This window comes from Pleurodeles waltl, chromosome 1_1 (assembly GCF_031143425.1).
Source record: "Pleurodeles waltl isolate 20211129_DDA chromosome 1_1, aPleWal1.hap1.20221129, whole genome shotgun sequence".
Taxonomy (NCBI): Eukaryota; Metazoa; Chordata; class Amphibia; order Caudata; family Salamandridae; genus Pleurodeles; species Pleurodeles waltl.
This window is the reverse complement of record NC_090436.1, coordinates 915,933,285-916,005,373: the sequence shown is the minus strand read 5'-3', so window position 1 is coordinate 916,005,373 and position 72,089 is coordinate 915,933,285.

The window sequence follows — 72,089 nt, the reverse complement described above, 5'->3', positions numbered from 1 at the left end:
AAGCTGTGCCATACTCCAATTACAGAACAATCATTCAGATGAAGCAACAAATAGCAATCACTTCAGCAGGGTATGAAAAACATAGAACATACTCACCAGCAATGGCAACTGAAATAGATGGCAGCACAGGCTACGACAGCAAGCTGTGCTTGCAGTAGTTGCCTGGGCCATCCTGTGTGGTGAAAGCTGTCTGAACAGCATGTGCTCTCAATGGCAGCAAAAGGGAGAACAAAATACAATGCAACCATGTTCCTGAAGCCACCACCTCCTTTCAACAGTTCTAAAAAGCAAAACATTGGTGCCGGTGGCTGCATGGATAGAAACAATCAATGACTTCATAGATGCACTAGAGGAAGAAAATGACAAGAAGATCATCATATATTTTAAAAACTTTGCAGGCAATGGAGTGAGAGAAGTGCTAAAGAAAACATTATAGGCTGATACAAAATCATACCAAAAGGTAAAGTAAGTAATAGAGGCCAAGTTCAATCCAATGCTTAATGTTGACTATGAAAGGTAAATCTTTAACCAACCATGACAACAGGTTGGTGAAACAATGGATGAGTTTGTTGAAAGACTCGATGCACTCACCAATCATTGCAAGTTTTGCAACTTTACCGATGATGAAGCCATGCATTTCAGAATCATGGATGGATGTCTTTCAGACTCATTTAGAAGGCAAATGCTAAGAGAAACACACAGTATTGGCAAATTGCTAATGGCTGCAAGAGCAGAGGGATAAGCAGATTGACAAGCTGTTGACATAGAAGCAGGAATGGCATATAATGATTCGCATTGAGCGTGAAAAGCAAGCATTAACATGATTTCCACAGGTCGACATCCTCAAGGAAAACAAAGCTGTGCATCCAATGTGAATTTCCATTTCCCCACAAAGGTAAATGTCCAGCTGTAGCACAAGTTTGCAAGGGATATGGGAAAGAGAACCATTTCATAACTGTGTGCAAAACCAAAGAGAACTTAAATATGTCACGATGACAAGAGAAAATGGCAGTAAGAACGTTCCAGAAACCTTTGTGCTACTCTCCTAAAGCCGAAAAGCAACATCAAATACAACAAGTAGAAACCAGGCAACATCACTCATCGCCAAGCTCATTGTACAAAGGGTTTTCAATGTTAATATTGTATATCAGTGAAGAAGATGGATGTGCACTGGTGATGTCTACCAAAAAATGGTGTGCACGTGTGGAGTTGGCTACCTGTAGAGAATGTCACAATTCAAAGAAAGCTCCCCAAACAGTCCCAAAATCAAGTTGAAACTGAATGATCATCCAATAGCTTTCACTATCAACAGTGGTGCGCCAATAAACATAATGCTAATCCAAAACTTTAACAGCTTGTCCTTTGTGCCTCACCTCAATCCATCAGGCACAAAAGTGTATACCTGGGCTGCTTCTAAGCCATTGCACAGTCAAGGGTTGTTCATAGCAGCAGTGCAACACAAAAAGACATCAGTGCAAGCCACCATTCATGTTCTACAAGGGATCTCAATGAGTGCCTATTTACTCAGTTTTGCCAATGCTGCAGAAATGGGGCTGATATCCATTGATTACCACCTCTGTGCTCAGTCCGAAATCATGAGTCAATTTCTGCTGTTATACGAGGGCCTGGGAAAACTCAAGAAAAAGAAAGTACAGTTCCCTATCAACTAAGACATTTTCCCTGTCGCTCAGCGACACCACCAAGTTACATTTCATCTACAAGCAGGGTAGAGAAAGAGTTGTACTGCCTGGTCCTGGGGAGTGCAAAGCCACAGTCTTTCAAGTGGGTGCACTGCCCACTGCTTGGTCCTGGGGAGTACAAAGCCACAGTCTGTCAAGTGGGTGGTTTGCCCACTGCTTGGCCCTGGGGAGTGCAAAGCCACAGTCTCTCAAGTGGGTGGGTTGCCCACTGCCTGGTCCTGGGGAGTTCAAAGCCACATTCTCTCAAGTGGGTGGGCTGCCCACTGCTTGGTCCTGGGGAGTGCAAAGCCACAGTCTCTCAAGTGGGTGGGTTGCCCACTGGTTCTGGAGGGGGCATCGTGCCCAGAGTGCATCATCCTGCCAAGGACTGGGGTAGTGGATGCTGTTCTCCACTGGTTCTTGAGAGGGCTTGGTGCCCAGAGTGCTTCATCCTGCCAAGGACTGGGGTAGTGGATGCTGTTCTTCACTGGTTCTGGAGGGGGCTTGGTGCCCAGAGTGCTTCATCCTGCCAAGGACTGGGGTAGTGGATGCTGTTCTCTACTGGTTCTGGAGGGTCAATGGAAGCTGGGAAAAGTTTTTTTAGACACACTGGGATGGGAAGATGGAGGGGGTTTGGGAGTGGAGGTAGAGGTGGTGGTTGAAGGAGGTGTACGTCTGCTGAGTTTGGGTGAAGGTGCATGGGCTGGAGGCTGTTGTGAGGTGGATGGAAGTTGAGTGGGTCTGTACCTGCGTTTGTGTACTTTTGGAGGAGGGCTCACAGACACACTGGGAGAGAACACAGGTGACGTGTGCATGGTAGTGGGGCTGGTGATTGCACGTGAGGGGTGTGTGGTGATGGGCGTGAGGGTAATGGAGGTAGTGGCTGAGGATGTAGTGCATGAAGGTGTGAGTGGAGACGAGACAGGGAGGGAGGTGGAGGAGGGGGACACAGTGGAGGCAGTGGATGTTGGTGTGTCTGCATGGGTATGGTTCTTGTGTGAGTGCCTGTGGGATGTGTGGTGCTTCTGTTTGCCTGAGCCACTTTTGTGTGTTGATGTGTGTACATGCTGGTCTGATGGTGTGCTTGGTATAGGCAGAGGTAGAGGGGATTGGGTTGGGGTAGTGGGAGGGGGAGGCTGGAAACAGGGACAATGGCCGCCATCAATGCTGAGGCCAGAGCCTGAAATGCTCTCTGTTGGGCCGCCACGCCAGAGTGAATGCCCTCCACGTACGCATATGTTTGTTGCAAATGCCTCTCTACACCCTGGATGGCATTCAAAATGGTTGACTGCCCAACAGTGAGGGATTTCAGGAGGTCAATAGCCTCCTCACTGAGGGCAGCAGGGCTGACTGGGGTGGGGCCTGAGGTGCCCGGGGCGAAGGAGATGCGTACCCTCCAGGGTGAGCAGGCACGGGAAACATGCTGAGGAGCTGCTTGGAGGGCGGTGCTGGTAGGGTGGGTGGCAGCTGTACCTGTTTTTGCGGTGGGCACAGAGGCGCTTGCCACAGCAAGGCAGCTCCCGTCAGAGGAGGAGTCGCTGGTGTATGCTCCTGTCCCCGTCGTGGAGCTCCCTTCATCCTCCGTCCCACTGGTGCCTTCAGACTCCATACATTCACCCTCCTGGGCCATGTGGGTTGCAGCTCCCTCCTGCTCCGGTGCCACTGCTCCTCCGCCAGATGATGCTAATGCACACAAGTACAGAGTGACAAAAAAAAAAGGGGGGGAAAGACAGAGGAGACACATGGTCAGTGCCAGCAACAACACCCCCGTTGGTGGACACAACACACAGGGAGCAGCCCTATGCACTAGGCCATGCACTAACAGTTCTAACAGTTCTTAGGAAAATCATCTGCCCATGGGGGAAAATGCCTAAGCCCCACAGGAGGCTGACTAGTTGTAGATGGCCACTACCACTATTGGGGTTTGAGTGCCACAGAGCATGCCTAACAAGGGGGTTACCCTACCAAGTTTGCCATGGCCTAGGGGAACCCACAGCCCACCCCCCCAGACACCTCTTGAAGCGCGCAGAGTCAGCTGAATGAGACTGTACTCACCCCCTTGTGGCTGCTGTGATGCCCTCAAGTGCCCATCCAACTCCAGATATGCCACCTCCAGGATCCCTTCCACGTTGGGAGGCCATCCCCAGCTGGGCCTCCGCTGACTTCTTGCTCCAGCGGCGTAGGTCCTCCCATCTCTAGTGGCAGTGGGTGCTCCATCTTTGATAGACCCCCAGGTTTCACACTTCCTTGGTGATGGTACGCCAAATACCCTTCTTATGGTGGGCGCTGCCCTACAGGAAAGGTAAAGTAAGAATGGATTTTACTCCCCCATCCGGTTATTCTTACTCATTGGCCACAACTTCCCAACCATGCCCTGAAACACATACACTGACCATCCTCACATGCAGGACACAGCCGCACCCCCACCCCCATTTATCTCCCATCCACGCCACTCCATACATTAATGTCACATCCACCATGCACACAGTGCTCTCACCTGTTTGTCTGGAGGACCGTAGAGTAGCGTGTACTGGGGAGGACCCCATCCACCAGTTTGTCCAACTCCTCCGCGGTGAAGGCATGGGCCCTTTCCCCAAACACTGTAGCCATTGTCGCTTTCAGACTCAGGTCACAGTAGCACTTGCAGTGTAGGTCCTCTCCTGTTGAAGGTCAGGTATCAAGTGAGTGAAGAGATAGAAAATGGCGGTCACGTCCGCGGCGGTGCATACCGTCACCACCGGCGTACATCGTCATTGGCTCCTGGAACCCATAGGGCCCAATGATAACCAATGCTGATTTGCGCAGCGGTCTTCGTCCACCTACCACGACGCTGCACAACGCCAGCGCAGGTACCTAATTTCTCCTTGTTCCCTACTTACAGGTCAGGTAGCAGCCATTTCAGGGTGGCACATGGCAGGGCACCTAACTGCATCACAGCACTTTTGGGCAGGAATACGGACAGACAGCGCCACACACAGATTAAATCACAATAGTGCAAAACACCCTTGTGCTACCTATGTGGTATATGACCCTCTGCTCACCCTTCTCATCCATAGGGCACATACACTGGGGCAGATGATGAAATGGCGTCACCCTCCGGTGTACAGACCCCTGGTGGACCTGTCGACAATGGAAGACAGACACATCATTATCATCTACAGACTTGATCGTGCCACAATCCATGAACTGTGTGCCCAGTTGGAGCCAGAACTGATGTCAGCTATCCGCCACCCCACAGGAATCCCCCCTCTAGTGCAGGTCCTATCAGTGCTCCATTTTCTGGCCAGTGGTTCCTTTCAAACAACAGTGGCCATGGCATCAGGGATGTCTCAGCCAATGTTCTCTAATGTGTTGTCCAGAGTGTTGTCTGCCCTGCTGAAACACATGCACAGCTACATCGTTTTCCCCAGGTGGAGGATTTCCCCACAGTGAAAGGTGACTTCTATGCCCTGGGACATATCCCTGTCACCATTGATGGTACACATGTGGCATTTGTCCCACCCCCCAGGGATGAACAGGTGTACAGAAACTGCAAAAGCTACCATTCCATGAAAGTGCAGATGCTGTGTTTGGCAGACCAGTACATCCCCCATGTGAATGCCAAGTATCCTGGCTCTGTGCATGACGCTCACGTTTTGAGGAATAGCAGCATCCCTTATGTGATGGGGCAACTCCAGAGGCACTGTGTGTGGCTATTAGGCGAGGCCAAGGTCCCCACACAGTTTGAATAGGTGTCTGGGTATGGGGTAGTCCCTAAGGGTTAGTGTATGTCTAACAGATACCCCTCGATATTTGCAGGTGACTTGGGTTACCCCAACCTGTCATGGCTACTGACCCCAGTGAGGAATCCCAGGACAAGGGCAGAGGAATGCTACAATAAGGCACATGGGTGAACTAGGCGTATTATAGAGCGGAATTTTGGCCTCCTGAAGGACAGATTCTGGTGCCTCCATCTAACAGGTGGCTCCCTATACTACTCACCGAAGAAGGTGTGCCAGATCATTGTGGCATGCTGTATGTTGCACAACCTGGCTTTGCAACGCCAGGTGCCTTTTCTGCAGGAGGATGGGCCTGATGTTGGTCTTGTGGCAGCTGTGGAGCCTGTGGACAGTGAAGAAGAGGAGGCAGAAGAAGAAGATATAGACAACCGAACCAACATCATCATGCAATACTTCCAGTGAGACACAGGTAAGAGACTGGCACTGCTCCTATCATATCAGACTACTGTAGGACATTGCGTAAATCTGCCTTTTTACCTCTGTGTATGGACCCTGACGTTTCACTTTGGCTTTCCTTTTCACAGATCTGGGTACCACATTCTGCCTTCTGCTGTGTTTACTGCTGCCCAACCACTGTCATACTTTGGTATGTGCAAATGAACATTGCCATTTCTATTTGTCAGAGAGGTTGTAATAACACATTTGTGAATGTACAGATGGACTCCAGATTGTTTTGTGATTCAAGGGTGTTTATTTCAGTGCTGATCAGTGGAGCGGTGTGTGCAATGGGCTAGGGTGATGGTGGAGGAATGTCCATGGTAGTGTCCAGCCTCGTTGTATCACATGTGCATTGTCCAAGGGGGCATAGGAAGTGGAGTAATGGCAGTTCAATTAGGACAGGATGACATAGTGGGACAGAAGGGTGACAATCAGGAAAGTCTTATTTCCTGGCGGGGGTCTTGGCAATGTTCTCTGTCTGGGGCCTGGAAAGCAGGGACCATTTGCGGGGTGGTTCTCCTTTTGCAGGGGGTGGGGTGCAGGTGGCCTGTTGGTCCTGTGGCGGGACCTCCTGTCCACTAGCGCCAGCGGACATGGAGGGCTGTTTATCGTTCAGGCTAGTGTCAGGGGTCTGTTGGTGAACTACTGTCTCCCTCATGGTGTTGACCATGTCTGCCAGCACCCCTGCAATGGTGACCAGGGTGGTGTTAATGGATTTAATGTCCTACCTGATCCCCAGGTACTCTTCCTCATGCAGCCGCTGGGTCTCCTGAAACTTGGCCAGTACCGTGCCCATGGTCTTCTGGGAATGGTGGTATGCTCCCATGATGTTGGAGAGTGCCTCCTGGAGAGTGGGTTCCCTGGGCCTGTCGCACAGCAGTCCACCCAGTTTCCCTGTTGTCCTGTGCCTCTGTCCTCGGAACCGTGTGCCCACTGCCACTGACCCCAGGTCCCTGATTGTCTTGGGTTAGTGGGTTTTCCTGGGGTCCCTGTAGTGGTGGACACACTGCTGATTGACGTGTCCTGGGGACAGTGGCATGGTCCCAATGGGTGGGTGCTGTGGTGGTGTTTCCTGAAGGGGAGGTTTAGTGGTGGTTTGGGACTGTGGCAGGGGAACCGACTGTACAGAGGTCCCTGATGGGCCGGGCTGGTCATCTTGATCCAAGCGTGCAGAGCTGCTGTCGTCGCTGTGGGCCTCTTCTGTGGGGGACTGGATATGGCTGGCACCTCCTGTCCGGTGATGTTGGGTAGGGGTCCTGTTGGGGTGTAAATGCATAGTTATTGTATCTGTGTGTGGCATCTTGTGCAATGGTTGAGTTTCCCTCTTCTCCTGTGCTAGCATTATTGCCTGGACCCTTGTGTGAGTGGTGATTTTGTGGCCTGGGTGAGTCTACTGAACATGCTTTGGTGATGGGTGTCCATGCAGGTCTGTGATGGGTGTCCATGAATTGGTGTTACATGCAGGGCTTGGGATTGGGATGTGTGGGTTGTGATGGTGGGGTATCTGTGAGGTGTTAGGGTGATGGGTGTGAGGGTAGGGATAGGAGTTTGTGATGGCAGGCAGGTAGGGTGGGGGATAAAGTAGTAAAGATTTGACTTACCAGAGTCCAGTCCTCCTGCTACTCCTGCGGGGCCCTCAGGATGCATGATCACCAAGACTTGCTCCTTCCATGTTGTTAGTTGTGGGGAAGGAGGTGGGGGTCCACCGCCAGTCCTCTGTACAGCTACCTGGTGTCTGGATACTACGGAACGCACCTTCCCCCGTAGGTCATTTCACCTCTTCCTGATGTCATTCCGTGTTCTTGGATGCTGTCCCACTGCGTAGCTCCATCTTTCTTGCAATGGAGGTCTGCTGCACCTGTGATCCAAATAGCTGTGGCTCTACCCGGATGATTTTCTCCACCATGACCATGAGCTCCTCCCCAGAAAACCTGGGGTGTCTTTGAGGTGCCATATTGTGGTGTGGGTAATGTGTGAAGTGATGTTTGTTGTGCTGTGTGATGTGTTGTGTTGGGGAGTGTTCTTTGAGTTGCGTGGATGTTGTATGAGTGATGGTGTTGTGTGCCTGTGGTTGCTGGGGTTGTGTTTGCTATTCTCTCTCTCTCTGCTTCTTACAGAAAAGTCGTTGTAAGGGGTTGTGGGTAATGTGGGTGTGTGTTTTATAGTGGTCTGAGTGTGTGGGTGTGGTGTGTGTCTGTGTATCAGGTGTATGTATTTTGAATTGTCCAATGTGGTTGTGTTTTGTAAATGTGTGTGTATTTTGAGTGCAGCAGTGTGTACCGCCAATGGATTACCGCGGTTGAATAACTACCGCGTTGATTCATGGGTCGTGATAGTGTGGGCGTATTCCTGTTGGTGTGTCGGACTTGTGTGGGTGCCTGTATTGTGGCGGATTACGAGATGCGGGTCGTAATACCTGTAGCGGATTTCCGCCACACCACGGTATGTTGGCGCCCGTCGGCACGGCGGTAAGTGGGATTTACCGCCAGGGTTGTAATGAGGCCCTAAGTATGTAAACTTTCAGATTTACTACATGAACAACTGAAAGACCCACTTATGGTCACATGCTAATGGAAACTGTGAGAAATTGGGCTGTTTGTTGACTGGGGTGTGAGCCCTGGTCAAGCAGCATTCTCAATCCTGGTCAGGGTAAGTGTCAGGCAAACCCTCAATTAACCTGTGCTCACCCTCTGGTAGCTTGGCACAGAGCAGTCAGGGTTAACTTGGAGGCAATGAGTAAACTATTTGTGCAACACCTCAAACAATAAAACAGTTAAAACACCACACAAAAAGATTCCAGATCAGGTCACAAAAATAGATCTGAATTTAGCCAAAATGACAAAAAATACAATAAGTAGAATTTGAGTTATGAATTTTTAAAGACTAAAGTGTGAAAAAGTGGTTCTGAACTACGCAGTAGAGGTGATGCTTAAACTTTGCTCCATTGTATCAATGGCGATGCATCAGTTCCACAATGCAGCAAGGCTGCAGTGCAATTTCCTACTGCATTCATGTTGAGGATGTGTCATCCATTTGAGGCGATGTGTCAGTTCAAAAGAGTGCAGAGGCTGAGAAGCTGAGTTTCGCCATTGTTGTTGTGGCTCCTCTCAACAGGGATGCAAGGACCCTGCACCGAGGAAAGTGCTGCAGTGTCGGGTCCGAAGGAGATGTGCCAATTCCAAGATGCAAGGTGCAGTGGCAAGGCAGGTCTGGTTGTGTTGGTTCTCACCCATGCAAAAGAGACAATGTGTTGATTCTGCTCCCGCCGCAAAGGATGCGTTGATTATGCTGGAGCAAACAGCTGAGGCCCACTTTCAAGGGTGTAGGTTTGTGGTGGAACCATTTGGCAGGGCAGACTCACAGATGGCAGAGTCCCAGAGAAGGGTAGTTGGAAGTCTTTTATGTCCCTAAGGCTTCATATCAGGAGGCCAGCCGGCTAGTCCTTGGATTCAATCTGGTTTCAAGTGATACAGGTCCAGTCCCTTTCACACAGGCAGGGGAAGAGCAGGCAGCAGGGCAGCACTGCAAGGCAAAGTATCATTTCAGCAGAGTGGCAGTCCTTTACCAGCACAAAAGTCTTTCTTGCTGGCAGAGTAGTCATAGGTCCAGAAGTATACCGGGTGGCGGTGTCAGAGGTCTAGTACTTCTACCCAGTTGGGCCTTTCAACTGGAGGAGACTTCAAAAACAGGCCTTTGAGGTGCACAGAGGTCCTGCCCTCCTGCCCCAGCTTCAGACTCACTACAAGGGGTTATGCAGCCCTTTGTGTGGAGTCAGGACAAAGCCTATTCAGATGTAAGTGAGGCTGTGCCCAGCTCCACTCTCGCATCCTCCCAGGATAGCACATAAAGTCACACCTAAGCTCCCATTGTGTGTGGCTGTCTAGAGGGGATAAACAAAGTTGTGATTTTAAATTCTGATTCCAGTGACACCAAACTTGAAAAGTTTATCTCTTTCAGATTGCGAATTAAAGCATATAAGATGTAACGAGGTAATCCCAATGTTATCCTACTGGAGAGATAGGACTTGCAGTAGTGAAAAACTACATTGGGAGTGTTTCAATATCAGGGCATGTAAAACTTAAAAGTACTTGTCCTGCTTCTTAAATACATTAATCCTTGCCCTCTGAGTTACCCAGGGCCTACCTTAGGGGTCACTTACATGTAAAAAAGGTAAGATTTGGGTCTATAAAAGGGTTACTTTGCCACGTCAGAATGGAGCTCTGCAATGGCAGGCCTGAGATGGTTAAAGGGCTTCTTAAGAGGGGTGGCACAATCGGTGCTGCAGCCCCACAAGAAGCATTTAATTTACAGGCCTGATCACATGCAGTGCACTTTACTAGGGACTTCTAAGTAAATTAAATATGCCAGTTGGGGGATAAACCAATGTTACCACGCTTTAAGTAGAGACTACAAGCACTTTAGCATTGGTTAGCAGTGGTGAAGTGCACAGAGTTCTAAGGTCAGCAAAAACGAAGTTAGAAAAAGAGGAGGAAATCACAACGTTTTGGAGACTACCCTGCAGAAAGGACCAGGTCCAACAGAAACCGATAAACAAATACATAACAATAAATGTAAGTAAGTTTATTGCATATTTAAAAACTATGATATAAAAGCTCAAAGTGGCAGATAATTTGTTCAACGATATCATCCAAACAATCTAATTAAAATCTGTTATAAAAGACATGCTGATTACTACTTGTAAATAAAATATGGATCAAGTTGCCAAATGTTTTGGGAAGGTTAATGCATATGGTGTAAGTCATTTGATTTTATAGGGAGAGCATTGTCTCTCAGACTCTGAGAAGGAAATTCCTTTTTTCTAATTATTTTCCATTGACGTACTACTACAGTGCCAAGCAATGTTGCAAAAAGTCATTATTTTACTTGGAAGTGCTTTTTAGTCCCTATCTGGCTTTGTGATCAGAATGATGCACACCGGTCCCCACTGGGTCATTATTGATTTTGAGAAGACCTTAGAGTCCAAGCGCATTGAAGGTTGAAATAGACTCATATAAATCTAACATGCATAAGAACCTTAGTCCTGAGTACGACCAAGCTGCTTCTTCATCAGACTCAGGAATTTTATTCTCTGACAGGCTTAGGGTATTGGGACTCCACTCAACCAGGTGATGACAGCTTGTGAATATCAAATTTGAAAAAATCATGTCTTAAGCAGCATCTTTCTTTGTCCTCTAAATGGTGGGCAGGTAAAAAAAAAGATGTGTGTCTAATTTGTATCCACTTAGACGTCAGCTTGGTTGTGACAGGTTACTCTTTCATGTTGGAGTAGGATCTTTTGTATCCAGGCGCCTGAAGCAGTATAACATAAGCAAGTGTTTTAAATCCAAAGAAAAATCAGTTGTCAAGTAGCTTGGGGCCTCAAAGTTCAGTATGTGCTAACTACTATTCAAGTATGTCATCTCTTTGCAAATGTATTCTCCTCCTGTAGATGAGGCAAACACTTTGTTGAGGAATTGGTTATTCGGAAGAAGGCAACTCTTTCCATGCTACATGCCCATGCTTCTTTGATGCCTAGTCCATCTATTGCAAATCCTAAATAGTCACCCCATGATTTGTTTTAGGTTTTTCCTCATCTGCGTCTCGATCTCCAGCCAGCATAGATTGTTTAAGGAGCTGATCGCTGAGGCACAGAGTGTTCAACATAGTTTGACGAAAGCATTGATTCTTTGCAGCATTTGGGGCTCGATGTATCAAACCATTTTGCATTCGCAAGCGGTGCGAATCGCAGAATTTGTCCGTTTGCGAATGCAAAAATGTGGTCTGCGATGCATGAAAGGCATTCGCAGGCCAAAAACAAGGAATCGCAGAATTAGCGAATTTTTGCGAAGCGACATGGTTTTGCGTGTCACATTTTGCGTCTCGCAATTTGCTACATGAAATACCGAATCGCTATCAAGGGGTCATAGCAGCAGCTGGAGGAGTATCACAGAGTGCCCTCTCTAGATTTTTCAACGCATTTCTTAACGCCATGCTGAATAGGATACACAGTACATCAGATTCCCCCACACCCCACAGGAAATACAGCAGACAAAAATCGATTTCCACAGTTCCCCCACATCCTAGGTGCCATAGATGGGACACATGTTGCAATCTGTCCACCATCGGCCACAGAGTATGTGTACAGCAATTGTAAATACCATCATTCCATGAATATACAGGTGATATGCAATGCCTCCTATATCATAACTGATCTCGTGGCCAGGTACCCAGGGAGCACACATCTTACATCTTTCGCCACAGCGGGATTCACAGGATTTGGTGAAGGATATCTACTAGGTATTGTCCATCTGTACACTGGTGCATTGATGGCGTTGTGACGTCAGATGGCTCACTTACTCAATATACCCTCTGTTCCTTCCAGGAGACAGTGCCTACGCAGTGCACACCTACATGATGACGCCCTACCTAAATCCTACAACACCAGCAGAACGGAGATACAAATTCAGCACAATATAGCTACCACCAGGGGCATACCTGTGGAAATATCTGATCCAGACTCAGATGAGAATGATGATCCCATACCCCCCCTATAGCCAGCAGACAGGACCAGTGCAGCAGAGGGCAGGCAAAGGCGTGCTGAAATCACACACAACCATTTCAGATGTAAGTAATAAGAACACAACTTCACTGACGTGTTCTGGTAGTTAGTACCTTTATTACCTTAACTTCAGGTAACATAAGTGTCACTAGCAAAAAAAAATAAACACATGTGTCATAAAAGAACCATTAACAGTGTCTCACTATTGTATTCATAGTTCACTGTGAAACAAAATATGCTGTCAGTCCCCTGTGGCCATCACAGTCACTTTTTACGGCCACACAATCCACTCGAATGCGCAGTGGCCTCACCGGCACCTCTGGTGTCTGTCTCAGTGGCAGTGCTGTGCCTGGCACTGCGACACCTAGGATCTGTTGTGGGCACTGCAAGGCTGCTGAGGCTAGATGAGTCCTCAGTCTCCCCTAGTCCAAGTTCACTGGGTGTAGCAGAGCGGTTACCCAGCATAGTATCCAGAACATTTGTTATCTGGACCAGTTCCTGGGCTACATCCCGACTGCTGTGTGCTGCCTCCACCTGTGTGGCCACAGCACGCCGCGATATGAGGGCCGTAGATGTTGCTAGGTGATTGACAGATCTACAGAATCCACTAAACATCCCCATAAATCACCTCTCATGCCTGCGGTGGCTGACTCTCTCATGCCTTATCTCTGTACAGAGTTCCTTCAATGCATTGGTCAGTTCCTGGGTGTTCTCCGCAGCTGTGATTTGTCCCTCATGCAGCTTGCTAATGTTTGAGTTAGGACACTCCAACTACCTATGCAGCCCCCCCATGTTGGCATTGTGTCCCTGCATCTGCCTATGCATTGCCCTCATGTTCTTATTTTGCAGGTACTGCACTTTAAGCATAGAGGATTCCAGGCCACCGAAGAATGATGGGCCCTTCCAAGTGCTGTGTGCCTGCATACTGAGGCCTCCTGCGGGGTGTTGAGTGACGCTGGGGCTGGGACTCCTGCCTTACAGTGGATTTGGCTTCTGGGGGTGGAGTGTGGCCTTCATCCCGCATGTCGTCCGAGTCCTGGCTCAAATCTGGGAGAGGTACAGCCCTTGCCCTGCGTCTGGTTGGCACAATATTCACTGACTCACTGGTGTTGGAGTCTGATGGAGGCTGAGTTTCAGCATCCCCCACAACAGCACATGCTGATGCTGCTGGGCCTGCGCCATCTGCAACGACAATGTGCAGCATGTCATTTATGTATGTATCACTAAATGTTGCACAATGGTAATAAATGTACAGTTACATCATATCACTTTGTAGTGGGTGTTGTGTTCTTCTGGGTGTCGCTCTACTTAATTACATTCTATGTGCTTCTTTCAGCTCTGGGTTGTGGACTACCACTCCCATAAGGCATTGTTGTGATGCTTCTAAGATGTGGAATGGACTAGTTTTCACATTGCTTTGCACTAATTGCTAATTCCTAAGGGGCATTTGTACATAAACATATGGGGTTACATTTCATTATTGCACTTACCTTTACTGGTGCTTGGTGTGCCGGACGTATCTATGTCAGTGACCCCACTGACAGCTTCTGGGAGGAGTGTCAACTCCACCAGGTCTTCCATGGGGTGGAGGGTGTCTGTGTGGATGGTCCGCCTCCTGTGCTCCTTGCCTCCTGTAGTCTTCTGGCCACCCTCTCCTTGGCACGGGAACACAGGTCGTACCACCTCTTTTTAATCTCCTCCACTGAGCGCTGCACAACCCCCACTGCACAGATTTTGGTTTGTATGTCCGCCCAGAGTTTGCACTTCTCACTCTCTGGGACCTGGAGTGAGCTTGTCCCAAAAAGCCGGTCATGGCTTCTCACCACCTCCTCAGTGAGCACCTCCAGTTCCTGCTCACTGAACTTCAGTTTTCTCTTCCTCTCTCCCTTCTCCTTTCCATTAGCAGAATTGGCCATGGTGCTGTGCAGTCTTGGCTTGCTCACAGACTTGCTCCCTGAGGCTGGGCTGTGTCTCTCTCACTGCTCCTTTGGTTGTGGCACCTGCAAACTGCCTGGGATGACTCACTTCCTGCTTGTGATGTCATCAGGCTGTACCAGGTGTGCGTTTTTGCAATTTGCGATTTTCAAATACCGAATCGCAATTTTTTTTGCGATTCGGTATTTGGACCTCACAAATTGCATTAGCGATTTTTAAGAAATCACTATTTCTGAATCGCAATTTTGTTACATTGCATTTTGCGACTCAGAAATAGCGATTTCTTAAAAATCGCTATTTGCGATTCGCAATGTTTTTTTTTCATACATCTGGCCCTTGGATTTTTAAGCCAAATTCAAACTGGAACTAGGCAGAAGAGTTAATTTTGACAAGTAAAACACCACTTTTTAGTCATTCAAATGTAGCAGATTCAGTGTGATGGTTTCCTTACTGTGCATAATTACCAAGCCACATGCTACAGGTGAAATTAATTTGGCTGCCATTATTGTTAGCATATGTTTGTGCTAAGGGCAGATGAGTTTGTTTTTCAACAGCTTAAATGTGAATGTTAGTGATTTCGCCCATAATATAGCCAGGTGTTGTTTGAACGTCAACTGGCATTCCATGTTAATACCCACACACTTATATGAGGATACAACCTCAACTTGTTTGCCCTTTATGGACCAGGTGAATGACTTGTAGTTTGAGTCAACAAGACAGATGACTTTTGTATTACTTACATTCAGACCTAAGCCTTGCTGCTCTAAGTAACCTGCTGGGCATTGATTGACATTTGAAGCTGAATGGGAGTTTAGCTCAAGATGACAATGTCATCAGTGTATTGCAAGCACACTATTTTCTCTGTTGCCAGTTTTGGTGGGTGACTTTCCACTTGTGTCAAGAAGCTGTCTAAAGTGCCATGGTACAAGTTGAATAGATATGGGGCTAGGACACACCCCAGTTTTAATCCGTTCAGTGTGTAGATTTTCGACGTTACTCTGCTGCCATTTCCAACTGTGACCTGAGTCCATGTTTCACAGAGAAGTGCTATGATTGCATTAAGCAGTTTTTCTGGGATACCCCATTCTGCCACTTTTGCCCAGAGACAGCCAAAGGAGACTCTGCCGACAGCAGATTTGAGGTCAATGAAGCATGTAAACAGCTGAGATTTATGTTGTATTGCCTTTACCGCTAAGATGGTAAGGACTGACAGATTTGTAATTGTCCCCATGGATGACTTAAAAACTGTTTGTCTTTTTTGTATAAGGTTTGTTTTTTGTTAACCCAGGCTTGGCGGTGTTGAAGTAAACAAGAAGCTTATAGTTTGGTGTCTAGATTGATTGACGCTATTAGTCTGTAAGCGGAGATGAATGACTGACGTTCTTGTAAATTAGGTGGAATATGTTCCCTTTCCATGAAGTTGTTGTAATGTTCGTATGGAGGAGTTGATTCAGAAGAGTTGTTAAATAACAAGCCCAGAAATGTTCAAGACCTCTTGAGCCTGGTGCTCCCTCTGCCTTCAATTCCTTTAATAACTTCTCTAGAGGCTTAATGCTGATTAAGGCCTCCTAGTTGTCTAATTCGAGGGAAGTGGAGCACTGTATGTCAAGGTTTCCTGCATGCTTACAGTGAATTACAGTGCTTTGTTCTGCCTTCTGGGTCTTCTCGACTGCCTCTGGCAATGCTGTTGCCACCTTTTGATTGTTATGGCTGTTCTTACTAGTCAATCTGTCACCTGGTTATGAGTACATTGCTTGGATGTGGGAATCTAGGCCTCTTCCAAGATCCCCGTGTTTTGATGGTGAACCTGTCCCAAAACCAGCCTGTTTATCACACCCCAAAACTTTTCACACTGTTTGATAGCTTGCTGGTCAATATGTGCTTGCTCCATATTCCTTCTTGATACTTCTTTTTTGCCTTTTAAAATAGTGCAAGGGTGTCTGCGTAGAGGGGGTAGATTGTTTATATTGTTTATGTGCAGGAAGGTATTCCTTTCTGCACATAAACAATCTATAATGGCGATTTGGCTTTTCTATGTGTGCTGCAAAATGCAGCACACATAGAAGTACCAGCGCATCCTTTTGGAATGATTGTTTCTGTGGCGTTACACCTCCTTGTAAATATGGAGCAGTGATTAGCGCCACTGGAGGGTCATAAAAAATGATGCTCCAGTGGCGCTAGGGTTTCTCAAATCTGCCACTTATTTCCTTTATCAACTGCATGACCGCACCTCTATTTAAAACATCAGACCCTAGTCCCCAAACTGTGTAAGTGGGAATCAACAAACCATTTGTAAATAGTTGCTTCTCTAGATGCAACTGGGGCAATTCTGTCTGTGTTTTGGGACATGCCTGAACTTGTTGCTTGGTGGGGAAAGGGTGATCGTCCTGTTTTATGTGGTGAAGTTGTGGCTTGGCCTGAAATGGGATCGGGACCTCCTCTTTACACATGGCTTGATTGCCAATTTGTGACTGAATGATTCCCCTCATCGTACTGGGTTGAGGGATTTTATTGAGGAATGATGATGTAACTGCAATGAGTTGCCAACCATTATTAGAGTGTGGTTCTCTGAAGCTATGTATTCATTTGATTTCTCTTCTGCCAGTATCCGTGTGTCCGTTGTCCTCTGTGTTTTCCAGGTTTTCTGTGTGGAGTCAGAACATTTGTGATGCTTTTGCTAACTATTGTGCTTGTGGCGAGCTTTAATATATGAGTTAAAGGTGGAATAGCTGAGTTTACTTGCCCAGCAGAGGTGGGCGATGTTGCTATTAATTCATTTTCTATGCCCCAAAGTTTTCCCTGTGGTCTGTTGGACTTTGTTTTTACCTTCTGCATAATGTCATTCAAGATGGTTGGCAGTGGCTTTTGGTAATGGCTTTAATTTGTCCAGTGGCATTGCTCAATGACAGGGGGGCTTTTGGATATAATCGTGATCGTATGTAATTTTTTGTCTATGCCAGCCATGTGGATGGCCAGTGTGTTAAGGAGATCAACATGTATTTCCTGTATAGGATTGATAGGGGATTGCCTCCAGTGTATTTAAAAGAGCATTCAGGTGGAACCTACTGGTACAATACTGTACAGACTACAGCACCCAAATTGTGTGATGTTGCCTCTGTGTCCTGGACCGCTTCTGAATTATTTGCTAGTTTTGAACCCCTCTTGACTAAGCTGACCAGACGCTCCAGATTTGCCGAGACAGTCCCAGTTTTTCACCAGCAATCCTGGCAGATTTTGGGGTGGTCAGGTGACTGCCACACCAGTGATGGCGGAAGCACTGCCGCCAGACTGGTGGTAATAACCGCCAACTTATGACCATGATGGCAATCCCTTCCATAGACAGCCAATGTACCACCCCAACTGCCAGTGTGGTACGACCACTTAATATGGCAGTAGCAATCTCCAGGCAGGCGGAAGGGGGAGTGGGAGGGGGACGGAAGAGGTCAAGCCAAGAAAGGAAAAGCTTCTTTGGACCAATGGGGAGGGGTGTTGGAGGAGGTATGGGAGTGGAGGTAGAGAGAGTGGTTGTAGGAGGAAGAGGTTGCTGGACCTGGGTGCAGGCACAAGGACAGTGTGCATGTGTGAGGTGGATGATTATTGGGGGTCTGAGTGGGAGTGTTTGTGTGTCTTTGGTGGGGAGGAAGACATGGTGGGGGAGGTAAAACATGACGTGCGGATGGATGTTGTGGTGGTGTCTGCAAGTGTGGTGGGTGTGCTGCATGAGATGGTGAGTGTGCATATGGTGTGTGGGGTGCATATCTTCTGGTCTGCTGTTGTTGTGACTGTGGGCAAGGCTGTGCAGGTGGCAGGATCTGGGACTGTTGATGCTGTGCATGCAGGTGGGAGTGCTGATGTGACTGTGAGGGAGGAGGAAGACGGGAGACAGTGTAGGCAGTGACTGTTGTTGTGTCTGCAACTGTGTGCTGGCTGTGTGTGTGCCTGTTGACTGAAGTGTGGTGCCTGAATTTGTCCGTGCGAGTCTTGTCTGTTGTTTTGGGTGCATGCTTGTCAGAATGTTTGCGTGGGATGGGTTGGGGGAGTGGAGACTGGGACAGGGAAGAGGTAGTTGGAGGTGGGACGGAAGAAACAGGGACACTGTTTGCTGTCAGAGAGGAGGCCAAAGCCTGAAACGATCTCTATAGGGCCGCCAAGCCACTGTGAATGCCCTCCAGGAAGGCGTTGCATTGCTGCATCTGGAATACCAGCCCTTGGATGGCATTCACTATGGTTGACAGCCCTACCGAGATGGATCTCATGAGGTCAATAGCCTCCTCACTGAGGGCAGCAGGGCTGACTGGGGCAGGATTCTGAGGTGCCTGGGGGGAATGAGATGCCCACCCTCCTGGGTGAGCGGGCACAGGCAACTGGGTGGGGGCCTACTGGGAGGGCAGTGCTGGTATGTGGAATGGCGGACGATGAAGTAGCTGGGCTGGTGCCAGAGGGGACTGCCACCGCCAGGGAGCTACCATCAGAAGAGGAATCAAAGTCAGTAGTATCTGCTCCCGTCCTCCCCGTGGTGTACCCCTTATGGTGCTCCCCTCGCCCTCCATCCAACTGGTCCCTTCAGCAACGGTTGACTCTGCCTCCTGGGTCCTGTGGGCTGCAGCTCCCTCACTTGCCAGTGCCATTGCTCCCTTGCCAGATGATGCTGATACACGCATGGACAGGATGACCAAAGGAGAGAGGGGGGGAAAGAAAGGGAGCACCGGGTCAGTCACAGCACCATCAGCACAAATGGCATATACATCACTATCACTCATTTGGACCAAGAATGGGCAGTAAGGACCACACTGGCATCCCATTGGCTAGGTACTACAGCAGGTAGGAGGCAAACACTGCCATCTGCACACCTACTGGGACCAACTAAGCCATGTCTGCCACGGAAAGCCAGCTATCTAGCAATTCAAAATATGCATACCACCCAACATGCCTAAGCTGGACCACACAGCAATGTCTAAACTGCCATATTGGGGCATCCACTGACTTTAACCCTACACCCAAATCCCATGCCAGGCAACAAATGATAAATGTCACACACACTATACTCATCCCCTTGTGGCTGCTGTGCTGCCCTCAAGCGCCCATCCAACTAAGGATTGGCCACCGCCAGTATGTGGGCCATTAGGGAGGTCAGGTTCCGATGGGCACCCTTCCCTCATTGGGCAGCCGTCCCAAGCTGGGTCTCTGTGGTCTTCCGGCCCCAGAGTCTCAGGTCCTCCCACCGTTTCCTGCAGTGGGTGTTTCGCTGGCTATGGACCTCCAGGGTCCGCACGACCTTGGTGATGGCACTCAACAACCCCTTCTTCTGATGGGCACAGACCTGCAGAAGAAACACAGATCGAGGGGCACCATGAACCAGACAATCCAGGCTGTCACACATATGGCCTACATACAGCATTTGCCCCTCATCAGGCACACACATGACCCGTACCTCTTCATTCACATTGTCTGCAGCCATACCCCCCAAATTACACACTGCCAGCACACACATACATCTCCATGCAGCCATGTCACATGCAACGCACCCATGATGTACCCACCTGTTGGTCTGGAGGCACATACAACTGTACATTCAGGGGTAGGACCCCATCCACAAGCCTCTCCAAATCCTCCGGAGTGAAGCCTGGGGCCCTTTCCCCTGTAGCACAGGCCATGGCAGGTTCCAGACACAGGTCACAGCAGTAGGAAGGCATTGGCGGTCACGTCGGCAGCGGTGAACACCGTCACTTCCAGCATTGATCATTATTGGCTACTGTATTTCATAGAGCCCCATGTTTAGCCAATGAGTAATTGCATGGCGGTGCAGACTGCCAACCACCATGACGCATAACGCTGGCGGAGTGAGGTCACTTCACCTGTCCCTGCATACAGAACAGGCAGTTGCCATTTCCTACTACTAGTACACATGCATTGATTTAAAAGTGTGCCATTGGTGTTGACTATACACGCCTAGACAATTCTAGTGTCCGACATACATACATGCTCTGTGTACTCTGATGTAGTGTGTCCATAGGTCCTATTGTCACACCCTTTTTACTTTTGGGTCACTTAGATACCAATCACTGTGGAGGAATAGGAGGAGGAGGCAAGCACCCGTGTACAGACCCCTTGTGACCTTGTCTACACTGGAGGACAGGCACGTCATACTCATTTATCATCTGAATAGGGCCACAATCACAGATCTGTGTGCACATTTGGAGCCTGATCTTCTACCTGCTATCTGTTGCACCACAGTAATACCCCCTCTTGTGCAGGTACTATCAGTGCTCAATTTCCTGGTAACAGGCTCTTTCCAGGTGGGCCTGGCTGCAGAAACGTCAGAGCCAATGTTCTCGATTGTGCTTGCAAGGGTTTTAGCAGCCTTGCTCAAACACGTGCATCTACATCGTATTCCCTGAGGTTGATGATTTGCCCACTGTGAAGGCTGTATTCTACGCAATGGGACAAATACCACACATGATTGGGGCCATTGACGGCACCCATATTGCCTTATTCCCCCCCCAGGGCCAATGAACAGGTGTACAGGAATAGGAAGAGTTTCCACTCACTCAATGTCCAGATATTGTGCCTTGCTGACCAGTACATCTCCCACGTCATTGCCAAGTATCCTTGGCCTATGCATGATACCTTTGTCCTGAGGAATAGCAGTGTCCCACAGATGATGGCACAACTACAGAGACACAGAGTGTGGCTTATAGGTGAGCCTGAGTCCTCACCCAATGTATGTAAGTACATGCCTACAGGAGTCATACCCCATGCCATTATAAAAGGCTAATATGTGTCCCTCACTTCTTGCATGTGACTCCGGCTTCCCAAATCTGTCCTGGCACCTGACCCCCATTAGGAATACAAGACAGGGGCTGAGAATAGGCACAATGATGCTAATGGGCGTACAAGGAGGATTGTTGAATGGACCTTCGGTCTCCTGATGGCCAGGTTTAGGTGCCTCTATCTGACAGGTGGATCCCTATGCTACTCCCCTGAGAAGGTCTGTAAGATTGTTGTGTGCTGCATGCCCTCAGACGCCATGTGCCCTATCTGCAGGAAGAGGGGGGGGTGACAATGCACCTGTGGTAGCAGGGGACACTGAGGACCGTGAGGAGGAAGAAGAGGAGGAGGATGTGGACAACAGGACACACATCATACAGCAGTACTTCCAATGACACTCAGGTAAGACTGTTGAACTATACATCTCTCCATTTAAGTGTTGTGCTATGTGGCTGTAGTATAATGCCAGTCACTACCTTTGGATCCCAACTGACTGTCACCTATGCCTTGGCTTTTTGCAGATGTTAGCGTGGTAACAAAAGTGTAATGCTGTGATGTGTACAGACTGATGAGACACATATGTAGGATGGATGAACACATTGCAAGACATTTACACAAGATCATGCAGTTCAATACTGTTCAATACAATGTACATTTCTTTCGGATAAAGCACTATTACTCAAATTGTGTCCATTAATAAATTGGGTTTACAATGTAAAGTGCAATATCGGGGGGTGATGGTTTGGAAAATTCCAGTGTAGTGACACAGTCTGTTTGTAGCACAGGTCCAGTGTCCAAGGGGCCATAGGAAGAGGAGCAATGGCAGTTCAAAGTGCCATGGTGACACAGTGGAACACAAGGGGGACATCCTGGAATGGCTCCTTTCCTGGCTTGGCAACTGTCTCTGGTGTCTGTCTGGGTTGTAGGGAACATTTGCGGGGTGGTTCACCTTCTGCAGGGGGAGGGGTGCTGGTGGCCTGTAGGTCCTGTGGCAGGGCCTCCTGCCCTCTAGCTGCAGCAGATGTGGAGGGCTGGTCAGTACACTGGCTAGTGGTAGGGGCCCACTGGTGTGCTGTGTATTCCCACATGATGTTGGCCAGCTCACCCAGCACCCCTGCAATGGAGGCCATGGTAGTATTCTAGGCCTGCAATTGTTGCATCACCTCCTGGTGGTATTCCACCTGCAGGCACTGGTTCTCCTGCATGATGTTTAACACCTGCCCCATCCTGTCCTAGGATTGTTGGTATGCCCCCAGGACGTTTGTGAGTGCAGCCTGGGCAGTCGGTTCCATGAGCCTGTCCTCCCCCTAGCACACAGCAATCCTCCAACTGTCCAACTGTCCCTGGCCTCCTGTACCTGTGTCCCCTGAACGGTGTGCCCACTCCCACGGACACCAGGACCCTCATTGTCTTGCTTGGGAGGTGTGGACTTGGGTCCCTGTACAGGTGGGCACACCACTGATTGACGTGTCCTGAGGACAGAGGTCTGGGGGTATTGGCTGGCTGCTGTGGTATTAGATTCAGAGAGGGGGCTTTTATTGGACTGGTTGTGGGATGGGGTAGTCGACTGACCAGTGGTCCCTGATGGGCCAGGGAGTTCATCCAGCTAGGTACATCCAGAGTTGGTATCATTACTGAGGGCATCTTCTAGTGGGGGACTGGGTAGCCGTGGCACCTCTTCACCTCTGACATTGGCTGGGGCACCTGTGGGGATGTAACTGATGTGTTAGGGTACTTGTCTGCAACATATTCTGCATTCCTGACTTTCCCAATGAAAATGGTGATGTCCTCCCACCTTTGGTAGTGTGTGGTAATGGATTGTGGGATTGGTGGTTCTCTATGCTGTGCATTCATTGGTGGTGGATGTGCATGCAGAGTTGGAAGGGATGTGCTTGCAGTGGGTATGGCATGCAGTGGTTGCCATTTAGGTGTGGTGATTGGAGTGGTGTACTGTGTGAGATGTAGTTGGGTGAAGGGAGTCAGGGTGAGGGGAGGAGATGGCATGGAGATATAGGGGGCGTAATAGGTTGTAAATGGTGACTGACCAGTTTCCAGTCCTCTGGCTACTCCAGTAAGTCCCTCAGGATGCAGTATTGCCAAGACTTGCTCCTCCCATGCTGTCAGATTTGTGGGAGAAGGTGGGGGTCCACCGCCAGTCCTCCTGATGGCGAGCTGGTGCCTTTCCGCAATGGAACGCACTTCCACCTGTAGGTCGTTCCACCTCTTCTGAATGTTGTCCCTTGTGCATGGATGTAGTCTCAAGGCGTTCACCCTGTCCACGATTCTCGGCCACAGCTCCATCTTCCTGGCAATGGAGATCTGCTGTACCTGTGCTCCAAACAGCTGTGGCTCTACCCTGACTATTTCCTCAACCATGACCCTCAACTCCTCATCAGTGAAACAGGGGTGCCTTTGTGGGTACATGGGTGCTGTGTGGTGTGTGTGTTCTGCAGAGGGTGATGTGGCATGGTATGTGGTGTGTGCTGTGTGGTACGTGACGGATGAATGGGTAGCTGGGGTATGTATGTACAGTTCTCTCTGGATTAGAGTGGCAAGGTGTAGCGGTCTTCTGGTGTTTGCAAAGGTTTGTGGGTGTTGAGGGTGTGTGTTTTATAGTGCTGTTGGTGGGTGTGTGGGGTATGTGGACTTGTGTCAGGTGTGGGTTATTTTTCTCTGGCCAATGTTGTCTTGTTTTGTTTTTGGGTGGCCATTTCTGCTGCTGCGATTTGCACCGCCAATGAATTACCACCGTTGACTGTCCGCTGTGGTGATTCGTGGGTCATTATCTGGAGGGCTTGTTTTGGTGGCGTAAAGGTATGGATGGTAGTTCTGACAGTTTATCGCATTCAGTGGGTCTGCCGGATTTGTGGTTGTGGCTGGTTTCTGTCGGTTTTGTGCGTATGTGTCATAATTTGGCGGACGAATGTTCGCATCCGCTGCGGTATGTTGGCTGCAGTCACTGTGGCAATATTCGGTATTTACAGCCAATGTCAAAATGAGGGCCTTAGTCATTGTCCCGATTTTTAGAGAAGGTCGACTGAAAACAGTTGGATGTGTGCTTTCTGTTTTCCTAAGCAGGGATGGTAATCAGCTGTTGTAAGGAAGCAATTTTCATTAAAATTCTGTTTTAAAGCCAGTATCATGCCTGTAATTTAATTTCTTAGTGCCTCTTCAGTAACTGTGTGCTAATTAGAGCTGTCATTCTATATGTAGGTTGAAGTAAAATTGTAGTCCTTCTTTTTTTCTGAAATGTCCCAGTTTTCAGATTTAAAAATCATGTCAATCTACTTTTAACCCTTCTTCAAAGCTTTTAACTTTAATGTTTGTTACTATGGAAAGAATTGCAGCCCTGGTGACTTTGTTCTGGGGGTTTATGTTCCACACTGAGGCCCTCATTCTGACCCTGGCGGTCGGTGATAAAGCGGCGGCCAAGCCGCCAACAGGCCGGCGGTCTAAAATATGCAATTCTGACCCTGGCGGGAACCGCCAACACAGCCCGCCGTATTAAAACTCCGCCCGCCACGCCGGTACAAACAAACAGCGCGGCGGTTCCCGCCAACAGCCAGGCGGCAGACAATGTACCGCCCACCCTATTACGACCCACCAATCCGCCACCTTTTCCGGGGCGGGAGCACCGCCGATAAGAACACGGCGGAAACAGACTACGAATGGGAAAACGCTCACCTCTACGCACTCCACGCAAGATTCCGGCAGTATGGAACCAGAGTTGCAGGTCATCCCCGCACTCCTATACCTGCTCATATACCAGGAGCACGCCCGGCGGCGCGGAAGACATCGGTGAGTACTGCACCTACGACACAGGGGAGGGAAAAGATTACCGGCACACACCCACCCACCCACACCCACTACAACACACACATCAATGCATTCCCACAGATCACTGTCACAACCCACAAACCACCCCCCTCCGAAATAATGCAAAGACCAAAAGAAGAGATCATAAACGGGCAGATATATTGAAATATGTACACCAGTAATCCCAATAAATAAATAAACTATGTACAAAATATATACAGCTACTAAATGTAGTCCAACCACTGTCCGTGGATCACAGGGGTCCTGTGCAAAGGGGCAAGGCCCAGTCCCACGACAAGAACTCCACGGAGAGAACACTGCAGGGGCATCAGAAAGAAAATAGGACAGGCACCTCAGGGGGAAGGGAAGGGGGGGCACCTCAGCCACTTGAGTACACGACGCCAGATCCACGAGGGGACTCCATGACCACTGGCCCATCCTGGGGAGAGCAAAGCCACAGTCCAAACAGTCCATACAGTGGGTGGCCTGCCCACTGGCCCATCCTGGGGAGAGCAAAGCCACAGTCCATACAGTCCATACAGTGGGTGGCCTGCCCACTGGCCCATCCTGGGGAGAGCAAAGCCACAGTCCATACAGTCCATACAGTGGGTGGCCTGCCCACTGGGCCATCCTGGGGAGAGCAAAGCCACAGTCCAAACAGTCCATACAGTGGGTGGCCTGCCCACTGGGCCATCCTGGGGAGAGCAAAGCCACAGTCCAAACAGTCCATACAGTGGGTGGCCTGCCCACTGGGCCATCCTGGGGAGAGCAAAGCCACAGTCCAAACAGTCCATACAGTGGGTGGCCTGCCCACTGGCCCATCCTGGGGAGAGCAAAGCCACAGTCCATACAGTCCATACAGTGGGTGGCCTGCCCACTGGGCCATCCTGGGGAGAGCAAAGCCACAGTCCAAACAGTCCATACAGTGGGTGGCCTGCCCACTGGCCCATCCTGGGGAGAGCAAAGCCACAGTCCAAACAGTCCATACAGTGGGTGGCCTGCCCACTGGCCCATCCTGGGGAGAGCAAAGCCACAGTCCAAACAGTCCATACAGTGGGTGGCCTGCCCACTGGGCCATCCTGGGGAGAGCAAAGCCACAGTCCATACAGTCCATACAGTGGGTGGCCTGCCCACTGGGCCATCCTGGGGAGAGCAAAGCCACAGTCCAAACAGTCCATACAGTGGGTGGCCTGCCCACTGGCCCATCCTGGGGAGAGCAAAGCCACAGTCCAAACAGTCCATACAGTGGGTGGCCTGCCCACTGGCCCATCCTGGGGAGAGCAAAGCCACAGTCCAAACAGTCCATACAGTGGGTGGCCTGCCCACTGGGCCATCCTGGGGAGAGCAAAGCCACAGTCCATACAGTCCATACAGTGGGTGGCCTGCCCACTGGGCCATCCTGGGGAGAGCAAAGCCACAGTCCATACAGTCCATAACAGACCCCACTGCCACTGGAGGAGGCAAGTTGGCCAGAGGACATCCTGCAGCCCTGCCCGAGATAGATCCTGCCCTGCCACGTCTGCCAAAGGGCCAGCGGTTCTTGCCTTGAAGGGCCCAGTTCAGCGCTCCTTGCCTTGAAGGGCCCAGTTCAGCGGTTCTTGAGACGGCGGGGCCCAGTTCAGCGGTTCTGGAGACGGCGGGGCCCAGTTCAGCGGTTCTGGAGACGGCGGGGCCCAGTTCAGCGGTTCTTGAGACGGCGGGGCCCAGTTCAGCGGTTCTGGAGACGGCGGGGCCCAGTTCAGCGCTCCTTGCCTTGAAGGGCCCAGTTCAGTGGTTCTTGAGACGGCGGGGCCCAGCGGAGCGGTTCTTGAGATGGCGGGGCCCAGTTCAGCGGTTCTTGAGACGGCGGGGCCCAGCGGAGCGGTTCTTGAGACGGCGGGGCCCAGTTCAGCGGTTCTTGAGACGGCGGGGCCCAGCGGAGCGGTTCTTGAGACGGCGGGGCCCAGTTCAGCGGTTCTTGAGACGGCGGGGCCCAGCGGAGCGGTTCTTGAGACGGCGGGGCCCAGTTCAGCGGTTCTGGAGACGGCGGGGCCCAGTTCAGCGCTCCTTGCCTTGAAGGGCCCAGTTCAGCGGTTCTTGAGACGGCGGGGCCCAGCGGAGCGGTTCTTGAGACGGCGGGGCCCAGCGGAGCGGTTCTTGAGACGGCGGGGCCCAGTTCAGCGGTTCTTGAGACGGCGGGGCCCAGCGGAGCGGTTCTTGAGACGGCGGGGCCCAGTTCAGCGCTTCTTGAGACGGCGGGGCCCAGTTCAGCGGTTCTGGAGACGGCGGGGCCCAGTTCAGCGCTCCTTGCCTTGAAGGGCCCAGTTCAGCGGTTCTTGAGACGGCGGGGCCCAGCGGAGCGGTTCTTGAGACGGCGGGGCCCAGTTCAGCGGTTCTGGAGACGGCGGCCGGTCTATGGCCAACTGCTAATTGCCTGGTGGTGCCCTCCTGGGCAGCGGGGATGGTGCTCCTTCAATGCCCACCTGGGCTGTGGGTGGTGGGGCCCTCCTGGCCAGCTGGGCTGGGTCCTCCCTGGGCAGTGGCTATGGGGGTGGTGGGCTCTCCCGGGGCAGCTGTGCCGGTTCCTCCCGGGGCAGCGGCTATGGGGGTTGTGGGCTCCTCCTGGGCAGCAGGCCTGCTGCCTGACCTCTCCGACTTGCTGCCCTTGCCCTCCTTAGTCGTGGGCCTGTGGCCCTTTCCTCCCTTTGGAGCTGTGGCTGGTGACTGTCTCTGGGTGGTGTCCGGGGGGGATGTAGAAGGCGGGCTCCTGCGGCGCCCCTTCCGCCTTCTGCTCCTCTTCCCAGGGGGTGGGCTGGCTGTCCCCTTGCTGCTGGGCGAAGATCCAGACATGCGGGCTGGCGGGCTCCAATATCCCTGCACCCTTGTCAAGGGGGCTGCAGGGCTGGTGGTGGCTGAGGTGCTCTTCTTACCCCGACGAGAAGGAGGGGGGGGCTCAGGGTCAGGAAAGAAGTTAGTAGTGGCGAGGAAGAGCTTCTTGGGACAATGGAGAGTGGTAGGTACAGTGGGAATGGGAGTGGAGGGAGAGGATGTGGTTGTAGGTGAGTCACGTTTGCTGTCTTTGGGTGCAGGTGCAGGAGGGATAGGCTGTCGCGAGGTGGATGGCTGTTGGGTGGGTGGGTGGCTGCGTTTGTGTGGTGTGGAAGAGGGGGTGACAGACACAGTGGGAGAGGACACAGGGGACGTGTAAATGGCAGTGGGGGTGGTGACTGCACGTGTGCGGACTGGAGTGGAGGGTGTGCTGGTGATGGAAACACTGGCTGATGGTGAGGTGAATGGAGGTGTGAGTGTAGACGTCACAGGGAGGGAGGAGGGAGACGAGGAGGTGGGGGTCACAGAGGTGGTAGTGACTGTTGGCATGTCTGCATCGGAATGTTGCGTGTGTGAATGTCTCCGTGATCAGTGGTGCTTATGTTTGGATGAGCTTCTCTTGGGTGTTGAGGTGTGTGCAGGCTGGTCTGATGGTGTGGGTGGGACAGGCAGAGGAACAGGAGACTGGGAGGAGGGAGTTAGTAGAGGCAGGCAGGAGACAGGGACAATGGCTGCCGTCAGTGCTGAGGCCAGAGCCTGGAACGATCGCTGATGGGCAGCCTGACCCGAATGAATGCCCTCCAGGTACGCATTGCTGGGATGAACCTCCCTCTCCACCCCCTGGATGGCATTCAAAAGGGTAGTCTGCCCAACAATGAGCGTTCGGAGGAGGTCAATGACCTCCTCACTGAGGGCAGCGGGGGTAACAGGGGCAGGGCCTGAGGTGCCTGGGGCGAAGGAGATGCCCGGCTTCCTGGAAGAGCGGGCACGGGGCGAACGCTGAGGGGCTGCTGGGAGGGCGGAGATGGTGCGCTGGGTGGCGGCTGTACCTGTAATGGCGGGGGGCACGGATGGTGCCACCCCCGCAAGGGAGCCCCCTTCCGAGGACGTGTCCGTGTCGCTGCAGGGTCCAGTCGTCCCCGTCGTGGAGCTCCCCTCGCCCTCCGTCTCACTGGTCCAGTCTGACTCTGTGGCATGGCCCTCCTGGGCCATGTGAGATGCAGCTCCCTCCTGCCCTGATGCCACTTCTCCTCCACCTGATGATGCTGATGCACACAAGCACAGAAAGACAAACAAAAAGGGGGGGGGAGAGAGAAATAAAGGGATATTGATTACATGGATCTCCGGTACAGTTAGCGGACATGACAGACACAGATGCCCCCTGCACTAAGTTGCGCACTTGGGGTCCGCTACGCATTCCGTGGAACATGCCCTACACGCCTAGAGTTGACAACTGCACCCATGGATGACACGGCCCAGGGATGGCTGTACTGACAAACTACTGAGGGTGGTGGCTGGGGACACAGGGGCTTACCGGGGTGCCCAGCCTACAGATATCGCCCTGGCCTAGGGGGACCCCCAGCCCTCCTCCCCCACCCAGACACCTCCACTGCGCGACAACAGAGTAGATAATGCTTGTACTCACCCCCTTGTGTCTGCTGTGCTGCCCTCACGCGCCCATCCAAATCAGGGTAGGCCACCGCCAGGATCCGGAACATCAGGGGGCTCAGTTGACGGCAGGCACCCCGCCTACGTTGGGAGGCCATCCCCAGCAGAGACTCGGCGGTCTTCTTGGTCCCGCGGCGGATGTCCTCCCACCTCTTGCGGCAGTGGGTGCCCCGTCGATGGTGGACCCCCAGGGTCCGGACTTCCTTGGCGATGGCACGCCAAATCCCGATCTTCTCATGGGCGCGGACCTATGTGACACGTACAGGGAGGGAGAAATACCACGTTCAAGTTTGTCAGCATTTTCCTTGCCAGTGGCCCAACGCCCCCCATCCCCGCCAGGCCCCTGCCATGCCCCCCGCCATGCCCAACATGCCCCCCATCCCCGCCAGGCCCCCGCCATGCCCCCCTCCAGGCCCAACATGCCCCCCATCCACGCCAGGCCCCCCGCCATGCCCCCCGCCAGGCCCAACATGCCCCCCATACCCGCCATGCCCCCCGCCAGGCCCAACATGCCCCCCATCCCCGCCAGGCCCCCCGCCATGCCCCCCGCCAGGCCCAACATGCCCCCCATCCCCGCCATGCCCCCCGCCATGCCCAACATGCCCCCCATCCCCGCCAGGCCCCCCGCCATGCCCCCCGCCAGGCCCAACATGCCCCCCATCCCCGCCATGCCCCCCGCCATGCCCAACATGCCCCCCATCCCCGCCATGCCCCCCGCCAGGCCCAACATGCCCCCCATCCCCGCCAGGCCCCCCGCCAGGCCCCCAAGCCAGCCAGTGGCCCCAAATCCAGATTGAATTAAACTCACTTGTTGGTCTGGAGGACCGTAGAGTAGCGCATACTGGGGGAGGACCCCATCCACAAGTTTCTCCAACTCCTCTCCAGTGAAGGCAGGGGCCCTTTCCCCAGGTGCAGCAGCCATTGTCCCTTCCAGACCGAGGTCACAGCAACACTTGCAGTATAGGTCCTCTCCTGTGAAAGTTCAAGTCGCAAGTGGATAAGTAGATAGAAAATGGCGGTCACGTCCGCGGCGGTGCGTACCGCGGCGGTGCGTCCCGCCACCGCCGGCGCCCTTCGCCATTGGCTCCTGAAACCCATAGGCTTCAATGTTAACCAATGCGGCTTGGCGCCGCGGTCTTCGCCCGCCGCCCGCCGCGGTGTGCCACGCCAGCGCATTGACCTCACATCCCATTGTCACACTTCACAGGTCAGGCAGCCGCCATTTCCAGGGCCCACATGGCTCAATTTCAACTGCGTCACACAGGCCTAGGCCTTGCATAGCCACTCAGACACGCCATTCACTGCATAGAGAATCGTTTACTGTGCTAGCTGTGAGTACGTACCTGTGGGTTGCTTGACTGTGTGCTCCATGTTGTCCTTCCTAGGCACCGTCCGCTGGGTTGGGCGAGGAGACGGATGAATCCTCCCGTGTACCGACCGCTGGTGGACCTGTCGACAATGGAAGAACGCCACATTATCCTGACCTACCGTCTTAACCGTGCCACTATCCATGAACTGTGTGCCCAGCTGGAGCCCGACCTGATGTCCCCCATCCGCCAACCCACAGGGATTCCCCCTCTGGTGCAGGTCATGTCAGTACTCCATTTCTTGGCAAGTGGGTCATTTCAGACAACCGTGGGAATTGCTTCTGGGATGTCTCAGCCCATGTTTTCGAAGGTGTTATCCAGAGTGTTGTCTGCCCTGATGAAATCCGTGAGGAGCTACATCATTTTCCCTGAGGTGGGCGAATTGGCTACAGTGAAGGGTGATTTCTACGCCCTTGGACATATTCCCAACGTAATTGGTGCCATTGATGGGACCCATGTGGCTTTGGTTCCCCCAAGAGACAGGGAGCAGGTGTACAGGAACAGAAAAAATTACCATTCAATGAACATCCAGGTGGTGTGTTTGGCTGACCAGTACATCTCGCATGTAAATGCCAAATTCCCAGGGTCAGTGCATGACGCCTACATCCTCAGGAATAGCAGCATCCCTTACGTGATGGAACAGCTACAGAGACACCGTGTATGGCTAGTGGGGGACTCTGGGTACCCCAACCTGTCGTGGCTACTGACCCCAGTAAGGAATCCCCGGACCAGGGCAGAGGAACGGTACAATGAGGCCCATGGGCGTACTAGGAGGGTGATCGAACGCACCTTTGGCCTCCTAAAGGCCAGGTTTAGGTGCCTGCATATGACAGGTGGATCCCTAATGTACTCACCTAAGAAGGTGTGTCACATCATCGTGGCCTGCTGCATGCTTCACAACCTGGCTTTGCGCCGCCAGGTGCCTTTCCTGCAGGAGGATGGTCGAGACGGTGGTGTTGTGGCAGCGGTGGAACCTGAGGAGAGTGACGAGGAGGAAGACGACGGGGCTGAAACAGACAACAGGGACAGAATCATTGAACAGTACTTCCAATAGGACACAGGTAACATTTCAAAGATAATTTAGTAAATGTTAACTACTCTCCTGCATCTCTGCTGCCTGTCTATTTGCCCCAGTGTATGATGACTGAGTTTTGGCTTTTCCCTCCCTATTTCAGATCTGGGGTCCCCACTACGAGTCCTGTGCTTCGTTTCCCCATGGACTACAGCTTTGTGGCAGCTGTTTGTTGACTTCACCATGTACAAGGACATATTTGCACTGTCATGTCAAATACAATATATTGAAATCACAGCCAAACTCCAGATATTTTGGTGCAAAATAGGTGTTTATTTAAGTGCTCAAAATGGGATGGGTGGTTTCAAGTGGGTGGGGGCTATGGTGAAGGAATGTCCATGTCAGAGTCCAGAGTAACAGTCACACAGGTGCATTGTCCAGAGGCCTGTGGAGAGATGGAGCATGGGCAGTTCAAGGATGGACAGGGTGACAATGTGGGACAGTGGGATGACATCAGGTGGTATCCATTGCTGGCGGGGGTCTTGACATCCTACTCTGTCTTCTTGCGAGATCTCAGGGCCCTCTTGCGGGGTGGTTCTTCTCCTGCAGGAGGTGGGGGTCTGGTGGGCTGCTGCTGTGCGGGGGCCTCCTGTCCACTAGCGCCGGCGGAGGTGGTTGGCTGTTCTTGGTCCAGGCTAGTGGCAGGGGCCCTTGGGTGTTGTTGAGTGTCCTCCCTGGTGTTGACGAGGTCCTGCAGCAGCCCTACCATGGTAACCAGGGTGGTGTTGATGGCTCTGATGTCCTCCCTGTACCCCCGATAGTGTTCCTCCTGCAGTACCTGGATCTCCTGGAACCGGGCCAGTACCGTCGCCATCGTCTCCTGGGAGCGGTTGTATGCTCCCATGATGGTGGTGAGGACCTCGTGGAGAGTGGGTTCCCTGGGCCTCTCCTCCCCCGCCTGTCGCACAGCTGCCCTCCGAGTTGCCCTGTTTCCCTGGGCCTCTGCCCCCTGGCCGGTGTGCCCACTACCACTGCCCCCAGGTCCCTGTTGTTGTTGGGGTGGTGGGTTATCCTGGGTGCCCTGTAGTGGTAGACACACCGCAGATTGACGCGCCCTGGAGACAGAGGCATGGGCCCGCTGGGTGGGAGCTGTGCTGGTGTTCCCAGAGGGGTTTGGGTCTGTAGTGGCCTGGGCCTGTGTGAGGGGAACCGACTGTCCAGAGGTCCCCGATGGTCCGGGCTGGTCATCGGTGTCCAGGTCGACAGAGCTGCTGTCATCGCTGACGGCCTCTTGGGTGGGGGGTGTGGAGAATTCTGGCCCCTCCGCCGCGGTGTGTTGACGGTCGGGTCCTGCAGGGGTATAGAGGTATGGTTATAGTTTCAATGTGTGGCATATGGGTGTATCTATGGGTTCTCGTGTCCCCAAGTGCTGGCATTCGTGTGTGGGGGCTTTGGTGAGGGTGGCTTGTGGGGGGGATGTGTATATGCATTGGGCATGCTTTGGTGATGGGTGTCCATGCTTAGTGGACGCATGCAGGCCTAGGTTTTGGGATGTGTGGGTTGTGATGGTGAGACATTGGCGAGGAATAGGTGTGCTGGGGGTGGGGGTGAGGATGGTGGTGGGGGTGAGGATAGTGGTGGGGGTGAGGGTGGGGGTGAGGATGGGGGTTGGGGTGAGGGTGGGGTTCGAGGATGGGGGTGAGGGTTGGGGTATGATTTGGCATGCAGGTGGGGGGGAAGCAGTATTGAAGCTTCAACTTACCAGTATCCATTCCTCCGCCGACTCCTGCGAGGCCGTCAGGATGCAGGATGTTCAAGACTTCCTCCTCCCATGATGTGAATTGTGGGGGTTGAGGTGGGGGTCCTCCGCCAGTCTTCTGCACGGCGATGTTGTGCCTGGATACCATGGAACGCACCTTCCCCCGTAGGTCGTTCCATCGCTTCCTGATGTCTTCCCGATTTCTGGGGTGCTGTCCCACTGCGTTGACCCTGTCGACAATCCTCTGCCATAGCTCCGTCCTCCGGGCAATGCTGGTGTATTGTATCTGTGTGCCGAACAGCTGGGGCTCTACCCGAACGATTTCCTCCACCATGACCCTGAGTTCTTCGTCTGTGAAGCGGGGTTGTCTTTGGGGTGCCATGGGGTGGTGTGTATGATGTGTGGGGTGGAGTATGTGTATTTAAGTGAGTTGAGTGTGGTGGTGTGTGTTGTTTTGTGTGTGGATAGTGTGTGGGTGATGGTGTTGAGTGGCTGTGGCTGTTAGTTTGTGGATGCTGGTGTCTCGCTCTGGCCTTCTTTCAGAATTTTTTAGCGTAGGGGTTTGTGGGTGATGTGGGTGCGTGTTTTATATTGTATTGTGTGTGTGGGAGTGGTGTGTGTATGTGTATGTGTATCAGGTGTGTGGGATTCAAATCGTCCAATGTGGCTGAGTTTTGTTCGTTTGTGTGTATTCTGACCGCGGCGGTGTGTCCCGCCAATGGAATACCGCGTTTGAATGACCGCCGCGTGGATTCGTGGGTCGTAATGGCATGGGCGTATTTCTGTTGGCGTGACGGTGGAGGTTTTGTCACCTCCACTTTTCCGCCGACCGCTGGTCTGGCGGTCTGTTGTGGCGGTCGGATTTTCGGAGGTTTGCCTTCTGCGGGTCAGAATGACCGTGGCGGGTTTCCGCGACCGCGGCGGGATTATGGAGGATTTCTGACCGGCGGTAGGCGCCTTTTACCGCCGAGGTCAGAATGACCACCTGAGTGTTTGGACTTAAAGGAAGATTAGCCTCTTTACTATTTTTTTTAATTTGGCGGAGGGCTTGGATAAAAAGAAGGCCCAGAGTAACTGTGGTGATACCCGAATGCGATCCTCTCCCTATTGACGTGGATAGATGATATTTGGCTAAGTGTACTTCTTTGCCTTGTGAGGCAGATATCATTTTCAGAAATTCTATCAGTGGTCGATCCTCTGGAACTGGGTGCTTTAACTGTTATTTACTGTTATCTTCTACTAGAATTGGGCTGAATGAATCCCAGTTGCTGAGTGCAAAGAGGTTCAATGTTGAAAATAATGATGATAAATTGACTTTGTGCACTTGTAATTGAACAATAAGTGTATTTGGCAGTCGCAGCTTGCCAAAGGAAAAAGGGGCGGGGCAGTGCGTGGTGTGGGGGGGAAATGACAAAAAAATATATATAATTTTAAAGTACCTTTCTCACTGTGATGTTCCGATCTACTCCTCTGACTGCCAGTACTTTCTGCTTCCAGCCTGCCCTGCGGCCATTCCTCATGCTGCTTTCATGCTGCTGGCAGAATGAAAACAATGTTAGGATCGGACGTGGGTCCCTGATTGGGCCCTCGAGGCGGAGTGGAAGTCCCTACCTGCTGTCTCCAACCTGGCAACACAGTGCCGGATTGAAGAGAACCTGGTGAGCATGTGTGTTTGGCCGTCCAGAGACAGCCGGCCAAACATACATGCGCACTGCCAGCACTCCCCCATAGGTCTCTGTCAAACCCCATGGCCCCTCCCGTTTTACAACAAAACCATAATAAACATAGTTTATTATGGTTTTGTTTTAAAAGTTTGCAGCTGCTGCTGCTGGCGGGGGGCGTCGCTCCTCAACCATTGCAGAGGAGTCGCCCCTGGTATTTGGAATGTGAGGTTCATCCATTATTGCCTTGTTCAACAGTTGACTATTTGGCTCCTGTATAATTCCCTGTGGGGATCCTGCTTAACACACTTTATTGTCAGTTGTGACTGCATGGTCAGTTCTTTTCTGTATCAGAAAGTCCAATTACTGCTGTTTTCCTTCCCATTTTTGTTTTCTGTTTTTTTTGTCATTGCCTCTGTTTTCCTTCTCCCTCAGACCATGTTGCTAAGTTAGTGTTAAGAGTTCTGGGTCTCCTTGATGCTTTCTACTTACCTCATTATTGAGCCTGTAAGTTATGCGTTTAGCAGTAGCTTGTTCTATTAGTCTGAAAACTTGGCTGAGGTGTTTTGAAGGTATTTGAAACAAGGTGACCTCCTGTTTGGTTTGCGTTGCGGCCCAAGCTGTAGCTGTAGCTAATATGATACCATGAGGTGACAATGTTGCAGTTTGATGGCTTGCCGATATCGCAGGCCTTGTGTTAATTTAGCAACAGTAAAATGTGGCTTAGATGCAAACTTAAATGTGGGCAGTGAGTGTAGGGAAAGTTTGAATCAATGCAAGAATGCAAATATTGCAGCATTTGATCTTTGGCCTTTCTGTCCCAAACCTCCAGACCCCCAGCAGAGCAGCGGTTGATGCTCACCTTGTTCTTTCTCACCTTGAAACTTGCTCCCGACTCCTTATGTCCTGCTCTTTCCATCTGTGTGGAAACTGCTGTGCCTGCTTATCTTGTGAATTTGCAGGTGTTCTCCCAGGATTATAGGCACTAACTTTTATAAACTGTTTCTAGAGGGGGCTCTCCCCCACCCCCTGATTTCTCTGTTTCTCTGGCTACTGATTGTCCTGGGAGCTGCCATGGGTTGTGGGAGGATTATGGAAGGTTAGCAAGCAGGAGCACAATATACCCCTGTAAGCCGCCCCCAGTCTTAGCTGGCCGACTTCTATAGGGGACCAGGTTCTCTCTTTAGGGAGCCTGCCTAATGGCCTCCTATGATTGCCTGCACCTACCCTCCTACCTTTGATTTTCACTGGGGAACTGGAGCTCTGCACTTCCTGCCTTAGTACTCCGAGTGATCTTAGGCAGTGGTGCTTGTTTTGTGTGCAGCGTAAAGTGTGTGGCTGCTGCTGGCCTGCCTTACTGTGGTGCTCTACCTGACTTTTCTGGCTCCAGCCAGCTCTCAAATTATGCCGCAGTCTGACCATGCCACCACAAGCCTCTTGGCCTAGCTGCTGCCCTGACTGCCTGAACTTCTGGCATTGCTGGCCTGGATGGGCTCCCCGACTGTAATGCAGCAGTGGTAGCAGTGGTAGCAGCAGTGTGGAATCAGTACCACGGCTTATCCACTGCCAAGAATACACCCATTGACTTCTCATGTTTTACGTCTTACGTACCCCTCCATGACAAACAGAATATATCTTAATCTACATACATTTTCTTTGTCACAAAATAAAAGTAGCCCAACAAGCCAAACAAAAACAATTTTTCTTATGCTGTGTGGGAAAACAGTGCATGGTAGAGTGGCGAGATATAGTTAGTGTTGTCTGGTTAGCGAACTGAAAAGACTGTGTAACAAGGTCCGCTCATTATAATAATTTGAAGATGGTGGACAAATTACAAATGAAAGTTATTAATATAACTTTGGATTTTTTTAAAGTTTGTGTAGTTTGAACCTTGTTAGTATAAGGAAATATGTTTTCCTAACTATTGCTAAGCTTTAACCTTGATTTTCTTCATTGAATATGTTGTGTGTAATGAGAAACATGCCATTGGGAGGGATGGATTCTCCTTTGACGGATACCTGTGGCAGAGATGGACAACCAGTGAGCAAGGGAGGCGCTGATTAGATAGTTTGGGCTGAACTCAGCTCAGAACATTCAGAGGTTTTGGGACTGGAAGAGAGCGGATGGTGTTCCCTTTAAAGCCTGGATCCATCAGGTATTGTATGATTGGAATGAGTGAACAAGAGGGATGAAGGCCAAGAGCTTTTGTTTCCTTAACAAGTTGATGGTGATAGAGAAACTCAAGGAGGAATGCCCTATCCTACTTAGGTAATACCCATCAGATATGACAGAGAGGGATACAAAAAGCTTGTAATGTTAGCTGACAAGTCATTGGCTAAGAGGATTCACAAGGGGCTGGAACAGTATAATTTTAAGCCACAGTAGGAGAGAAATTCTCCACAGACTGGTTCACAACCAGAGGAAAATGACCTGGGGGATTGCCATTGGACTTATGGAGGGGTCAGGAAAAATGGTAATGGTAATGATGTGTCTGGCAAGGAGTAACATGAGAAGGGAGTAAAGAAAAGTTCTTCCAAGTCCAAGGAGGGGACTTGCATCAACTGCCACAAGGTTGGACTCTTCATGAGAGCTCGCCAGGAGAAAGACCCTGAACCAACAGTACAGATAATAGCAAGCTTGTTTCACGTGGGTGAAAGGACTTGCAAGGGCCTGGTTACACTCAACCTAGTATCTTTGGAGATCTGCTAGAGGGACCATGATGTGCTGAAGCACATTTACTCTAACACGATGGGGTTCGTGAAGAAAACTAGTATAAATGGGAGGAAAGTATCTGCCCTGAGAGATGCTGGATCCTTCTACAGGATGGTTGAGAGGAAATACCTTAAGCCTGAGGAGGTACTCCGTGGTTCCAAGGATATAGGTTTGGTTGCTAGTGGGGAGGGCATGGAGTACCTGCTTGCCAGGTTTGTGACAGAGCTCAGTATTAAGGCAGCCATGGTTGATGTTGGGGTAAGAGAAAAGTGAGGTGCTGTGTTTCTTTTGGACAATGACTTGATTGTTCCAGGCTTAGTGTCAGGACTGGAAGCCTTTATGGCTTGGACCACAGCAGCTGAGCATCAGTCTGAGTTAGACTGGGATCATTCCTGAGTTGCAGGGACTATGACAAAGTAATTTGCAGGAAAGGTCTGGCTCCAGGAAGATAGTGTCTGTGGTTGTCATCACTTATGCTCCAAAGGGAGAGGCTGATGCGTCTCCTGAGGTGGACCAGGTGCTGAAATTGGGGTCACTTCTAGAGTAATAGGGTTTGTTAGCTGCTGGTAGGCCTACCTGGGATGATTTTGGCAAGGCACTGGACGAGTGTTCAACACTTGAGGGACTATTGAAGGAAGTCCAGAAACATATTAGAAAAGAAATACTTGTGAAACAATATGATGGCTGGGAGAACAACATACTTTATAGTGAGCTGGTGAACCCTGAGCTAGGAATCAGCAAGAGGCTGGTGGTTCCATTAGTGTATAGGAATTTCCTGATGTCACTGGCCCACAAAGTGTTGTTGGCATTAGGTAGGACAAAGACACAGTTCATACCTGTACCAGTTGTACGTGTTTCATTTAAGCAGGTAGGGATAGACATATTTAGTCTACGTGATCCCGCCTTTACAGTCAGGCATAGCCTGGGTGTGGTAGAACATGCCGACAGGTACCTGGAGACAGTACCTCTGAGGAGTATGATTCATGAGTGGCATATAGAGCTCTCCTGTGGATATTTTGTAGGTTTGGCTTTCTCGAAATGGTAATTTCTGACTGAGGAACTTATTTCATCTCTCTAGCATGAGAGAAATGTGGGAGTAAGCTGGTATGACATATCACTTCTCCACAGCAAACCACCCACAAACCAATAGTTTGGTGGAACAGTTTAACAAAACACTGACGTTCATGATGGGAACTATGCCAGAGAACCTTAGGAGAAAGCAGGATCTATTCCTGTCCTATCTCTTGGTTGCCTACAGAGAGATTCTGCAGAAGTGGGTTGAGTTCAGTTCCTTCAAAGTTCTGCATGGGCACATTCTGTGGTATCCCTTTACCTTAATTAGAGAAGGGCAGTAATTGAGAGAAAAGGCCTCTTTTAGACATGGTTACCCCCCACTTTTGACTGATGTTTGATGTAGCCTAGAAGTTGTAGTGCCCAAGGCCACTGCTAACCAGGTTCCCTGGGCCAAAGCTCTTTCATCAGAACTGTTGTTATGCATTCGCACAATTGGATACACTCTTAGCTACCACAACAAGTCCCTAGTAAAAGGGTACTTAAGTCCCCAGGACATGGGGTACTATGGGTAAGCACCTAAGGGCAGCAGCACTAAGTGTGCCACCCTCTATGGCCATACATCCAGGTGCAGCCAGCACTACCAATGCAGGCTGAGTGTCCTAGTCCAAACCTAAAACACAAATACAAAATGGAACACTGTCTGTGTGCCCTGTCCACCATACACTGCATTTACTATGGGTAAGACAACCCTCTGTCAGGCCTTTCAGCCCTAAGGCAGGGTGCAAAATATTGCATGTGAAGGCATAGTTGCATGAGCAATATGCCCCCACTGTGTCCTTGCCAAACGTGGGACATAGTGAGCGAACAGAGCAGCCATTTTAATACATGTGCTGGACACTGGTCAACACGAGTTTCCCATCTACATGATGGCCACTCTGAACCCTAGGTAGTTTGGTATCAAACAACTCAGAATGATAAATCCAAACTGGTACCAGTATTGGATTTATCCCTGCAAAGGTTAACTACCCTGGCATGGTTGCTGACTGGTTCTATCCAGCCTGCCACCTTCAGACACTCAATCTATAAACCGTGGGAGAGAGCCCTGTCTCTCTAGTTTGTGAAAAAATGCCTTCCTGGGTGGAAGAGATAACACCTCCTCCCCAAGGAATGTGCACTGCTCTGGCCGTGACCTTCAAAGGGCTTACTGCCTTTAAAAACCCAACCTCCAGGCCTGCTGCTAGCAGCAGATGGTTGGCCCCTTTCCAACCCCCCACTTTTGGTGGGAGCAAAGGTGGGAAACCACACAAAGAACAGGAGGAGTGGCCCCATTTGGCATGCACCACCCATAAGGTAGACACTCCATTTAATTTTCCTCCATCTTAGATGGAAGGAAAATAGCCCATCAGAGTTAGGGAGGTGACCCTCCCACAGAAAGTGGTCACTAGGGGGTAGCCACCCAAAAGTAAGTATTCCATTGGGGACTACCAGGTACCCCCTAAAATGTCCATTAAGTTCAGTATTTAGTTGGCATCCCTAGACCAAGGAAACAGATTCAAAGGACACAAAGAAGACCAGCACAAAGAAGATCCACGCATGAGAACTGTGGACCTTTCTGCACAAAGAAAATGCACCAAACCCTGCCTGCTCCACCCAGTACCTGACAATTGCCTCTGTTGGATAACTGGACTCACCTCAGGAAACCCAGAGGACCTCCAGGCTTCACCAATGGTTCAAGAACTCCCTCCAGCGTGGAAGTACCACTCTGCAACAACAAAGAATCCAGCAACCCAGTGAGGGTCATTTTAGTGACCGGCCACTAACTCCCGAACTCGACGTTGCAGCCAGACCTGACAACACACCAAAAAGCAAGAGGACAAACCCTGCAAGTGTGCCAAGGCTGGTGGCACTGCACCCTCTAGTGGCCGAACCATACCAATACCCTGGGTTCTGGTCAGCTGATGTCAGACACCAAGAAAACCAGCCAGGCCGAGGCTGAACAAGAACCAGGAGGAAGTCCCAGTCAATAGACTTAAGGAACACCCTGGACCTCCCACTAGGGTGCCCCCGTTGTCCTGCAAGTGACCCTTAAATAGACTTACCCCCATATCCAAAGGGCATCTTTGTGCACAGCTCCTGGTTCATTAATTCGCTCTGCACCCAGCTGCCCTGTGTCCTGCAACAAAGAGCCTGCTGTGCCCTAAGGGTCCCTCACACCTTGCAACCTCAACACTCCAAGGGGACCACAAGGAAGACCTCTAACCTTACCTGTGCAGTGTTTTTCTAAGTGGCCCCTCGCATTAACCCTGCACCAGCTCTAGAGACTTTCCATCACTGCTTCCGCCGGAACCAGGAGCCACCCAAACTTCTCCACGTGCCACAGTGTGCCCACCGATGACTTCAACCAACCTGCAAAAGGAGAAATTGGTAACTCAACTGTACGATTTGATATGTATTTTTAAAGGTTACTTTCCATTTCTCCTATGGTGCATGAATATGCACAAAAATACTATTTTCTTTAAACTTCAGAAATCCATATCTCCAAAAGTAGTTAACCAATTTTGATAATCTTGGTCTTAAAATTTATATAAAAATCTGAAGTATTTTTATAAATTGGTCTCAAGTTATTACTTTGAATGTGTGATTTGCATGATTGATACTTTAAATCAAACAAATGCTTTGCACTTATCCAACATCGGCCTAAATGCTTGACCATGCTACTTTAAAAATTAGAGCTTTAGGTGATCTAGTTTTCACCTCTGTAAACCAATGTGTGGTTGCCTGGACATCCTGCGTAGTGTGCCTAGTTTTGGCCAGCCTCCTACATTTGGTGGATCAGTGGTGGGATAAAGACTTTGCATTTGCTGATATCACTTTGTCAATTTTGTGAGCAAACGGATAACTCTTCAAATTACCTTTAGTTAATCATTTTTTATTTTTTATTTATGAAATATGTTTTTGCAAATTTTCTAAATTATTTTAGGGCACTGGTTCGTTCCCTACAACTCTAGCAAAATGTTTTAAAAGTCCTTACTTTAGTTGGTCTATCCAAAAAGGGAATTCTAAATTTCTAAAACGATCCCAACTTTAGTAAAATAAAAATTACTGATGCAAAGACCCAGCAATTCAACCTGGAACCTTATGAGGCAAAGAGTTATGACCATTATGGAGACTCTGCAGACTGTACCAAATTCATACTAGAAAATGTGCCAATGCAGCGAAACTTACGTTTCTGGTGGCCCGTTATGAAAATGAAAACCTGCCAGCTGGTGGAGAAGATGATGCATCTGTGGTGGGTGTGGAAGATCCTATGGAGCATTGGGATGACAGTAGGTCCTCTTCCACCAGAAGCTCTAGAGCACTCACAAAAACAGACCTACAAATTGCCAGGCTGACCAAGAGACTGGCCTTAGAGAGTCAGCTTGTGTAAATAGAAAAACAAAGAAAAGAGTCAGGCTTAGGACCCATCTCTGGTGACAGCATCAAGTGTTGAGGGAGAATGATTTTAACATTAAACTCCCAAAAGAAGTTGTTTCTCCCTTTACTGACGGGGATGATATAGTAAAATGGTTTTCTGTCTTTGAAGAAGCCTGAATTATGTGGGAAATTGAGAAGAAACATTTGGGCTCCTGATACTGAATGAGACAGACTCTAAATCCTATGACCTCATGATGTGTACCTTGATTGAGGGCTTTGGATTTACAACTAAAGAGTACAGAATAAAGTTCAGAGGGGCTTAAAAACTCCAGAACCAGACCTGGGTAGACCTTTGGACTATTCAGTAAAAATGCTGGGTGGGTGGTTAGCTAGAAATAAGGTACAAGATTATGATGGGCCGTATAACCTGTTCATAAAAGAGCATCTGCTAAGTAATTGCTTCAATGATAGGAGACCTTGGTCCACTTTACCCTTAAGAATTGGGTAGAAAGGCAGACCACTGGGTCAAAACAAGGGTGGCCAAACTACCACTGGTGGGAGAGACCAAAGGAAAGAGGCCAAAAAGCCCCTCCCCCCCCAAAGGGGAAAGTTGGAAACCAAAAAGAATAACAAAGAGTCTTCTCAAGGTCCCCAAAAACATGCACAGGAGGCTAGGCCCAGAGACTCCTCACAGTCCAGGGGTGGGTACAAAGGGAGGCACTTTGACCCTAACAAGGCTTGGTGCCATGACTGCAAAACTAAAGGGCACCAAACTGGAGACTCTGGCTGTAAGAACAAAAAGAATGCCTCTAGTCAATCTTCAGTAAATGCAGTTGTCAATCACTAGATGGGGTCAGAGGTGTGGCCTAACAGAGAAGATCTGTGCCAAGGGCAGAAGACCTGCCCCACTCTTGAAGGCCTGAGGCAGCAAGCTGTACTAGAAGAGCTAGGAAATGTCAGTGGTACCCACAGGGTTTATTGGGAGGAGGGGCTCCTGTACATTGAGGTCAGAGACCTCAAGCCAAGTGCAATCAGGGGATTGGTAGTGCCCCAGAAGTTCAGAGAATTCTTTCTCACTCTAGCTCATGACATCCCCCTAGCAGGGCATCTGGGCCAAAACAAGACTTTAAGTAGGTTAGTTAGCCACTTTTATTGGACAGGAATTTCCAAAAAAGTAAGGGACTTTTTCAGTCCTACAACACATGCCAGGCCAGTGGCAAAGCTGGTGGGCACTTAAAGGCACCCTTAATGCCACTGCCAGTAGTTGGTGTATCCTTTTGTATTTTAAATGGTATGGGTAGACATTGTTGGCACCATTGACCCTCAAAAAAGCATCAGGACATAGATACATACTAGTGATGGTGGATCATGCCACTAGGTATCCTGAGGCTATAACCTTTAGGTCCATTACTGCACCTGCAGTTGCCAAAGCCCTCTGGGGTATCTTGACCAGGGAAGGGTTCCCTAAGAAGGTAGTATCAGACAGAAGTTCACACTTCATGTCTGCATACTTGAAACACATTTGGCAGGAATGTGGGATAACCTATAAGTTCACCACCCCATTCCATCCGCAAACTAATGGGCTGGTTGAAAGATTTAACCAGACCCTAAAAGGCATGATGGGAGGAATCCCTGAAAAGCTCAGAAAGAGATGAGATGTCTTGCTTCCTTGCCTGCTGTTTGCCTACAGTGAAGTTCCACAAAATTGAGTCATTTTTTTCTCCATTTTAACTTTTGTTTGGGCACCTTGATAGGGGACCACTAAGTCTTGTCAGGGAAGGCAAGGAGAATCTTCTGAAAGAGCCCAAGCAAGATTTTGTGGACTAAGGCTCATACTAATACTTTTTTAGCACCACATTTACGCCGCTTTTTGACGCAAAACGGTGCAAACTTACAAAATACAATTGTATTTTTCAAGTTTGCGCTGCTTTTGCATAAAAAAATGACCCAAATGCGGCACTAAAGAAGTATAAATATGGGCCTAGGTGCTTAGCCTATGTTCAAGGATGGCTGAGTAAATGGAGAAAGCCAGCAAAAATCTTCAGGCCAGCCAGGAGTTTCAAAAGCTCTTGTATGACCAGAAAGCTGCTATGGTCAAGTTCCAACCAGGGCAGAAAGTTTGGATATTGGAGCCTGTAGCTCCAAGGGCCCTCCAGGACAAATGACCTGGGCCCTTTCCACACTTGAGAGAAAAGGGGAGGTCACTTATCTTGTTGACCTGAGCAGTTGCAATAATCCGAAAAGAATAATCCATGTCAACTGCCTAAAACCCTTCTATGATAGAGCTGATGTGACCATGCTTATGGTTACAGATGAGGGAAAGGAGGATGAGAATGAACCTATCTCTGACCTCCTCTCCAGCAATCCACAAGATGGCTCTGTGGATGGAGTGGTCTTATCAGACACACTCACGGAACAACAGCACATTGATTGCAGGCAAGTCCTCAACCAGTATGCTGGACTGTTCTCTCTGACCCCTGGAAAGACAAACTGGTGTAGCCATGATGTGGACACTGGTGACAGCTTGCCTGTCAAGAACAAGATTTATAGACAGTCAGATGATATCAGAGAGAGTATACATGCGGAAGTTAAAAAGATGCTGGATTTGGGTGTCATTGAACCCTCTTAGTCCCTGGGCTAGCCCACTAATTTTAGTCCCCAAACCTCACTCCAAAGGAGAGAAAAAGGAAATGAGGTTATGTGTGGACTACAGGGGCCTCACCTCTATGACAAAAACAGATGCACACCTGTAGGAAGGTAGCCTCTTTCTAGCCTTGTTACCCTCACTTTTGGCCTGTTTGTGAGTATATGTCAGGGTGTTTTTGCTGTCTCACTGGGATCCTGCTAGCCAGGGCCCAGTGCTCATAGTAAAAACCCTATGTTGTCAGTGTGTTTGATATGTGTCACTGGGATCCTGCTAGCCAGGACCCCAGTGCTCATACGTTTGTGGCCTATATGTGTTCCCTGTGTGGTGCCTAACTGTATCACTGAGGCTCTGCTAACCAGAACCTCAGAGTTTATGCTCTCTCTGCTTTTAAAATTGTCACTGCAGGCTAGTGACTAATTTTACCAATTCTCATTGGCACACTGGAACACCCTTATAATTCCCTTGTATATGGTACCTAGGTACCCAGGGTATTGGGGTTCAGGAGATCCCTATGGGCTGCAGCCTTTCTTTTGCCACCCATAGGGAGCTCAGACAATTCTTACACAGGACTGCCACTGCAGCCTGGGTGAAATAATGTCCACGTTATTTCACAGCCATTTTCACTGCACATAAGTAACTTATAAGTCACCTACATGTCCAACCCTCACTTGGTGAAGGTTAGGTGCTAAGTTACTTAGTGTGTGGGCACCCTGGCACTAGCCAAGTTGCTCCCACATTGATCAGGGCAAATTCCCCGGAATTTGTGAGTGCAGGGACACCATTACATGTGTGCACTACACATAGGTCACTACCTATGTGTAGCGTCACAATGGTAACTCCGAACATGGCCATGTAACATGTCTAAGATCACGGAATTGTCACCCCAATACCATCCTGTATTGGGGGGACAATTCCATGATCCCCCAGGTCTCTAGCACAGAACCCGGGTACTGCCAAACTGCCTTTCAGGGGTTTCCACTGCAGCCGCTGCCAACCCCTCAGACAGGTTTCTGCCCCCCTGGGGTCTGGGTAGCCAAGGCCCAGGAAGGCAGAACAAAGGATTTCCTCTGAGAGAGGGTGTTACTCTATCTCCCTTTGGAAATAGGTGTGAAGGGCTGGGGAGGAGTAGCCTCTCCCAGCCTCTGGAAATGCTTTGATGGGCACAGATGGTGCCCATCTCTGTATAAGTCAGTCTACACCGGTTCAGGGATCCCCCAGCCGTGCTCTGGCATGAAACTTGACAAAGGAAAGGGGAGTGACCACTCCCCTGACCAGTACCTCCCAGGGGAGGTGCCCAGAGCTCCTCCAGTGTGTCCCAGACCTCTGCCATCTTGGATTTAGAGGTGTTGAGGCACAATGGACTGCTCTGAGTTGCCAGTGCCAGCAGGTGACGTCAGAGACCCCTCCTGATAGGTGCTTACCTCTTTCAGTAGCCAAGCCTCCTTTCTTAGTAGCCAAACCTGCTTTTCCGGCTATTTAGGGTCTCTTCTCTGGGATATTCCTCAGATAATGTATGCAAGAGCTCACCAGAGTTCCTCTGCACTTCCCTCTTCGACTTCTGCCAAGGATCGACCACTGACTGCTCCAGGACGCCTGCAAAACCACAACAAAGTAGCAAGAACACTACCAGCAACATTGTAGCACCTCATCCTGCTGGCATTCTCGACTGTTTCCTGGTGGTGCATGCTCTGAGGGCTGTCTGCCTTCACCCTGCACTGGAAGCCAAGAAGAAATCTCCAGTGGGTCGACGGAATCTTCCCCCTGCCAATGCAGGCACCAAACTTCTGCATCACCGGTCCTCTGGGTCCCCTCTCATCCTGACAAGCGTGGTCCCTGGAACACAGGAGCTGGTTCCAAGTGTCTCCCACAGTCCAGTGGCCCTTCTGTCCAAATTTGGTGGAGGTAAGTCCTTGCCTCCCCACGCCAGACAGCAAACCTGTGTACTGCGTGATTTGCAGCTGCTCTGGCTTCTGTGCACCTCTCCAAGGATTCCTTTGTGCACAGCCTAGCTTGGGTCCCCAGCACTCCGTCCTGCATTGCCCAACTCACTGAGCTGGTCCCCGACATCGTGGGACCCTCCTTTTGTGACTCTGAGTTCACAGATCTTCTAAGTGCCTGCTCCGGTACTTCTGTGGGTGCTGCCTGCTTCTGCGGGGGCTTTCTGAGTTGCTGAGCGCCCCTTATGTCTCCTCCTCCAAGGAGTGCCATCCTGGTCCTTCCTGGTCCCCAGCAGCACCCAAAACCCTCAATTGCAACTCTTGCAACTAGCAAGGCTTGTTTGTGGTATTTCTGCGTGAAAACACTTCTGCAACATCTAGCACGCTGTGGGACATCTTCCTTCCAAAGGAGAAGCTCCTAGCCCTTTTTGTTGTTGCAGAATCTTTGGCTTCTTCCACCCAGAGGCAGCCCTTTTGCACCTTCATCTGGGGTTTAGTGGGCACCTGCACCCCCTGGACACTTTCGTGACTCTTGGACTTGGTCCCCTTCCTTTACAGGTCCTCAGGTCCAGGAATCCGTCTTCAGTGTTTTGCTGGTGCTTGTGGTTCTTGCAGAATCCCCTATCACGACTATTGTGTCTTTCTGGGGGAGTAGGGTAACTTTACTCCTACTTTTCAGGGTCTTGGGGTGGGGTATTTTGGACACTGTTACTGCTTTCTCACAGTCCCAGCAACCCTCTACAACCTCCCATAAGTCTGGGGTCCATTCGTAATTTGCATTCCACTTTTGGAGTATATGGTTTGTGTTGCTCCTAGACCTATGTCTACCTATTGCATCCTATTGTCATTCTACATTGTTTGCACTACCTTTCTTACTGTTACTTACCTGTTTGGGTTTGTGTACATATAATTTGTGTATATTACTTACCTCCTAAGTGAGGGTATCCTCTGAGATACTTTTGGCATATTGTCACTAAAATAAACTACCTTTATTTTTAGTAACTCTGAGTATTGTATTTTCTTATGATATAGTGCTATATGATACAAGTGGCATAGTAGGAGCTTTGCGTGTCTCCTAGTTCAGCCTAAGCTGCTTTGCCATAGCTACCTTCTATCAGCCTAAGCTGCTAGAAACACCTCTATTCTACTAATAAGGGATAACTGGACCTGGCACAGGGTGTAAGTACCACAAGGTACCCACTATAAGCCAGGCCAGCCTCCTACAACACCCAATTCTAAGAGCTGATGAGTTGATAGACAGATTAGGGGCAGTCAGATATCTCAGTACTTTTGATTTAACACATGGGTACTGGCAGATTGGCCTGACCCCAGAAGCAAAAGAGAGGTCAGTATTTTCTACTCCTAGTGGGAATTATCAGTTCACTGTTATGTCCTTTGGATTAAAGAATGGACCTGCCACCTTCCAGAGGTTGGTGAACCAAGTCCTTGCTGCAATGGAAACTTTTAGTGCAGCTGGATGGCATAGCTGTCTATAGTTCCACCTGGCAGGATCACCTGATCCATCTAGGGAAGGTCCTTGAGGCACTGCAAAAGGCAGGCCTCAGTATCAAGGTCAGTAAGTACCAGATAGGGCAGAGGAAAGTTGTTTACTTGGGTTACCTGGCTAGTGGAGGCCAAGTGCAACCCCTCCAACCCAAGATTCAGACAATTCTGGCTTGGGAAGCTCCCACAACCAAGACAGAAGTCAAGGCATTCTTTGGCTTGACTGGGTAATATAGGAGATTTGTGGAGGATGATGGCACTATAGTTGCCCCCCTCACAGAACTAACCTAAAAGAAAATGCCCCTAAAGGTTAACTGGACAGTGAGTTGCCTTTGACACTCTGAAGGAAGCTATGTGCTCTGCTCCAGTCCTAAAAGCACCTGACTTCTCCAGGCAATTCATAGTCCAAACAGATGCTCCTGAAATGGGGATAGGAGCGGTCCTTTTCTCAAATAAATGATGAGGGACATCACCAGCCAGTTGCTTTTATAAGCAGGAAACTACTCCCTAGGGAACAAAATTGAAGTGCCATTGTCCCGTAGGCTTTCATTCAAATGGGACTACTGGATTTTGAGCAGCAAGATCGTCCACGGTGTGGGAGACTGAGTCTTACCCACTGTGGGTGACACCTGTCGCTCTAAATCCGTGTTTTGCTCTGGCTAACTAGCAGTGCCTCGTCTCTACCAAGAGGTAGAGATGATTCGGCAGCCGAGTGCATGACATATCATACTTCTCAGGGAAGTCATGGTAACTCAGGTCACATCCGGTTCTCTAATTCATACTTCGGTCTCATATAAAAATGACAAATAAGAAGCAGTATAAGTTTTAATGGTTTAATAAAATGACTGCATTTTAGATAGTAAAGTGTGAGCTGCAATAACCAGGATGACACAACAAAATGGTGACGAGGAGAGTGAAGCATAAGAATAAATGCTATTGTTTTGTCTCTAGGATTTATAGACTATTTCCTATCCAAGTCATAATCTGAGCACAGCATGTTAAGATCTAATTCTGCCTTTCAGGTTCCCCCGGGAGGACATCAACCCTCATACCTGAGCAAAGGCCTGTAGTCTGCGTTAGCATCTGCAGCGATCAGCATACAATCGTGGTTCCTTGGCTGGAATCTCCCTCTTAACGTGTATTGGGACTAGGAAGTGTTTTTATAATAACACAGCTGATGTTCTAAGAAAATGTCCCTACGTAAGGATGTGTATTTTCTACGAATGTTGGAGACTAAACTTCTACCATGTTCACCGGCAATGTACCAAACTGTAGCCTTGACTGAAGCACAAAGTGATCAAGAATGTCTTGTTTGAGAAGACAGTGCTGGGCTAAGCAAAAAAAAAGATAGATGAAAATAGAACAAGACCGTAAAACTGGTTATTGTAAAAATAACAATGCAAAGCCGATTAAAATATATCTAGGTCAAAGTGCACAGCGGCCTAGTGTGTTAAACTAACGTGCATAGAGCTATGACTAAAATGGCTACACAACACCCTCCCCTTGTCGGTTAAAGTGGTTCAAAGCCAAAACTAAAATTTCATTGCTAAAAGCTCAACCTAAGATATATATAATAACCAGGTCAATTTTGACAAGTTAAAAGGACACACAAGCATACTACGTGGCAATTTAAAACATGAGCATGTGGCTTATAACCAAATTCAACGGATATGTCAATTTAGAAAAGTTCCAAACTAAGTACGAGCCATGGAGAACAGGAGATCTTCCACTTCGGCAGGTGTCAGAACTGGAAAGTCCACACCAAAAATGATCAAGGAGCAAGTGTATTCCATAGCCCCAGTGTCAATCAAGGTGGCATCCCATGGTGTGCACATTGATGAGTTGTTGGCAACTTCCTCGAGGAAGGGTAACTCATAATTAGCTTCACGTAGCAAACGCAACCTCAGTGCGCATGTCTGGTAATGAACCCTCAGCGAGAACATCAACAGATCAGCATCTATTGCAGGGGGACGCTGCTGTGAAAGACAAACTTCCAGTGCATGTTCAAAAGAGCACCAGATGCACCGAAACACGGGCTGCACACAATACAGAACCGGCCTGAATTACAAAGACCAGTCACACTCCAATTGCTCCAGGAGTGTTGCTCCAAAATGCTGCATCATACGCTCATGACACAGCTGCGATGGTGAGAACGCCGTCATTTCTCCTCGTTGCGGCGGGACAGCTATTGAGCATAAACAACAGCAACAGCAGTATGCCAGATAAAGCCAAAGTTATCGGAAATCCCCCAAAAATACTACAGAAAATTGAGTGGATAGCTGAAGGTATCAAACCGAATATAGAGAAGAAGGTGTGAATGAAACCAGAACCAACAACTTTGAAAAACTGTGCTATTCCAGTCATGCTGGACGCATTAAATATTCATCCCACAAGTTCACCAAAGTGTCTCGGAAAGTTCGTATTTAACAGGGACTGTATTTCTGCTGATGACCTTGCCACTTGAAGTGCGTGGGTCTCACGCGCAGATGTAAGGGCCACATGCTTTTGAAACAGTAAAGCCTTGATTCTACTCAACTTGTCAAAATTCACGTTTGAAGTAGCAATGTAAGGCCAAATATCAGCTACCTCCTTAAATTTAGTGGGGGGAAACAGTACGTTTCCGGCCCGCATGCCACAACAGCCTTCACTATCGCGAAGGACGTAGCTGCCATTTGAAAGCACCTGGAACATAGGTCTAATCAAGGGGACTTGAACTCCCTTACGATAACAAGCCAAGTTTGTAGCCGAGGCGTTACACGCCCCATGCAAGGACAGCTGTTTACAAATCATCGAATGGCTGACTGAAGTCTCGCAGTCACTACCGCTAAGAAAGACCTTTTTCATGCCATTGAAGCATTTGTATGAGAAGAGAAGCTCCCACACCTCATGAATGTAACTATCTCCCAGTTTTTCATATCTGCCTACCGGAATGTGTTTTAAACAGGAGGTGAATTGTAGTGTGGAAATAGGCAGATTAATAACCCCATGTATTAACCACTCAGCCAATGGTATTTCGGCCACGGAAAAAGGCAAATTTTCTAATTTCTCGATGTTAAGCATGACATAAGTCGCTTCCTTTTTAGCCATTAGTTGTTGTTGTCACATTAGATTAAAAGAAGAAAATAACTCCCTTGCACTGACCTGCTGCCATGGAATGCGACCCGCCTTCAATGTTTGAAACGTCCAACCCAACTGCATAATGGACCTGATCTGACTCTGTCCATGGTCTAAGAAAGACATCTCTGATTGTATAATGTCTATAGCAGAAGAGACAATGGCCCTCATTACAACCCTGGCGGTTGGTGTTAAAGCGGCGGTAAGACCGTGTAGACGGGTCTCATCGCCCTCGTCTACTGACACTTCCGAATGGCACCTTTTGCGTGCCTCGTCCGACCCCTTTACGCGTTTCCATGGAGACGCATGGGGGCCGGACATGCCAGCGGCACCGGATTTCTGGGTTTCGGAGGAAGGGAAACAAAGGACGGACTCCCAGGAAGGGAGAGGGGAGCCCGCGAGGAGGAGGGAACGGACGCCAAGGAAGAAGAAGCCGACACCGAAGCAGAGAAGGGAGCAACAAGCCGGAACGGGAACGGAGCCCGAAACCACGACCAAGAAGAAAACAAGCCCCACCCCGGCACAGGAGGGTCGTGGCTTACAAAGGTACGGTCCCTGTTGAAGGGACAACCAATTTTGAAGAGTGGCCATAATTTTGATAAAGGGGAGGGGTTGGGGGGAAAAGAGGCACCGGGGACGGGATAAAGCAAAGAGGGAACAGGCTGGGCTGAGCACTAAACAGTTGGGTGAGAATCACTTCACCCTGAAACTTGCTGTCACCGCCTCACCAGGGTATAGTCCTAAACCTGTGCACCCTAATACACCGGCCTCAATATTTTTCTTCACTTCTCCCCCTCCCTTACTAACATAGCCTGACCAACCCCACAACGCCACTTACCAGCTGTCCTGTTCATGTCTTCTTGTTTTTCCGGGAAACCCACGAGAGAGAAAGAGGGAGAAAAAGAGAGAGAAAAGACCAGGAGACCACCACAACCAAAGAAAGAAGGAACAGACCAAGATATTGGTACAAGAAGACCTTAAGAAAAGCAACTCCAGGAAAAGAACCGTTATAGATGTGCACTATATGAACAGTTCAAACTACTACAGATAACTGAATAAAATAACCTCACTTTGGGTAAACTATAAGCCGGACTCGAATCTTATTTTGTACCGCCGAGCCTTCCACAGTGGTGTCAGAAGTGGGATACCTAAAGTCCCTAGGCGTTACAGAGGATCTGATACCATGGGAGAGAAACCCACATTGGAGGATATGATAAAACAATTGGCCGAGGGCCAACGCCACCTGCAATTGGTATGGGAGGCACACCAAAGGGAAGCTAAGGAAGATCGGGAGGCCCTCCAAACAGCCCGGAAAAGCAAAGCCACCATAATGGCTAACAACCAGCTGGTGCACGAGGCTGCATTTCAGAAACTGACAGACACCATTGCAGCCAGTAAAGTACACCCGAACGTTCCCAGCTCGGTGCTACAAAAATATCAGGAAGGAGAGGACCCTGACTCATTTTTTACTAACTTTGAAAGAGTGTCTTCTTCTGCTCAATGGCCTGAGGACCGGTGGGGTCAATATATTGCCCCCCTTCTGTAAGGTATCCTTCAATCCGCTTATCAGGCTGCGAATCCCGGGGGCACTACCCCATATACAGACATTAAGAAAAGCATTTTAGAGAGGGTGGGCCATGACTCCGAATACTACCGAATGAAGTTCCGGAAAGTCAAATAGGGACAGAATGAAGATCCCCGTACTTTCTACTTCCGGGTCAAGGATCTAGGGTTGAAGTGGTTGGGGCCATTAGGGACCGACCGCGAAGACGTCATTAAAGCCATTATCTTGGAACAATACCTAGACTCCCTTCCCGGGAGTACCCGAAATTGGATACGACAACACCCTAAGATAGACACCGAGCTGGCGGTAGACCTGGCCTGTGCGTACCACCGGTCTGTAGATGTTAAGGCTCTAGCTCCCAGGAACCTAAGTAAACCAGCCATAGGACCCCTCAAGTATACATCCCGACGACCCCTCGAGGAACCTGGGCCCTCCCGAAGTGGAGAGCATAGTCCCATGCAACAACCACAATGCTTCAGTTGTGGTGAGTGGGGCCACATCGCAAGAGGATGTCCAAAAAAACATGAAGGGGTGGAACCCATGGAGATATGAGTCACCCGGGGTAGGGTGTTGTGTATCGGGAAAGGGAATAACACATTCAAACAAACCTTAAGGATAAATGGAACCCCGGTAGAGGCCTTGATTGACTCGGGTTGCAGCCAGTCGGTGATACGCAGAGATGTGGTAAAAGACGTAAGCCTGACTCCGTGTCAGTGGGTTACAATTTGCTGTATCCATGGGGACAGGGCCAACTACCCCCTGGAACTGGTCAGAATAGAATGGGGAACGTATCATGATTTCCTTCCCCTAGGTTTAATGGACCACTTGATAGAAGAATGCGTTATTGGTACTGATTATCCTAGATTCATTGAACTCTTAGAACAAACGAGGAAACCAGAACCCACCACTGATTGGTGGTTGAATGCACCATTTGCTACCAGTCACATTGAGGGTTCTCCAGACCGGAAGAAATTCACCTGGAAGGAAAAAAGAGAAGAAAAACGAAAGTATGCCCTAAACAGGAGTGAGAGTTCTCCAGAGAAGAGGAGAGCTAGCATTGAAAGTGTCCCAGTCTCTTTTCGAGATAGCCAGCGGGAGGATCCCACCCTTGTACACGCCTGGAAGAATGCCAAAAGCGAGCCCACTGGGGAGGTAGGTCCATACTTCTTAGTCCATAACAACCTGTGATATAGAGTCATGATGACGGCAAACGGGGAGAAGAAACAGCTAGTGGTACCAGAGGTCTACCGGACTCAGGTCTTGTTCCTGGCTCATAACCAACCAGGCGGTGGACATTATGGCCGCGAGAAAACAGAAGAATACTTATTAAGGCGGTTTTATTGGCCCGGAGTTTACGCACACATCCGAAAGTACTGTATACAATGCCCCAGATGTCAGTTAGTCGAAACAGGAGCTTTGAGGAGAGCCCCTTTGCAACCTCTACCTTTTATAGACACTCCTTTTAGATGAGTGGGTATGGATCTGGTCGGCCCTCTGTTACCGTCCTCTAAGGGTCATTCGTATATACTCGTCCTAGTGGACTATGCTACCAGGTATCCTGAGGCGATCCCTCTTACCAGCACCACCACAAAAGCAGTCGCCCAAGCCATGATAAAATTTTTTTCCCGTGTAGGTTTCCCTCAAGAAATCCTTACTGATCAAGGGACCCCCTTTGTGTCTGGTCTTATGAAACAGATATGCCAAACTCTAGGGATTTCCCAGATAAAAACCGCAGTATACCATCCACAAACAGATGGTTTAGTGGAACGATTTAACCGTACCATTAAAACATTACTACGGAAAATAGTAGACGACTCTGGAAAAGACTGGGACCAAAAATTACCCCTGGTTCTTTATGCTATCCGGACACATGAGCAGTCCTCCACTGGGCATAGCCCTTTCAAACTCGTATTCGGGAGACAACCCCGTAACTTACTTGACATGGCAGCAGAAATGTGGGAGGAAGAGGACAGCAAAGAAAAACCCATACTAGAATACATCCATAAGTTAAAAACACAGCTACAAACAGTTTGGGAAGATGTGCGACACCATTTAGAAAAAGCTCAAGAAACACAAAAGACATATTATGATTAGGGCACCAAACTATGGGTCCTCCAACCCAACGACCAAGTGCTAATAATGCGCCCCACATCTGAACATAAACTACTGGCTAAGTGGGAAGGTCCTTATCGGGTAATAAAGGCAGTTTCGCCCGTCACCAATCTTATTGAAATCAATGACCGTCCAAAACTAACCCAAATCTATCATATTAATCTCCTAAAAAAATGGGAAAACCCTGAAAACAACCCTTACCTCCCAGCTATTGGGTTCCTAATAACACCGACCACTGGGTTGGATCTTAACCTGTACCCCAAGCCCAACACAGAACAACCCATAAGCCCCTGTATCAACGATTCCTTGTCCAAGAGAGAAAAAAGTCAATTAACTGCATTGATACAACAATACTCCAACTTTTTCTCAGAGACTCCCGGCCGGACGTCTCTGATTCAACACCATATTCGAACCCCGGAGGGTCAGACCGTACGACTAATGCCCTACCGGATTCCGGAGGCAAGGAAACATATCATCGAAGAAGAGATAACGAAAATGTTATCTTTAAAAGTTATCGAGCCCTCCACGAGCCCCTGGTGTTCCCCGATCGTTCTGGTTCCAAAACTGGATAGGTCCATCCGGTTTTGCATTGACTTCAGGAGACTATACGACATTTCTTTATTCGACACATATCCTATTCCCAGGGTAGATGAGGTACTGGAAAAAATAGGAGATACATGTCTACCATTGATTTAACGAAAGGCTATTGGCAGATCCCCTTGGCTCCGGCCGACAAAGAGAAGACAGCCTTTGCAACCCAATCTGGTTTGTACCATTTCACTGTTCTTCCCTTTGGTCTGCACGGAGCACCAGCTAAATTTCAGCGATTAATGGACCGGCTGTTACGACCGTTCCAAGCGTTCACGGCCGCATATCTCGACGACATGGTCATCTTTAGCAGTTCATGGCCAGAGCACCTACATCACCTAGAAACGGTATTTGACACATTAGCGAAGGCCGGCCTTAAGGCTAATCCCAAGAAATGTGTAATAGGGAAAACTCAAATTTCCTATCTCGGCTACATTATTGGGATGGGGGGTCCTACGTCCCCAAAAAGACAAGGTTGAGGCTATTAAACAGATACCTCTTCCCAGAACCAAGAAAGAACTCCGTTCTTTTTTAGGGTTAGTAGGATACTACCGTAGGTTTATCCCACAGTATTCCACCATTGCAGCCCCCCTCACTGACCTTCTGAAGAAACATATCCCCATCAAACTTTCCCTTTTTTCAGCCTCTCAGAGTCGGGGGTTCCCCTTACTAAAGGAGTCCCTCACGACAGAACCTATATTACGTTGTCCAGATTTTTCCAAACCCTTCCATCTCTACACAGACGCTTCCAACGTGGGACTCGGGCCGTCCTAGCTCAACCCGACGTGATGGGTCATGATCATCCTATCGTTTACATTAGTCGCAAACTCCTTCAGAGAGAAGTTCACTATCCGACCATCGAGAAGGAATGCCTAGCCATAAAATGGGCCATTGAATGTTTACAGTATTACCTCTTGGGCAGACCTTTTGTCCTCTACACTGATCATGCCCCCTTGACGTGGTTGGCCTCCCATAAGGACACTAATTCGAGAGTGTTGCGCTGGTTTCTTGAGCTCCAGCCTTTTACATTTCAGGTCCGCCACATTCCCGGAGCCCGTCAATGCCCTGCTGATTTTCTCTCCCGATGTCCTGACTCTACGGTCCTCTACCAGTCCCACTCTTGGGATGGGGAGTGTAGACGGGTCTCATCGCCCTCGTCTACTGACACTTCCGAATGGCGCCTTTCTCGCGCCTCGTCCGACCCCTTTACGCGTTTCCATGGAGACGCGTGCGGGCCGGACATGCCAGCGGCACCGGATTTCCGGGTTTCGGAGGAAGGGAAACAAAGGACGGACTCCCAGGAAGGGAGAGGGGAGCCCACGAGGAGGAGGGAACGGACGCCAAGGGAAGAAGAAGCCGACACCGAAGCAGAGAAGGGAGCAACAAGCCGGAACGGGAACGGAGCCCGAAACCACGACCAAGAAGAAAACAAGCCCCGCCACGGCCCAGGAGGGTCGTGGCATACAAAGGTACGGTCCCTTTTGAAGGGACAACCAATTTTGAAGAGTGGCCATAATTTTGATAAAGGGGAGGTGTTGGGGGGAAAAGAGGCACCGGGGACGGGATAAAGCAAAGAGGGAACATGCTGGGCTGAGCACTAAACAGTTGGGTGAGAATCACTTCACCCTGAAACTTGCTGTCACCGCCTCACCAGGGTATAGTCCTAAACCTGTGCACCCTAATACACCGGCCTCAATATTTTTCTTCACTTCTCCCCCTCCCCTACTAACATAGCCCGACCAACCCCACAAAGCCACTTACCAGTTGTCCTGTTCATGTCTTCTTGTTTTTCCGGGAACCCCATGAGAGAGAAAGAGGGAGAAAAAGAGAGAGAAAAGACCAGGAGACCACCACAACCAAAGAAAGAAGGAACAGACCAAGATATTGGTACAAGAAGACCTTAAGAAAAGCAACTCCAGGAAAAGAACCGTTATAGATGTGCACTATATGAACAGTTCAAACTACTACAGATAACTTAATAAAATAACCTCACTTTGGGTAAACTATAAGCCGGACTCGAATCTTATTTTGTACCGCCGAGCCTTCCACAGACCGCCAACAGGACGGCGGTAAAAAAAATGGAATCATGACCATGGCGGAAACTGCCAACATAGACAGCCACTTTAACACTCTGACCGCCACGGCGGTACAAACAGCATGGCGGTCACAGCCAACAGACAGGCGGAAGACAATGTACCTCCCACACTATTATGAGAAGCCAATCCGCCACCTTTTCCGGGGCAGGACCAACGTGAACAAAACCACAGCGGAAACAGGACTTGAAAGGGAAAACACTCACCTCTACAAAACCCACGAGGAACCAGGACGCCATGGAGCCAGAACTCCAAATCCTCCCTGCGGTAGTACTCCTGCTCCTTTACCAGGAGCACGAATGACGGCGGCGACGACCACGGTGAGCACTGTACCTACAACACAGGGGATGGGGGAGGGAAAAGAGAGTGACACACACACACGCAACACACAACACCCTCACCCCCACCCTCACCCACAACATACACACTAATACATGCTGCAACATTACATTTACACACCCCAAACCCCCCTGGAAGAACGCAATGACAAAAGGAAATTAGTTGAACTATTGTAATAAATAAAAATCCATTAGTCAAAACTTGAAATACAATATAAATAATTATGCACACCAACTATACAAGTCCGGATAGTGCACCATTCATAGTCCATGGACCACTGGGCCCAAAATGCATGGGCCAGACCCACACTCGATACCAGACTCCAAACGGAGAGAACACTGCTAGGGCATCACATCGAAGTGAAACAGGCACCTCAGGGAGAAGGGAAGGGGGGGGGCACCTCAGCCGGATGCGTGCACGACGCCAGCTCCACGAGGGGGCTCCATGCTCATTGATGTATCCTGGGGAGTGCAAAGCCACAGTCTCTAAAGTCTCTCCAGTGGGTGGGTTGCCCACTGCTTTATCCTGGGGAGTGCAAAGCCACAGTCTCTCAAGTCTCTCCAGTGAGTGGGTTGCCCACTGATGTATTCTGGGGAGTGCAAAGCCATAGTCTCTCAAGTCTCTCCAGTGGGTACTTTGCCCACTGCTTTATCCTGGGGAGTGCAAAGCCACAGTCTCTCAAGTCTCTCCAGTGGGTGGGTTGCCCATTGATGTATCCTGGGGAGTGCAAAGCCACAGTCTCTCAAGTGGATAACAGTCTCCACTGGTTCTGGAGGGGGCTTTGTGCCCAGAGTGCTTCATCCTGCCAAGGACTGAGGTAGTGGATGCCTTTCTCCAATGGTTCTGGAGGGGGCTTTGTGCCCAGAGTGCTTCATCCTTCCAAGGGCTGAGGTAGTGGATGTATCTCTCCACTGGTTCTGGAGGGGGCTTTGTGCCCAGAGTGCTTTAACCTGCCAAGAACTTAGGTAGTGAATGTATCTCTCCACTGGTTCTGGAGGGGGCTTGGTGCCCAGAGTGCTTCATCCTGCCAAGGACTGAGGTAGTGGATGTGACACTCCACTGACGGTGGTGCAACATGCAAGCTGCCCAGGCTCCTGGAACTGACCACCAGCCTCGGACGACTGACCACTGGGGATGGCAGCCATGTCTGCGGTGGTGCCACTGGCTCAGGATGTCGCGGGCCGCTGGCAGTGCTGGCAGAGGTGTCAGTCGCAGAGGTGCTTGCGACTGCCTCAGTGCCACCGGTGCTGGCGGCGAAGTCAGTAGCGGCAGTGCTTGCGGCTGCCTCAGTGGCATCGGTGCTGGTGGTGGTGTCGGTACCGGGGGTGCTGAAGGCGGACTCTCTGGCATCGGTGCTGGCGGTGGGCTCTGTGGCATCAGTGCTGGCGGCGGCCTCTGTGGACTCTGTGCTGGTGGCAGTCTTTGTGGCAGCGGTGCTGGTGGCGGTCTTTGTGTCAGCGGTGCTGGTGGTGGGCTCAGTGACTGCGGTGTTGGTGGCGGGCTCAGTGACTGAGGTGCTGGTGGTGGGCTCAGTGACTGCGGTGCTGGTGGCGGCCTCAGTGTCTGCGGTGCTGGCGGCGGTTTCTGTGGTGGCGGTGCAGGTGGCGGTGCTGGTGGCAGTCTTGTCCGCTGTGCAGGTTGGCGTCGACGTGGACCTGCCCTTGATATTCTGGCCCTTCCCCATCTTGGATGGTGGCGCAGCTGTCTTGCCACTTTCCACTTTTGTTTTGCCTGAGCCCTTGGTGGCAGGAGTTTTCGCCTTCTCCCTCTGGGATGTGGGCAACTTTTGGACTTTTGGAGGTGGCGGAATGTCCTTGCCCTCGCTCCATGGGACACTGGCAGCCCTGTTGCTTGGCGCACTCCAAAATCCCGCTATTGCTGGCACCACTGTGCCCGGTGATGTGGTGTCTTAGGTGCTGGGTTGGGACCTGGAAAGGGGGGCCTAGGGGACGGACTTGGGGGGAGGTGTAGGGAAGAGGTCAGCATTTGATAGGAAAAGCTTTTTAGACACACTGGGATGGGTAGATGGAGGGGGTTTGGGAGTGGAGGAAGAGGTAGTGGATGCATGAGGTGTAAGTTTGCTGACTTTGGGTGAAGGAGCTTGGGCTGGAGGCTGTTGTGAGGTGGATAGCTGTTGGGTGGGTGTGTGGCTGCGTTTGTGTACTTTGGGAGGAGGGCTCACAGACACACTGGTAGAGGACACTGGGGATGTGTGAATGGTAGTGGGGGTGGTGAGTGCACGTGAGCGGTGTGTGGTGATGGGCGTGCTGGTGATGGAGGTAGTGGCTGAAGATGTAGTGCATGCAGGTGTGAGTGGAGACAAGACAGGGAAGGAGGAGGGAGACGTGGAGGAGGGGGACACAGTGGAGGCAGTGGATGTTGGTATGTGTTCATGGGTATGATGCTTGTGTGAGTGCCTGTGGGATGTGTGGTGCTTATGTTTGCCTGAGCCACCCTTGTGTGTTGAGGTGTGTGCATGCTGGTCTGATCGTGTGCTTGGGATAGGCTGAGGTACAGGGGATTGGGTCTGGGTAGAGGAAGTTTGATGGGGGAGGCTGGACACAGGGACAATAGCTGCCATCATGGAAGAGGCCAGAGCCTGAAATGCTCGCGATTGGGCTGCCTGGCCAGAACGAATGCCCTCCAGGTATGCATTTGTTTGTTGCAACTGCTTCTCTACACCCTGGATGGCATTCAGAATGCTTGCCTGCCCAACAGTGAGGGATCTCAGGAGGTCAATAGCCTTCTCACTGAGGGCAGCAGGGCTGACTGGGGCAGGGCCTGAGGTGCCTGGGGCAAAGCCTGGGTGAGCGGCCACGGGACACACACTGAGGGGCTGCTGGGAGAGCAGTGCTGGTAGGGTGGATGGCGGCGGTACCTGTTGATGCAGGGGGCACAGAGGGGCCCGCCACTGCAAGGGAGCTCCCATCAGAGGAGGAGTCGCTGTCGCTGATGTCACCTCCTGTCCCCGCCATGGAGCTCCCCTCACCCTCCGTCCCACTGGTGGCTTCAGACTCCGTTGTCTCGCCCTCCAGGGCCATGTTGGATGCAGCTCCCTCCTGCTCTGGTGGCACTGCTCCTCCACCTAATGATGCTAATGCACACAAGAACAGGGAGACCACAAAACGTTGGGGGGGAGACAGAAAAAGACTTGTTCAGTGCATGCAATACCGCTACCGTTGGCCGACACTACAGACACAGCAGCCCTCTGCACTACGCCATGCACTTAGAGTTCCCTAATTAATTACAGGGACATGGGTCACAAGGCCTATGCCCGATTGCTGCACACATGGAAGTCACAAGAGCCTGACTAGGTGTAGATGGCACTTACCACTGGTGGGGTTGGGGTGCCACAAAGCCTGCCTCACGAAGGGACCTTGCCTACAAAACTCGCCCTGCCCCAGGGGAACCCACAGCCCACCTCCCCCACCCAGACACCTCGTAATGCGCGCAGAGTCAGATGGATGTGAATGTACTCACCCCCTTGTGGCTTGTGTCATGCCCTCAAGCGCCCATCCAACTCCGGATATGCCACCGCCAGGATCCGGAACATCAGGGGGGTCATGGTGCGACGGGCAGCCTTCCCATGTTGGGAGGCCATCCCCAGCTGGGCCTCTGCCGTCTTCTTGCTCGAGCGGCGAATGTCCACCCGTCTTTTCTGACAGTGGGTGCTCCGTCTGTGGTGGACCCCCAGGGTCCAGACGTCCTTGGCGATGGTACGCCAAATATCCTTCTTCTGGTGGGCGCTGACCTAGAGGAATAGTACAGGGGAAAAGGGTCATCTTTAACCGTCCGGACCGTCACAGTCATTGACTCATGTTCCCACCCTTGCCCTGACGCACATACACTCACCGTCCGCTCATGCAGGCTTCAGTCCCCCCCCGTATCTTCCATCCACACCACTCCAAACAGGCATTGCCCATACACCATCCTCACAGTGTACCTCACCTGTTTGTCTGGAGGACCGTAGAGTAGCGTGTACTGGGGGAGGACCCCATCCACTAACTTCTCCAACTCCTCCGAAGTGAAGGCAGGGGCCCTTTCCCCAGACACATGAGCCATTGTCGTTTCCAGACTGAGGTCACAGCAGCACTTGCAGTGTAGGTCCTCTCCTGTCGAGGTCAGGTATCAAGTGAGTGAACAGAGAGAAAATGGCGGTCACGTCCGCGGCGGTGAGTATCGTCACCTCCGGCGTACATCGTCATTGGCTTCTGGGACCCATAGGGTCCATTGTGAACCAATGCAGGATTGCGCCGCAGTCTTCGACTGCCTACCGCGACGGTGTACAACGTCAGCGCAGTTACCTCATATCCCCTTGTCCCACATTACAGGTCAGGCAGCCGCCATTTCAGGGGGCCACATAGCATTCATTTTAAATGCGTCACACCTATCTAGGCCTTGCATACACACAGTGACAGGCACATTGCGGATTGACAAATGTGTGCACTAAATTCTTTTTTTAATACCTCAGTTTTGGCTAACTCTGTGCTCGCTGTTCTCGTCCATAGGGTACGTCTGCTGGGGCAGGTGAGGAGATGGCGGCATCCTCCAGTGTACAGACCGCTGGTGGACCTGTCGACAATTGAAGACAGACACATCATTATCACTTACAGACTTGATCGTGCCACAATCCAGGCACTGTGTGCCCAGTTGGAGCCAGACCTGATGTCAGCTATCAGCCATCCCACAGGAATTCCCCCTCTAGTGCAGGTCCTGTTAGTACTCCATTTCCTGCAAGTGGGTCTTTTCAAACAACAGTGGCCATTGCATCAGAGATGTCCCAGCCTATGTTCTCAAACGTGATGTCCAGAGTGTTGTCTGCCCTGCTGAAACACATGCGCTGCTACATCGTTTTCCCTCAGGTGGAGGATTTGCCCACAGTGAAAGGTGACTTCTATGCCCTGGGACATATCCCCAACATCATAGGTGCCACTGATGGGACACATGTGGCATTGGTACCCCCCCGCAGGAGTGAACAGGTGTACAGAAACAGGAAGAGCTACCATTCGATGAATGTGCAGATGGTGTGTTTGGCAGACCAGTACATCTCCCATGTGAATGCCAAGTTTCCAGGCTCAATGCATGATGCTTACGTTTTGAGGAATAGCAGCATCCCTTATGTGATGGGGCAATTCCAGAGGCACCGTGTGTGGCTAATAGGTGAGGACAAGGACACTATACCGTGTGAATGATTGTCTGGGGTTGTCCCTAAGGGTTAGTGTGTGTCTAACAGTTGTCCCTCGACATTTGCAGGTGAATCTGGTTACCCCAACCTGTCATGGCTACTGACCCTAGTGAGAAATCCCAGGACAAGGGCAGAGGAACGCTACAATGAGGCACATGGGCGAACTAGGAGAGTGATCGAAAGGACCTTCATCCTCCTGAAGGACAGATTCCGGTGCCTCCATATAACAGGTGGTTCTCTCTACTACTCACCAAAGAAGGTGTGCCAGATCATCGTGGCCTGCTGTATGCTGCACAACCTGGCTTTACAATGACAGGTGCCTTTTCTGCAGGAGGATGGTCGAGAAGGAGGTCTTGTGGCAGCTGTGGAGCCTATGGACAGTGAAGAAGAGGAGGCAGAAGAAGCGAATATCAACAACAGAAACAACGTTATCTAGCAATACTTCCAGTGATACACATGTAAGAAGACATCACTACCTCCTACATCTCATACAATTGTTAGACCTATCATATGTCTGTCACTTTCACCCAGTGTATGGACCCTGACTTGCATTTCCATTTCACAGATGTGGGTCCCACTGTGTGACCTCTGCTATATAACCTCATGGACTAGAGCTGTGTGACATAGGTATGTTGACAATACAATGGACATTGCTATTTTCCTTAGTTATAGCAAATACACATTTGTGAAAGCACAGACTGACTCCAGATTGTTTTGTGATTCAAGGGTGTTTATTTAAGTGCAAAATAGTGGAGGGGGTTGTAAAATGGTCAGGGGTGATGGTGGAGGAATGTCCATGGCAGAGTCCAGTTATTTCTCACACAGGTGCATTGTCCAAAGGGACATAGGAAGTGGAGCTAGGGCAGTTTAAGGATGGACAGGGTGACGAAGTGGGACAGAAGGATGACATTCAGGGTGGTCTCATTTCTCGGCAGGGGTCTTGTCATTGTTCTCTGTCTTTGTCCTGGATCTTAGGGACCATTTGTGGGGTGGTTCTCCATCTGCAGGGGGTGGGGTGCTGGGGTCGTGGTCCTGTGGCGGTGCCTCCTGTCCACTAGCACCGGTGGAGGTGGTGGGCTGTTCATCATCGAGGCTAGTGTCAGGGGCCACTTGTTGTGCCACAGTGTCCCTCCTGGTGTTCACAAGGGCCTTTAGCACCCCTACAATGGTGACCAGGGTGGTGTTGATGGACTTGAGTTCCTCCCTGATCCCCAAATACTGTTCCTCCTGCAGCCGCTGGGTCTCCTGAAACTTGGCCAGTACCATTGCCATCGTCTCCTGGGAATGATGGTACGCTCCCATGATGTTGGAGAGGGCCTCGTGGAGAGTGGGTTCCCTGGGCCTGTCCTCCCCCTGTCGCACAGCAGTCCTCCCAGTTCCCCTGTTTTCCTGTGCCTCTGTCTCCTGAACCGTGTGCCCACTGCCACTGCCCTTAGGTCCCTGATTTTCTTGGGTTGGTGGGTTTGCCTGGGTTTCCTGTAGTAGTGGACACACTGCTGCTTGACGTGTCCTGGGGACAGAGGTATGGGCCCGCTTGGTGGGTGCTGTGCTGGTGTATTCTAAGGGGGGAGGCTCTGTGGTGGCATGTGCCAGTGTGTGGGGAACCCACTGTCCCAAGGTCCCAGATGGGCCGGGCTGGTCATCTAGATCCAGTTGGACAGAGCTACTGTCGTCACTGTGGGCCTCTTCTGTGGGGGGTGTGGACATGTCTAGAACCTCCTGTCCGGAGACGTTGGGTAGGGGTCCTACAGAGGTGTAAAGGCATGATTATTGCATCTGTGTGTGCCATTGTGTGCAATGGGTGGATGACCCTGTACCCCAGTGCTTACATTCTTGTCTAGGACCTTGTGTGATATTTGGTTTGGGGATCTGTGTGGGTATCTGTAGTGGAGATGCTTTGGTGATGGGTGTCCATGCTTTGGTGTTGCATGCAGGACTTGGTATTGGGATGTGTGGGTTGTGATAGTGGGACATATGTGAGGTGTTGGAGTGATGGGGGTGAGGGTGGGATATGTGATAGCATGCAGGTAGGGTGGGGGATGTAATAGTTAAGATTTGACATACCAGAGTCCATTCCTCCTGCTACTCCTGCGAGGCCCTCAGGATGCAGTATAGCCAAGACCTGCTCCTCCCATGTTGTTAGTTGTGGGGGAGGAGGAGGGGGTCCGCCACCAGTCCTCTGAACTGCAATCTGGTGTCTTGAGACCACAGAACGCACCTTCCTCCGTAGGTTGTTCCACCTCTTCCTGATGTCATCCCTAGCTCTTGGATGCTGTCCCAATGCGTTGACCCTGTCAACGATTCTGTGCCATAGCTCCATCTTCCTAGCTATGGAGGTGTGCTGCACCTGTGATCCGAATAGCTGTGGCTCTACCCGGACAATTTCCTCCACCATGACCCTGAGCTCCTCCTCAGAGAACCTGGGGTGTCTTTGCGGTGCCATAGTGTGGTGTGGGTGATGTGTGAGGTGGTGTGTGTTGTGATGTGTGAGGGGATGTGTTTGTGTGTGTTGTGTGAGGTGCGTGGATGTTGTGTGAGTGATGGTGTTGTGTGCCTGTGGATGCTAGTTTGTTGATGGTGGTGTCTCTCTCTGTGCTTCGTTCTCAATTTTTGTTGCAGGGGTTTGTGGGTGATGTGGGTGTGTGTTTTATATTGTATTGGGTGTGTGGGAGTGGTGTGTGTATGTGTATCAGGTGTGTGTATTTCGAATTGTCCAATGCGTTGTGTTTTGTGAATGTGTGTGCGTTTTGAGCGTGGCGGTGTGTACCGCCAATGGAATACCGCGGTTGAAGGACCGCCGGATGGATTTGTGGGTCGTGCTAGTGTGGGCGTATTCCTGTTGGTGTGACGGTGTCGGTTTTGTTATCACCAGTTTATCACTGACCTTTGGTGTGGTGGATTTGTGTGGGTGTCTGGATTTTGGCGGATTCCGGCCTGTGGGTCGTAAACGCCGTAACGGATTTACGCCGCCGCAGAGGTGTATTGGCGGTCATCTGCATGGCGGTAAGCGGGATTTACTGCCAATGTTGTAATGAGGGCCAATATTATTAATCGTATATATCTGGTCGGACAAAGTGTTAATCCCATTATCCACAACAGCTAATGCCTTTTTTAAATTTTCTTGGTCTATTTGCCTTAACCGGGCAGCAGCATCTTGTTGGGAAAGTTTCCAAATCTCATTGTATACTGCATATAAAAAACGCTTCTTACGTGGTGTTCTAGGGCCTGACAAGAAATCTTGTAAGTCAGTGAAGTTAGACAGGAGATTGAGGTGTTCTCTAACTGTGTTCAGTGAGGATGATTTGAGGCCACTGTTGGCATAATTTTCCCACACTATGGGGGTCATTACGACCTCGGCGGTCTTTTCGCAAGACCGCTGAGGTACCGCCGTGCTGAAGACTGGCAGTGGTGGCGGTCTTCCGCGCCGCGTATTATCACCGCTGACAGGCCGCCGTCCTTTTTCGTACAGAAAGCCGCCAGCGGACGGCAGGAAAGTGGAGGTTGCTCAACCTCCACCGCCACGTCAACAGAACACCGCCCACTGAATCACGTCCCATGATTCGGTGTGGCGGTTTTCTGGTGATGGTGTTCTGGTGGCGGAGCTGCCCCAATGGATCCTGTCCCCTCCCGGAGGATCAACGGACAATGTAAGTTGATCGTCCGTTAGGGAAGGGGGTGGGGGGTGTTGTGTGTTGTGTGCGTGCATGGGGGTGTGCGTGTGAGACTGTAGAGGGGGTGAGTGAGTGAGTGTATGCGTGCGGGGGTGCTGTGTGTATGGGAAATGTGTGCGGGTCGGACGGTGTGCATGTCTGTTTGTATGTGTGTGGGTATGTGTTGTTGGGGTGTATGTGTGCTTGTATGGGTGTGTATATGTGCATGTTCGGGGTGTGTGCATGTAGGGGTGTGTATATGTGCATGTTCGGGGTGTGTGAGTGTAGGGGTGTGTATATGTGCATGTTCGGCGTCGGGTGGGGAGGGGGGTTGTGCTACCTTTGGGGGGTGTCAGGGCCGTGGGGGGTGTGGGGAGAGGATTCGTGGGGATAGCGGGAGACCCCTATCAGTGCCAGGGAAGGAATTATCTGGCACTGATAGTGCCAACCACCCAAGATCCATGGCGGTATGCAGGGTCCTGATACCGTTGGCGGTCTAGTAATGACCGCCGGGCTGGAGACAATCTCCAGCCCAGCGGTCTTCACCGCCATGGCGGTCAGAATGGTAAAGTGGCGGATGACGGTCATAATTCCATTTTTTTTTCCGCCGGCCTGTTTGCGGTCTTACCGCCACTTTACCACCGACCGCCAGGGTCGTAATGACCTCCTATATGATGTAATTATATCTGCATGCTCTGGCGATATATAGCGAGGGTCTGGCCTACTCATGCTAAAAACCCCCGAGGAGTTAATAAAACGTTGATGACACCCATTGGTATCTATTGGCCACAATAACCACCCGCCTGGACGTGTCAGTGAAGCATTAAACGTACCATTCTGGACCCACTCATCGAGCTCATCTTCAGTTGCATTTGTATATTTTTGCCATTTGTAAAATTTTGCCTGGGCAGGTATACTGGGCATGTTTAATTCCCTGTTTGTTGCTAAGCCTAAACAACTCGTTTGTTGCACTCTTTCATTTGAAAAGGTAATTTTAACAGGAATAAGACATGCTCTAAACAATGTTTCTTTTCCCTTAATTTGCCAATTTTTTGTTCCCCAGACACTTTTCAGATCAATTGATTTGGACCAATATTCATAGCCTTCTATTGATAACCAGGAAACAAAGGATTCCGAATATATAAATTTTGTATTGGTCAATAACATGTGTATATCCTTAGTAGATAGTACTTTAAAATGATATGACTCAGCATTCTTTTGATTGTGCCCAGAAAAATATGCAAACTTTTCAGAATATGTTTTGGAACTCCCTTGTGGCGGAGTCGTGCAATGTTCCCATGGCGTGTACTTAAAAACAGTTTTGGGACTGCTCGCTCTATGTATGAAATGGTGCCCATAATAATTATACCAAAACAGATCACCATAATTTTCTTTGAATTGATAAACATCTTCGTTTTCAAAGACAGTATAATATTGCAACTCAGTCATCATAGAATCAACTGTTTTCACATCCCAATCATCAGAAACAATGCCTGATATCACTATATCATTCATTGATAATTTGAACGCATACGGTATTTGAATAATTTCCGTGGGACCATATATATCAAACATTACTTTGTCCCAAACAATCCCATCAGGAATTGGCACTGCGGAAATGTTCACAAAGGATAAGTCTCTGTGGACTTTGTGTGATGAAAAATGTGGTTTCAAAACCTCCTCTACCAGTTCAACTGTTGATCCTTCAGGAAGAAAATGACCACGTATTAATAAGAAAAAGGTAATGACAAAACCAATCCAAAGTAGAAAGGCTAGGACAGTCAAAGAGAGCCATAGATAGTTCCATGGAAAAATAAAATAAGTTTCTTTAAGCCAGTTTGTTAGCTTACGTGTACTTGACAAGTCAGCTGTCGAAGAGGCAAATGAGTCTGAGAAATCCTCGTTGAAGTCGGCAAAATAACCAGAGGCAGTTCGTGGAAATGGCGGAGACGTTGACAGTGGTGGAGTTGGTGTTTCTTGAGGTGGCACGCTATAAACAGCACCATCCGCTTGACTTGAAGTCAAGTTAACTTGGTCAAATGTATCTAAATTAGTTGACATTAGTGGAACTAATGCAAGATCATCTTCCACCCTCCCCATGCTCGGAGAGGTGTCGGTGTTGGTGTAAACAACTTGTAGAGGAACTTCCTCACCAGTAGTGAGAGGGATTTGGGAACTACTGGATGTTCCTCTTGGTCGGCTGTGCAGGATCGGCCACATGGTGTAGTTTGACATTGTCGATAGAAACAAAATGATTTTCTTTAGCACCCGCCAACGGTGGTAGAATGACAGCTCTGGTACCATGTATCCCTAGTACAGGGACTGGTGCTCGATAAGAAGGGCCAAATTATCTTTTCACTGCGACTTTTTCACGTACAAGATCCCCAACTCTGGGAATCCAGCCGGTAGATGTTACAGGCACATCCTTAATTCCTGTGGAGGCAGCACTTTTGGAAGAATTATCATCACAGAACTGTTGCAATTCCTGTAAGACAGTGACACGTTCATTTATGTCAAAAGGTGTTTCTGCTGCCTCCACGCCAGGACCATCAATATCCAGAACATACATTTGTGTTCCGAACAGGCACTTATATGAAGTACGACCCCCCCAGGGACCTTCTAGGCAGATTACTTAGTGCTCTCTGGACTCCATACTGGTGGTTAATCCAACTACGAACCGTACCTAAGACTCTGGCTGTTAAGGATTGCTTTAAATCACGGTTTAATCACGCTACGACACTATTTCCCTCGGGATGAAATGGAGACAAGTACTGGAGTTGGACCCCCAACGAAGCCATGGCGTCTCTGAATGCCCTTGAGGCGAAAGCAGGGCCCTGGTCTGAATGGAAAGCCGCAACAGCATATGTACCGATAAAGATTTGCAAATCTTTAATAACAGTCCGAGGGTCAGCCGAGCGTTGTGGCCACACCCATACAAATCTGGAGCATGAATCAATGGCGACTAAAATATATTGGTATGCACTATCAGGTGATAAGGCACCACAATTGTTCAAGTACACACATTGTAATGGTTTGTTTAAAATATTAAGAGGGGTGTCTGCGGCGGGCGCTTGGCAGTGGAAACCTTGATTTGTTGACAGATGTCACAACAAAGGACATACTGCTTAGTCTCTTTGTAGAGACCTGGCCACCAATAGCGGGCCTGCAAGATCGAAATTGCAGCCGCCACACCAGCATGGGCAGATGCCACCCCCTCATGCGCTGCTTTAATCAATTGTGATCTTATGTCTTTGTTAGGGATGTCTCGTACGCCTACGCCTGGTATCTTAACTTCAGCGTTCAACATACTTCCCATATGATAATGATATTTGTTAGGAAATCCTTTAGGATGGGGCTCACCAACAGCGGTAGCTTTCACGGCAGCCCAAATGTCTGCATCCGGTTTGGAACTCGAACGAGTCACTGTAGCTACAGTGGCTACTGCCACTGCTGACTTTGCGGCTTCATTAGCCAGTGTATTTCCAGCAACGTGTATTCCAACGCGCTGGTGTCCAAGTGTGTGTACAACATGGACATTTGGTAGCGTCTCTTTCAGATCAGCTACTTTCCCCCACAGTAGTCTGTGTTTTATGGTGTCACCCTTGGAATCTCTGAACCCATTCTGGCGCCAATAATGCAGGTATTCATTAAAGGATTGGACACAGTAATAGGAATCACAAACAATCAGCGTAAGCTGTGCCAGATCCGTGTGTTCCAGTGCCATCAGCAGAGCTTTTAGCTCAGCCAATTGTGCTGTACAATCCCCTAGTGTCTGTGTAAAGGTATGTAGAGGACATAATTTGCCCCCTTCCATATAGCCACTTGTGACTGCGCAAGCAGCAGAGTATTGATGTTTAGTTCCAATTGCAGGTTGGGCAGAGCCATCGGTGTACATGACTCTATGATACTGATCAATAGGCAAAGTATTTGCTGGAACTGGATATTCTACTTCATACTGTAGGAATTCCTGAGTTTGTAGCTTTGGGTCCGCCGTCCGCCATAGTCAGAATCACCCCCATAGTCTACATCAGTGGCTGTCAGAGACATAGGGCCTGATTACAACTTTGGAGGACGGTGTTAAACCGTCCCAAAAGTGGAGGATATACCACCTACCGTATTACAAGTCCATTATATCCTATGGAACTCGTAATACGGTAGGTGGTATATCCGCCACTTTTGGGACGGTTTAACACCGTCCTCCAAAGTTGTAATCAGGCCCATAGCCCCTTATATCCAACGTGGATGTAATGCTTTTGCGTTTGGAACACCAGCTTTTGTAACAGCCTCCAGGGCTTGGATTGGAGAAACAACAATAATGCGTTTTCCTTGGGCAAGAGGTCTTTCTTTAATGACAGCCATCTGTACAGCAGCGAGAATTTTCTCTGTGGGAGCAAAGCGTTGTTCAGCTGCTGAGTACAAATGTGATTTGTATGCAATCGGGACTGTCTCACCTTCATTAAATGTCACATAGGTGAAATCGATGGCCCCAGCTATTACTCTGATGACCAAATGTGTTTTGTTGTCCCTTGTGTGTAAATGTTGTGCTGCAAGCATGTCTGTCTGCAATTCTCTAAGAATACGTGTATGTTCAATTGTCCGGAATTTACTTGAAAAATCGGGACATATTAAGTCATATAAAGGTTTTATGCGTGTAGCATAATCTGGAATGTAGGTTCTGAAAAAAATTTAAGAAACCAAATAAAGATTGGAGTTTTTTAATCGTATTCGGTGGTTGTAACTGTGCGCACTTTTCTAAGACTTGTTGCGCTAGGCTCTTCCCTTCACTTGACAGCTCATATCCTAGAAACAGGACGCTGAGGAAGGCTATTTTTGTTTTTTTAAGTTAAATTTGTATCCAAATTCGGCAAACCCTACAACAATGCGGGCTACCAGTCTTAAATGTTGTAGTAGTTCATCATCCGTGAGATATATATCATCTACATAGGACAATGCTTCAGGGTCGATCTC